At 41.0% G+C, this 72,089-nt stretch overlaps 1 protein-coding gene across 1 annotated transcript; it reads left to right on the forward strand.

Moving 5' to 3' along the window:
* Nucleotides 1–2,543: 2,543 nt before the first annotated feature.
* pcp4b (Purkinje cell protein 4b) lies at nt 2,544–43,844 on the forward strand. The gene is made up of 3 exons (XM_083773093.1): nt 2,544–2,687; nt 31,808–31,859; nt 43,593–43,844. Exons 1-3 carry the CDS (start codon nt 2,679–2,681, stop codon nt 43,727–43,729), a joined length of 198 nt encoding a protein of 65 aa, XP_083629219.1. The 5' UTR covers nt 2,544–2,678; the 3' UTR covers nt 43,730–43,844.
* The last annotated feature ends 28,245 nt before the right edge of the window (nt 43,845–72,089 follow it).

Here is a 72,089-nt window from a genome sequence, read left to right on the forward strand (position 1 = left end):
TAGCCTTTCGCCTGTGTTATTTTGATGCCTACTTTTTGGGCAGTCCATCACTGTGGATATTCTTGCACTGCCTGGTTGGTGTTTGGAGACTTTGGGTAAATAAAATACCAACTAAATGCATTCTTGGACATGCATTCTTGGAGCCTTTATAGATTGTATTATGTCTGTCATGATTTTATGGATATGTGATACATATGTATCATGTATCTATGTGGTATGTGGCATACAATTGAAGTTATGTTGTTCATGTAATGTCTTTATCTTGTGCTCTGCTCTGGGGGGTTTGTAGCCTTGGAAACCCAGGCGTTTTTTATTGGGGTTTGTGACCTCAGATTGTGTATGTTGCACAGGTAATCTGTAATATCACATGAGCAGAGCCTCACCGCCAAACTAAATGTAATATCATTGCAATAAATGGTAAATGGTTAATCCTTAGCTGAAGTGTCTCAATGAACAATGGATCATTATCGGGGACGCTCTGGAACCTGTTTTAGGACAATAGGGGGTCCTTGGACACTGCATGGCTTACTGAGAGCCATGCCCCTCTTGTGTTAAACCCAAATTACACTTCAAATCCGTTATTTTAGGTGAGTGACAGAGTTGTAAGACTATATTTATTTTATATAGTGCCTTTATTTTTCGCTTTAGCTACAATGTATTTGTTCATGCATCCACACACTGGAGAAAACCATGCAAGGCTCCATGTGGGGATACTGATTGGGCCTTCCTTGTGTCTTTAAAATACATTTTAAACATTTGTCTCTGTGGTTTTCACTATTATGATTCAGACCCGGGTGAGGGTATATTTAAGGTTATTGAACTACAGTAGTAGTAGTACTGGTAGGACTGCTTGATGTTTGTTTGATTTAATTCACAACAAATAACCTCCACACTTGAACAGGGAATGCTCTCTAATGTAATTAATACACTAGGTTGTTTTAAACAAGTTTGGATACAGAATGGCAATGGGATTTACTACATGCAACTCAATACAGTCTGTATTCACATGTACCACTCATCGTAATATTATAGTATATACAGATTGAATGGTGATAATCATTTTAATTGTGAATAATGCTATGCTTAATGATTACAATGATGCTAACTGCTATTAACTTTGACTCACATGATCTAGGTTGATGGATATAGTGTCTTAGACAGTTACACGCTACCTTAGACCCAAGGGAGACATGCTTCTCTTTGCTCCTATCCAGTATATTATGTACCAGAAACTGAACTGCTTCCTGTGGCTCCTGTATTAAAGATGAGATTGATTCTGACAAAGTGTGGGTGTGTGTGTGTGTGCACGCAATAGACAGAGAGTTGTAGTAGAGAAAGAATACATTGATTGATTGATCGATGTTTTTATTGACAAAAATGCTTTTACATGAACATGTGTCAAAAGGATGAAACAAAAAAGCTTGAGAGCTTATTTCCATTGTGGTGGAAATCTGCAGATGGGTGTGTAAACTGAGTGTCATGTATTTACACCATAATGGGCTGTCCTCGAATCTTTTAATGTAATATGCCGCCTGTGCCTTATTATGTTTCTTTATTGGAAATTAATTGAGGGCGAGTGCATGCATCCACCTGGGTGACGGCAGAGCGCTGGCGCTTTGGCATGGGGGTTCGGATCAACATATAGGCCTATGGAATGAATTCTGTACTGGCCATATATGGAGTGTGTCGTCTGTCTACAGGGTTTGATGAGGTCAGATCAACATATGGAATGTCAGAACAGGTCAGCTCCACATATGGAGATCTTAAGGGTTTGTGGTCAAATAGTTGCTGGCCGGCTCCATATGCAGATCTAGGTGATGATCCAGTCTTCTCCATGTATGGCTATCCAGGGTTAGTTGAGGTCAGTGTTGTGATCTTCATATATGGAGATGGCCATATATGGTGGCGTGACGTGTCACGAGGCGTGATGTCATGAGGCGTGACCCAGTAGCCCGACCAACCAACTGACAGGAGATGCAGGTTTTCATAGTAATTGCGACCTACACTCGCAATAATACAAATTATAAACCTTAGCTGTTGTCTGGGAATGTAACCCAAATATATTAATCTAAAGTAGAAATATAGGCCTATACGAAAACAAGTAATTTGACTGCAGGCGTACTTGTTTGGGAGTTATAACTTATACCGTATGCTAATATAGGTAATGCAATAGGGTAGGCTGTTAATATTGCTTAATTGCCATGGCAACCTATACATATATGATGAAAACATACTGTAACGACCCTGCAAAAGACCCGGCCGTAATTGCTCCTCCAAGGGAGCTAGAAGTTACGTTACAATAATATACAACCATAATCTCTGTTCGGAATAACGACATGTTTTGTAGCTACATTTAAATTATGACAGTTCTGAACACTTCAGTCTAGATATTCTAATTACTTGCGGGCGTTCGCCAAAGGTAATGCGTAGCATTGTCCATAACGATGATGATGAAAAAGGCTTACACAGCCTATGAATATTTGAAGGGATGGGTTGGTGACTTGTGCATTCCTATTGGTTTAGTGGGAACGTGATGACACGGAGGAGTTGGACTCACACTTTATAAAGCGTCTCTGTCCGCGGCGATGAGCTACTGTTAAAACAAGTCTGTTGCTGTCACTTCAAACTCTGCAGCTCAAGCGTTGGAAACCGCGAACCACCTCGAGATTACGGTCAATATGAGTGAGGTAGGACATTTTGATTTTACACCAGAGAAATCATTGGAATTGGCGTAATTACGCACGAGTAGGATACGAGTGCAAATACCCACAGGCAGCTACTGTAAGTAGAAGTAAAAGTGGAACAGTTCCCGCCTCGTTCCATTACCCACGGTTTTCTGACAAATATCGTGATTTGTCCCTGTGCTTATTGACACCGAAGAGGCAGTGAGAATACTGTATTTAGGTTTGTGAGTTGGATGTTGCACAGCTGCAGTGTCTTGTAAGTAATAAGCTACCGAGTAGTACCGAATCCGAGCGGACATGTGGGAACTGCGCGTTGAACTCCTTCGATCCATATGGCAATAATTTCTTCCTGTCTTTCTTTTTTAATCTAATTAAACGTATTTATTTCTTTGAGAAATGCCTTAATTATCCTTAAGTTGACCTGTCTTTTGTTTTAATTGTTGTAGTTTAATGCGTGATTCCTAAAGTCTGGTGAGGTTTGCGTGAAAAGATGACGTGATTCCACACTTACAAAAAATGCATGGAACTATAGCCTAGTGTACAAATCAACATGGAAATGGTATGCCTTTAGCCTGCTATTTTTCAAGGCAGTCAGTGTGTCCTTTTATCACACGAAGGAGAGGTGCTTGAAGGTCAGTAGACCGAAAGCTTGCAAATAAATCTATTGATTGTGGCTAGATTTGAGTGTGCAGTGCTTCCCTTAATTTTTTCGTCATTATCTACTTTTGTGACTCCACCACCTCACTTACGTTTTTTCAGCGATGAGATTTATCACGTGCAGGTTGCAGGATATAAGAAACTTTCCCCCATCCTATTAAACATATGCAGCTTTCATTTTCAAAGTAGCTTCATCAGATGTTGGGAGAATAGTAGACACATGCTAATGCTATACTGTATTTATTAGATAGACACATTATGATTGAATTGTATAGGTAGTATTTATAGGCTACTACACATTGTAGACTAATGCTGACGATACCACCATGTGTGAGCTTCTTATAATTCAATATATATAGAGAAAGCTGTGACTCCAAGGCATCAGCCTACTAACATCACTGGGGGTTAGAGCATGGAATGGAAAACTGCTGTTAGGTTTTCCCACAGCTCACTGGCCCCTGATCCCCCAACCCCCCCCCCCCCCCCCCCCCCCACACACACACACACGCGCACACGCGCACACGCGCACACACACACACACACACACACACACACACACACACACACACACACACACACACACACACACACACACACACACACACACACACACACACACACACACACACACACACACACACACACACACACACACACCACACAGATGTTTGGGCTCCATTCATCTGAACGTGTTTGGAGGGGGATATTAATAGCCAGAGAATTAGAATATGATTATTACTTCCAGCACTGTCGGCACAGTCTCTAAAGTTAATGACTTGAGTGTCCACATTGCTCTATTGAGGTCGCTGGTGTGGCAATGTCATTCACAAGTTAAATAAATAGACAGGCTAAACAACTTGTGATATTCCCTTACAACATGCTTGATGGTGACAAAGTTATGAAACTGGCCATTTATATTAAACATATCGGTTCCAACTAAATTATAAATATCAACTATCAAGCCAGCCACATATTAAAAGTTAAAACATTATTCATTATCATAGGTAATGGCAAAGATTTTATGTTTCATTAAATCAAATTCCCACGTGACTAAGCCACTTATATACTGTATGCATTCAGTTCTTGCACATCCATTACATGTGGACATTCAAAGGTCTCTAACGGATTATTACAAGTATACCTGGGGTCAATTCACTAGACATTCAATAAATTCCAATTATATACTACTATTTAGTATTTTTTTTATATGTTTTATTTAGCGGCTTTCACCTTTATTTTATATTTTTTATAGAGGGACAGACAGTAGGCTGACAGGAAGTGGGGAGAGAGATGGGGGAAGACATGCAGTAAGGGCCGTCGGGATTGGGAGTCACACTGCAAAGGTGCCTGGACCGCTGAGCCATGGCCCAGGCCTACTATTTAGTATTTGATCTAAGAAAATAATTGAAGAATGAATACCCCCGCATGCATGTGTACACACACACACACACACACACACACAGGTTGTTTAGTGCACCCATCACTAATGCAGAGATGAAAACAGGATTTCGTTCATGTGTGCTTTTAGTGAGACACATTGTCCGTTAGATACTTTGCAAGCAAGCCACTTGGAATGTACTTCACTACATATTTTACACTATAAAATGCTACTGGTGTCAGTACACAGTTGCTCATAGCAGCATCTGTGAGATTTCATTCAGTTGGACAATTGTGTGTGCGTGCGTGCGTGCGTGCCTGCGTACGTGTGTTTGTGTGTGTGTCTGTGTGCTTGCAGTTGTTGCACTTACTGTGTCTAACTGCATGCATTAGCTGCATTTTCTGTGCCAATGTTTGCTTTGCATTGATGTGTCCACGTGTGCGCGTGTGTAGCCTTTACTCTGCCAGCGTCAATGACCATCACACAGTTACAGTACAAACATAACGTCGCTGTTGAGTGGAAATCTGTCCAAAACGGCATGTTACTTTTCCAAAAATGGAAAAAGGAAGCTGTGTTCCAATGGATCCAATGTAGTTATAATTTAGTCACACGCTCTTGGTATAGGACTTTTCATTGGTTTAATAGCGAATAGCAAAAATAACAAATCTGCAAGCTCGTCACAACACGTCACGGTGCGACACATTGTGAGCTTGTAGATCAGCTATTTTTGCTACCTTTGAGTGACACTGTAGTAGGTGAATGATGAGGCAGTGCATTAACTGCATTTATTAGCGAAAAACCCAATAAAGTTGAAATATGGACTAAGTTATAGCACACGCTTTTTGCCCGACTGTCCAACCAAAGGAGTTGTGTGTGTGTGTGTGTGTGTGTGTGTGTGTGTGTGTGTGTGTGTGTGTGTGTCTGTGTGTGCGTGCGTGCGTGTAGGGCATGGGCGGATTAAAGTGAAATATAGGCCATGTGCACAAAATCTCAACACCAGCATCCCCCCCCCTCCCCCCCAAACACCACTACAAATCCAAAAAACGCAGCAGGGTGCAGTCTCTGGTTGCTGCTGGCTTGCTGTGACTAGCGAGTGGAGTGGACAAAACGCTTTACATTGAATAAATAATCGCAGATGAACATCACACGGATTACGCTGACTGACACAAACACATTGGAACAATTCAGGAGCACTTTATTGGTGTGTTAATCTGACGTTAGTAGATTATGTTTTCTTCTTGGACATGCGTTTGTGGCACAGTGGCAGGTTATTTAATATGGGATTTTGACAGCTTTATGAAGGGTAATGTATGGCCCCACCCCCAAAAATGGCTGTGTGCATGCACGGCATGGTCGGGAGTTACAGCTACAAGTTACAGCTGTTGAATAATTAAACACCTGTCCTCTGTCTGGTGGAAAGACACCTGAGCCTTTTGTTGAATGACAAGCAAAGTAAAGATACCCCCCCCCCCCCCCCCCCCCCCCCCCCCCTGCTGATGATGTTCAATCAGAGGGACGGTTGTGACACCACTCCCCGATAATGGTCAGAAGAGGAGGTGGTGGATGATGGAATTCAGAATGCTTTTCTTCTGCGTAGCTGATTTGCTTTGTCAGGCCCAGTGCACAGCGGAGTTGCTCTCAATCAAAGTCATGCTTCCTCCCCTGCGACTCTCCCCACATCCATCCCTCCCCCCATAACCATTCCAAGCTTGACATGAAGCTAGTAATTGAAGCAGAGAAACCTAGCATGTTCTGGATGAATGCGTCTCCCGCAGTGGTCAGCACTGCGGCCTTCCATCCCTCCTTAATCTCTCTCTCTATCTCTCTCGCTCTTGCTCTTGCTTTCTACAGTCAATGGTCTGCACTTGCTTCCCAGAACACGTACATTGCTCCGAGCTATAACTTTGACACAGTTTCAGCCTGCCCATACTATGTCTTAGAACCTTATACATTATTTTCTCTTCTATGGCAAATTAATTGAGCCAGCGATATCAGAGATTAGACATTAAACCGAACAACCTGAGTTGCTAAAGCTTTTGGCTTCTTCAAAGTCCAAAGGAGGACTTTGTGAGTTGACAAGTGCAATTAAAAACACAAGTAGAATTATCTCCTATTATTTTTTTGTTAAAGTTCAAGAATTCTCAGACATGTTTTGGAAAATCTACAAGCTATAAATATTTATTTTGTAAGAATTTTTTGGGGGGCCTTTTAAGGCTTTATTGATAGGACAGTAAGCCAACAGGAAATGGGGAGAGCGGTGAGGACACGCAGCAAAGGCCACTGGGATCGGGATTCGAACTCGCGACTCACTGCCAGGCCACACCATAGCCCAGGCGCCATAGCCCATTTTGCGTTTATATTTGACCAATATTAAAGTAGTTTGCATAGAAAACTACAAAGGTGCAGTTTCAGGAAATTTGCGTTGGTCTGTTATAGTGCCACCATGAGGCTGATCAGTGTTATTATTTTCATCGGACTGTGAACCTCTTTACCAAATAGGCCTATAGCAACTGTACCCTTACACTACACAGACAACTGTTCAAGGTTCGATTATTTATTTGACAGCCCTAGTGTCCCAGGATTCAAACCTGCATCCACCACTTTAATTCTCACTGTATAAAACGTTGTATAGTTTATCACTATTTGACAGTGCCTTGGCATTCTACTGTAGGACTTTAAGACTAAATCTCAGCTTTCTGATGATGGATATTTTCCAGTGATGGCACTGGCAGCCTTTACCCAAACAATTGGCACAATCAATCATACTATGGTCATTGGTCATGGTGCCCTGTGCAACCTATCACTCGCACGGTACCTGTGGGATCTGCTGCTACACTACTGTCTTGGGACTTCTGGATATCATCCACTTTTTTCTTTGCCTGCAAGCAAGCACCCTGTTGTGAATGTGTGTAGTGTGTATGAATGGGAGACAGGGCATTATGGGAAAATCATACTCTATACTCCTGCTTAGGACGGTGGTTCTCAAGGTGGCGTGCAGGGACCCCCATGGGTCCTTGAGGGGGTTCCAGTGGGTCCCCATCAAAATTTGTTTAACCACGTTAACCCGGCATAGGCTATTTGAAAATATCAGATCTACAAGCTCACTACGTGTCGTCGATGCGACACATGTAGAAATGCTATTTTCAAAAGGGCAACAATGGCCAAAGGAATCTTGTATAAATGTGGAATATGTTTTGGTCCTTGACATAATTGTATTATTTTTAAGACTCACAATACCATAGACTTATGTGGATCATGTCACCATCGTTTGATGGAGCACAAATTAAGCATTATACGTTAGCTTGAAAGTCAGCCGTTATCGTCTGTGTGTTACTCCATCTTGCTACAGAGAATGACTCATGACTTATTCAAGATTGAAGACTCCAGATGTGATATGACTGAGATTCATTAGATCAAATGGAGTATGTACTGTAGATATTTTTAGATCATATTGATCTTCCCCCAGCATCCCCCATTTACATCCCCATGCTCTGGACTAATTAACATCAAAGAGGTGATTGTACTCATTGCATCTGGAGGCACTCTCCTCATCCTGTCGTCCCTTCACAATAAAGTGTGTTCCCTTTACCTACCAATGCCGCACATTTTACCCAGGTTATTAACAGGAAATAGGTGTAACCTAACATTGTGGGAGAGAGCAAGGCAGCGAGTGAGCGAGAGAGAGGGCCAAGGGTGGCGGGGGGGTTGACTGACGCCTGGCGGACAGTCAGAGCTCGGAGACCCCCCTGAGGGTGGAGGGCCATTTCAATTGAAACTAGTGAAACATAGCAAAGGCCTCGCGTGTGTGTGTGTCGTGTCAGCCCATTATGGAACCTAATTAATGAGACCGTAAGAATGCAGTCCAGATTGACTGCTATGTACCATGCATTGTTTCATGGCACTCAGAAGGTCTCAGGGTGGCTTTGTGAGCTTCAGGGTGAGAGACGTATTGTATTGGTACCTAGAAAAAGCGGTTGGCTTTAGCCATTGTCTTAACATCTGCAGACTTCTCAATTGGATACATCCTTCACAGCGGTTTTGATGTATACTTTTCACTGGAAGTGGTATAATTAATTATGTTACTGCAGAGACGGGGCCCTAGTTTTTTTTATCTGAACTATAGGTGTGGAGAGGACATTCAACAGTTTTGATCCAGTTTTGTTCCATTGAACAACATTAATTTGAATTCGTTCTCATTATTAGCCCAAGATGGGGAAATGGTTCACAGGATGCTTTTTACCAGCTGCTATATCCAGTCTCTATCCTTCTTTATACTCTATGGAAAACCATAGAGTATAAAGAAGGATAGAGACTGAACCGGAGCAATAGCCCGCCCCCCCCCCCCCCCGCTATTCATGTCAGTGGGAGTTGCTCAGTGGCGTTTTGAAGCACCCGGAAGAATCGTCTACTTCCGCATTTGACCACCAAAGTTTGGTGGTCAAATGCAGAAGTGCAACAGAGCGCTCAATGTTAAAGCCCAGCTGCACGGGGTTTCCCTGTCATGAATCCACGGGTCCGCCTGCAGTCCCTCCTCTTACCACTAGGGCCGAGCGCCTCAACGTTGGAGAGCCTCACTGGGGCCTTGTGATGTTATCATTGGCTGATGTATGTGCACACCACAAATATGTCCGGAAGGAAACGAACGACTCAGAACACAATAGTTCCGTCTTAGAGAATTTTGGTTCCTACCTAAACTACTGCGCTTGTTTTTTTTCTTCCTTTTTCCTTCTCAATTCTCTTTTTTCATTGCACGTTTAAACTTTGAATGTTTTAAATGTAATCAAGTCAAGTTCATGACTGCAGCAGCAACGGGTTTAATACCACGGATTCAAAAGGCAGTCATTTAATCTTCAAGGCTGTATCTAAGGTTACAAATCTACATTTTGTGCTCGGCCAAATGCCATAGATAAGCTCATCCTGGGTTTTACAGATTTGTAAGCCCACAAACAGAGACTGGTGGTCTGTATTTAAGCAGCTTTCAGACAATAGTCTTCTATGACTGGATTAGGGGACGGCTCTGGATTAGGATTTAATGTGTTGTAGCCTCAACCATTGTGAGACGGACACTTGTTTGCTGTATTTAACTGGCAGATAAGCTACATGCGCCAGGGGTTAAAAAAGGTTAATGGTGCCCAGGGGTTACAAAGGCTTAACCTTTTTTTTATACATCCCAATGCCATTGGGTCACAATGCAACCTCAGCCAAATGAATCCTCACTCCCTGGCACTAAGCAGTACAATCCCCCTCTGTTGTGTTATATGTGGATTGTCTTCAATAATGGAGGTATTCTTACTCTGACAGATGTGTATCTAACAGAACATTAGTAGTTTAGTCATGGTGTGTAAAAGCGATAGGCTGTCACCAACTCACCATACTGTAGATCATAATACGTACAGCTGTTGGGTATAGTAAATGATGTATCATAATAGAAACATCCCAAATGCCACAATCTGTCCTTTTAAAGTGGTGTTCATCCACTTTTGATATAACATCCGCATGTAATAATTTAAAAATGTAGAGGATTTTGTACTAAATTAGTCTTGTAGGCAAATCTCCTAAAATGCAAAGTGAAACATGGGCCAGAGGTTGAGTGGCCATCTTGAAATCGGAAGGTTTCCGGTTCGATCCCTGGGTTCTCCTGGCTGTGTGTCGAAACTTGTCCTGACCTTGACCACAACACTGAAACCTATAACTGCTCCCAATGAGCAAGTTGGTGCAAAGTACAGCTAGTCCGCCATCACATCAGTGTGTCACTGTGAATGTGAAATAGGGCAGCAACTGTTGATTATTTTGACTTTTTCAAGTGTTTTTGAAAATGTATTATTATTATTATTAGTACTAGTCCTTACCCGTTCTGAATATATCAACACCAAATTATGTTCGCCAGAGAAATCTTTCCATACCCGTTCTATATGAAAAGCAAATCATCTGGCGGAGTCAGGTTAATATAAGGAAGTGTAGGCTACAGACAGACAGAATGACTGACGGACATTTTTCATTGAATTAATAGATGGATTATAATAATAATTATTATTTATTTATTGCGAATCGATTAATTGTCTGTGTTGTATTTTACAATGGTGTCATGCAAAAATGTGACACTTTCCTAAAATAGGAATTGATTATTTATCTATTATTTTATGAAATTATTGATTTGTTTTTATTTTATTAGAAAGGCATTGCAAAGTGCTTTGAAGTGGCAGATAGACTTGAAAGGTGCTTTAGAAATGCAGTCTGTTAACCATCACATTTCAAATGAGTTTTCATTTATCTTCAGCTGCATTTTAAAAGAAAGCAGAATCCATTCAAATGTATAATCTCATTTTGAAATAAACACTTTAATTTATTTTTACCGAATCCTATTTGCAATCTTGTGCTATTAACTGAACTCATTTGTTCTCGTGTTTGATTCATATCAAGTCGACTCTTATCTCACAGTAAACAAACACTTCATCACCCACTGTGATCTCTATCAACTTGCAATGAAGACATGAACCTCAATTTGCTGCAATCATTGGACGGTAAATCACTCTACTTAGCGCAGAGTGCATACTGAACTTAATGCACCCTGGGTGACTAAATCGCTGGTGTGAAAACAAATTGTTTACTATCGTGCTTCTAATAAATTCACCGGCTTTGTACATGGCTCTGTGATGGGCTTCTGTTGTTTGCATCTGCAATATTCAGGGCATGCAACCAAAGATAAAATGCATCAATAAAAATAGATTGACTTAGTTAAGTAAGTTGCTTTGGATGACTCAATGAGTGATGAGTGCAATGCAAGGCACTGCATGGCAGCAACAGCAGTCGTTTAATCCAATGTCCCATGGATGAATTTCTATCGGCTTCCAGTCATTATGTTTTCTTCTATTCTATTTATTTTTCTATTGTCAGGATGTTGTGGAATTTAAAATAAAAAGAGAGCAAATTTAAAATCATGACATTTTAGAAAGGATTTTCTCTTGTGAAGTTATGTTTAAGATCCCAACCGTGAAATGTAGTAATATATGGTCGTTTGATCATCTCTGTCGTTAAAAAAAAGCTGTTCCATGTCTTGATTGTCTTCTCTCTGTGATCACCACAGGCATGTAGATCAATGCACATTTCAGCAATGTCAGCAATATTGCAGTTCTCTGCTATGCATAAGGTGTGGCCAGTGTGTACATTGTCTAATTACGTAAGCACATAAAACGTTTACTGGGGTCCTCCAAGGGCACACACCCTTTTTGTCCCTCTACACCATATATGTCAAACTCAAGGCCCGGGGGCCAAATCAGGCCCGTGAATGAATTATATTTGGTCCGCGGGATGATATTTAATTAGTATTAGAACTGGCCCTCAGGTATATTGCACGGACCACCATAATACTCCAGAGTTGGTTACGGCCAGTGGACTAGGTCAACAAGGTGACAAGTGACACAGACAGTTGTGTACAGTTGGCTAGCTGTCTCCATGCCCTACACTGTGCTGATAGATCTGATCTGACAGATCAGAGTCACAAAGCTATTAGCCTATATTATTGACATATTCTCTACTCCCATTAGCTGCACTTACTGTATGTGCTAATTTCTACACCAGCTCAAATGATATTGGAGCTCTATTGCACGGAAAAAGAAGAAGGTTCTGCTGACGTAATTATAAACTAGTTTGAGTGATACATTTAAGCAAACACACTCACACAGTAATGGCCAGAGAATAGAGGCAGCCAGTTCTGTGCCAGACCATGGGGCTGTGCTGTGCCACAGATTAACATCAATCATCATCTCATAGTAAGAATCTGTCATCCAGAATTAATTTGGGACTCAACCTGTTTCCCCAAGGGACATTAGATCCCACTCATCCCTCTCCTTAAATCTTTGCGAGTACAAACATCTTCTAAATCCCACTACACCTTCAGAATAAAATAAAAATATTTTCATAAATGTCCGGGAGGAGAGATTCTCGTCTCTATCTCTCTGTTACCCCAAGCAGCTTGCTGTAGCGTACATTTAGCAAGTTTGTCCTATGGTCAATGGCTTTCTCAGTTATCCTGTGATCCTTCCGCTTTTGACTGCCAGGATTAATTAATCTATTCATCGCGTTGGTAACTTGGTGGATTTATGAGTAGAATGTTTATAGTTTTACATTTTATGAGTGAATAATGAAAAGTCTGAACCAGGACCTTAAATTATAATGTCCAGACCACCAGAAAATGTAAACCATTAATAGTTATAAGAATATAGGACTTTAAGATTGAGACCGAAGAACCATTATAAAAACCCATGCAGTACTGTCACTTTAAGACACTGCTTTAGGAGGAAATCAGATGAATGAAAATGGAGTAATATCTTTTACCTTTTGAGTGAAATGCTCTTTCGAAAGATCCTTTTGTATCCATGGAAGTAAAAACCCTTAAAATAGTAATCTTGAAGACAGACACAAGGAAGAGGAAACTTAATATAAGTTTTTAGAATTTTAGTTAAGATTTACAAGAAATGTGTTGCAATTCGGAAGTACAGTTACTTATTAATTTACATAAATAATCCAATTGTCTGAGGGATTACGAATTATTCTTCATCGTTTTATGGATGGAGAGTTTGTTTGATATTAGTTCATTGGTTGGAAATAGTTCATGTCCGCGCTGTCACATGACAAAGTCTGAGGTGGCAATGGCTGGCGAGCTCTCTTTAGTCCGGAGAAGTGATGATGATGGTGTAGCGACGTCGTCGTCACAAGATGGGAAGTTGTTGTCCCGTTAGATGCGTTGCCCTGGCAACGTGTGGATCTGACTTTTTTAGGCTTTTACCTATTCCCTAACATTCAGCTCTGAAAAACATTGCCTACAGTATTACAAGTTGCTGGCTGGGGACAGAGACGGGGTGAATCTGGCGACATAAATGATAATATAGGGCTGTGAAATATGAACTGGATGGAACAATGTGACATGAGTCACATGACATTAAGTAGGGATGGGATGAAAACATATTGTAGTCACAAACATGGGGCAAAACAACAAAACAGGGGCTAGGTCAAAGTTAAAGATGATTGGGGCCTCTCTGACCTGACAAACAGGATATGGAGAACTGTCCAACTTGACATGATGTGTAAACAACATCAATTTGATCCATCACGCGTATTGCCAAGTTTTTTCCCTTTCTCAACAATTATTTTGAAGAGCCAAATATCCGTAGCCGGATGTTACGATGATGTAATGTTGTGTGTGGTGTCTTGACCGGTTGTTGTTCTCTAGCTCGGTGCAGAAAAAACCTGATTGCGAGTATCACAGAGCCTGCTGTCGGCCGTTGAATAACCTTGTTTTCACCAGAAACTACATTAATTGCGTCGATTTGGAGATACAGGCCATTGAAAGCAGCACATAGAGTGCATTGGTCCAAGTCTAATCCGTGTTTGGTATTTCAATAATTGGGTCTTATCAATATAGTCTGTGTGTTAATTGCACATTACATGAACGAACATTATAATGAAATAAAATTATATGGCAAATTCTTGTCATGGACACATTTTGTCCACGCACACATTGATGTGCGTACATGGCTACATGCATCCTTTATTGTACACACAACCAAGAGAAACCACGTGAAAACAGTAGATGAAGTTTAATACTACACAGTAAATTGTCCATTTGTACACTCTCTCAGAGTTAAAAAAACACTAAGGATCTTAGAGCACAACACGTGTGACGTGTCCAAAAAGCTGGGAACATACAGTATCCGGAACGCAACTCAGCAGTGCAAGCGTTTTACAGCCTCCACTTTACCACTATCAGCCCTCTTCACACATGAGGGCCACTGCAATACCTCTCCTCGATTGGACCCAACCACACGTTGGCCACCTCTCTTGTTCCAGAACAAGGGACTGCCATGCAGCCCTGTGTTCATTCACCGTCCATTAATTATCTGTGGCCTACTTCTGCTTCTTTAAATTCTTAATGGCCACTGGAGGCAGCATGAATTTCTCTTGGACCACTCACGCAGCTTAATGGCCTTAAAATAGACCCACGGTGCTGTTGGTTAATTTACTTCAGCAACCATTTAACGTCAGATCTTCACCTCCATGATTTGACTTTGACTGTTAGTAATAGTATGGTTAATAAATAAAGAAAAAATAATGGTCTAAAAGGTTATTTCTGGAACCAAAAATGGTTCTTCTAAATGGTGCATTTATATAGCACCTTTATCCAAGGTGCTTTACAGAGATTGTGCATACATTCACCCATTCACACACATGCCGGAGGAAACCATGCAAGGCACCAACTTGCACATCGGGAGCAATTAGGGGTTCAGAGTCTTGCTCAAGGACACTTCGACACTAACTTCGAACTGGGAACCCTGTGGTTCCCATCCGGTCACTCTTCCCCTGAGCCACTGCCGCCTCTATAAAGGCAAAACTCAGTTTGGGTTGGTGTCGGTACCTTTGTTCTGTCACATTGTATAACTGTCTTCTGGGCTGTCTTGGCTATATTACAATGTGTGATGGTTCCTTGCTGCAATGCCTCTTGGGACAGCACGTGCTGATGATGGATTCATCATTTCTTGTAATTAGGGGCTTAATTTGAACACCTTGCTCTTTCCAGCTCATTTTCAAAAGCTACTCTCCTGTCACTTGGCCCATAAAAGCCGTCTAGAATATGATCTGGGTCGCCTGGTTAAACAGTGTGGTGCTGAGTCACGTGGACCCTCTTAGGCGCTTAGCGCTGAATGGGGGGCTAACATTACGCGCTTAGCGCTGAATGGGGGGGCTAAAGACACATTTTCAATATCTTCATCAGTGATTTCTAATCTTCATCAATTCCTGATTGTATATAAGATAAGACCTTTATTGATCCTGTGAGGGAAATGCAGTCGCAAAGGCAGCACACCGGTTAAATTACAGCTTCAGGGCAAGACAAGACAAGTAGTGTAGATACATCGTGTAAAGACATCACACTGATCACACAAAAGAAAAAACACCAATAATTAACTAAATATTCAATAGTATACACCCTGAACAGTGCTTGCATTATGCAGGACAAAATAAAGAATAAGAATACAGATAACCATGTCAGATATCCTGTCCTTACTGTTATAAACTGTTGTTCAGAACTACTATTTGTTGTCCACATTTGGAGTTACACCATGGCAAGGTCAACCCAAACCTCTACAAAAGTGGTCTTACCCTTTAAGTGAGCTCTGGTGAGACCAAGAGCTGATGTGGAAACTGCAGAGTACTGAGCATGATAGCTTGGGACGAGGAGATAAAGAATGATAAAACTAGCAAACTAGCCAACAGCAAAAGGATGATAGTCAAACCCTAGCCCTATATCTGATGAACTTCCTGAATATTGTACTTTGAAACTAGCTGTCAATATGGAATGAATCCAGAATGAGCAACTGGCATGACCTATTTCTTGACTAAAATTATGTCAGACACGGTTATTGCTGGACTGTATAAATATAGCATATAGATTAAATGGATATAGTTTCCGCATTCCAGTAACCTTTGTTCTTTTAGCAGTCTGGCAACACGTTGTGAGCTTGTAGATTGGCCATTTTGACTTTCTTAAAAGTATTTTATTTTATTTATGGAAATATGTATATCTTTTCCTTTTTTAAATTAATAGATTATGGTAAGCGGGGGAAAAAAAGAATAAAAGGGAATACAAAATGGGTCTGACCACGATCCCGACTCCCTATTTGTTTGGGAGGCACTGCAGTAGAGGGGAGTAGAGTGCATTGGATGTAGTGGAAAAGTGCAACTGTGCTTTTATGAATCAGACGATTGGCAGCCAATATTATATGGTATTGATTGAAAAATCAACCTTAGAAAAATCTGGACATATTGCATTATTTATGTCCCTTGTTCTCAGCAATGTCTTAATTTATTTTAAAATAAACAACAGTTGAACAATCTGCACTAGTGCAGATAATTGAACAGCGAGCATTTACATGGCTTGGTTGAGTCATATTCTATACAATCAATGCATGGCACAGTTACAGTAGGTTACGTAATCAGTCGTGAAAAGTTTGATAAGAAATTCTGTCATTCAGCATAATAAAACTAAGTAGAATGAATTTAACTGGCGTGTAATGATACGTAGCTTGTGGAGTTAGTTCAGTCAGATATACTCGAGGGGTTTCATGCCGTGCTCAAGGGCGCATACATGTACTCAAGGGGTTAATATGCTGCATTACTATGTGGGTGTATTCAGTGTGTGCAAGACCCACATGTCATTCGCTGATGTGGCAGTTAGCTGACCAATTGGGCGGGCTACTTAAGCTCACTAGTCTGCATGCTCTTCCTCCCTTCCTTCTGCTATGGTTCCTGGTTGTTATGTGATGTTTGCTCCCACCACCACCCCAGCACCACCGGTGGGCTCTGTTATTTATGTTCCCCATGGGTTTTTTTATTGTATATCTATCTCCCTGCTCGTAATGTTTAATGATAGCGTTTGATTGTGCCGAGCAGGGAGAAAATGCAGCAGAGCCGATCGCCAAGATAATATATTATATGCACACTTGTATTCTCATTCTATAATAAATATTGGTTATATCTATTCGTGAGTTGTCTGACTGAACTATTATTGTGTAATGTGTATATCCAGTGGAAATGGCAATATTTTTCCCCTTAAAACCCATTCAGGACGGAAACCCCTTTATGTGTTTTAAGGATTATGTTATACTTTGGCTATTGAAAAATACCAGATCTACAAGCTCATAACATGGCACAGAGAGCTGTGCTACAAGCTTGTAGATCTGCTATTTTTTAAAAATCGTGAAAATGTGGCTCAAACCTTTGAAGAGTGTTTTAACTCTAAATGGGTTAATATTGAAGGCCAAGTGATACACACAAGCATCTCTCTAATTCTGTTAACATTTAACACAATTATGATCTGATTATCATGAAATTGCAGACTATACTGTACACACACGTATATTTGTCAAAACATAATAAAGGCCCGGGTGACAGTTCACTCAGGATTTTACAGTGTTTTATATACGTTTCAGATGTTCCTCTACAAGTTGAGTGTTTACACTGGTATGGCATTTTAATTTCATCCTATTAGATTTTTAGTCCTGTCGCACATACAGCACTTGGTGGTAGCAGGGGGGCAGTCAGCCAGATATTTCGTGAAGCCTCATTTGAAATCGGTAGTTCATATAATGGCCTGTTGTGGCGCTGGACCGGACCCAAAAAGCCCCATAGCTCCATAGAGGCCCATGTATTTTGGCCCAACTTCACCTAGACTGTATTACCTTAATAAACATGGTCATGAATACTTTCTTCTTCCAGTCACTAGTTTAAAGTCTCATTTCTAATGTCATAATATTCTTTTTGGAAAATTATGGTCCCATTAATTAAAAAATTACCATAAAGAAAAAAAACCATCGCGTATGTTCTGAGGGGCGTGGCTACCATTACAGTCTATGATCGGGATTCCCCTCCCACTCGAGTCAAAATAAAAACCAACGGAGAAGAAGGGGGGAAGTCCCGCCTCGTTGTCTGGGCAGCCAATGACCAGCTGGTATACAAAACGGAGCCAGCCAATGGCCAGCTGGTACCAAAGATGGCGACTTACATCAGGAATTAGCATATTATTACAGGCTTCATTTTACGTTCATGTTAGACCCGGGGAACGCTTTGTCCATATTTTTTACAGTCTATGGGTGGTAGCCTAGGGAAATGGTCTTTAATCAGCTCCACCAATCAAGCGGCTGATCGCACCGGCAAACAGCCTGATCGCAGGGAACTCCCGCACCTATTTACTAGCCTGGTTAGTTTGTTGCTCTCCACACACCCGGGCTGACACCAGAGTGACGACACCCCTCGGTGCATGCCACGAGTACGGTCCCATTCCAGGGTGCTGACCCAGGAGCCATCCTCCTCACTAATGATAAAATTGGAGAAAATGCCATTTCAGGGCTCATTAAACGTGTAATAGACGGGAGTTTAAAGAACTAGGGGCTCCAATTTCGTCGCCGCCCTTACCCGCGAGTCGCGACGCGGCCCGAAAGTCAGCCACTGCCCGAAAATTACGAGTATAGGAGCTTGCTCTGTCCCTAAATGGTATTTTGATCCAGCGTCACTTATGCCAACACCGGTATTTGCGCCTAGAGGTGTGGTAACTTAAGTATACAAGCATAATTGTCAACTTGAACTTCATACAGTATAACTACTGTAAGGTAGATACATTGTGTGGGCTCCAAGGTAGATAGTGCTGAGTGGCAGAAATGTGTGTGTGTGTGTGTGTGTGTGTGTGTGTGTGTGTGTGCACACACGCATGAGCCTAGTTTGATCAAGGGCCTGCGTCTGCCAAGCCAAGGACAGCTCTGTGGGTGTGTGACACGCACTGGTCCGCCTGCTTTTTGCTTAGGTACATAATTTCAGTGAAAGGACTCCTCCGCTAGTGTTTGAGTAGAACAATGTAAATGAACGCAGAGAGAACAGCCTGCATGCCTCGGTTGCTGACAGTAGTGGAGGAGGGGGCCTCCAGCGCACCGTTTTCACAAGGATGGCTTTTCTTTCCAACTCTGTTGTATGAGTCAGAGATACAAAAGCACAAAATTGTATGTTACTGTAGCTGCAGAGTACACCATACAACAATAATGTTGGGTTAACTCTGATAGTATACAAATTTAACCAAATGGTTTTGGTATACTCTCAGAGTTTACATGGATAAATTAACACGACGTAATTTAGTTGCTGCTGCAATGCAAAAATAATATATACAAGTGTGTCTGACATACAGAACTTACTCAACAGTATAGGAGCTGACACTACAGTTTTGTGAGACTCAGGAACAGTGACTGCCACCATGGAAATGGGACTGGAACGCACAGCTGAGTGTCAGTACGTGCCTCCTGGAACAGCAATCAGGCGATTCCCTCTGTACTAGCCCCTGCCAAGCACCATCACATGGCTGATGTTTATGACATCGCAAATCAGCCAGCCTCTACCCCTCTGAGAACAGGTGCAGTCCTGCTACACCGGTCCCCAAAGTTCCACTCCAAAGGACCACCACGTCCAGACGTGTCCTTCATAACAGGGGTCTGCAACCTTTTTAAAATGAAGTGCCATGTTTTTTTTTCTAGATAGTCAGTGTGCTATGTCAACATTAATGTTAATTGTCACTTACCTCATCAAAACTTCCAACATATTTTGATATTCCACAAATCTTTTCTTTCACATTGTTATAATGATCATTAGATCATTATAACCCATCAATTTGCAATAAACACCAGACTCCCTCCCCAGTCAGAGTTCAGAGTTTTAATGAATGTAGAATTATGTGCAGGATGTAATTACACATTTGAGGGACTTGACTGGCACCGTTGCCAAAGGTTGCCTGCTAGAATAATGACTGGAGTGGGGAAAGTTCACGTGATTTTACGAAAATATAGGAAACCAAAATAAACAGATTTGTTGGGCAGCAGTTAATCAAAGCCTTTTTCATTGTTGTAGGCAGCAGTGCAGATTTGACCCTCCACTCTCCCAGGCTGTGTCCTGAGCAAAATACATAAGCCCAGTAACATCTGAGCAGCCAAAGCAGTAAAAGCAATTATCCCTCCCACGGGGACCAGAAAATCCCCTCCTACATTCTCTACACTAGATATAATCATTATCAAATAGAGAACTATGTTTGAAACTGGTGAAAAGGGCAAAACAAGCGAGGACAGGATTGTAAATGGTAGCATAATATTATTGATATAGATTCCTGCAAGAGAAAAATGGAAACCATCTTAAACACAGAGTTGATTTGGATGTGAAATACATGACACATAATTTTACATTAAGTGGTTTGAGATGTAATTTGTTCCAAAATTGCAAGATTCAAATTAAAGTCGTCTCTCTGAATATCTGGAATACGGAAATTGCCTGAGTGAATGACTTAAAAGGGCGCAGCATGTTGCATAATCATACATAATATTGGCTTCTGAACAATTGTGCACAACGCAACAATTTGCAACAATTTGCTTAATGGGTTGCCATTTATGATATTACACATTATTGTTTTGCAAGGAATAGCACACAGTAAAATCCTCAGTGTTAATATATCCATGTGTAATGTTGAGAAAGTAGAAATGAAACCAAATGGACCCTTACAGGTTAATCAACCACTCAAGATTTGACAGTGTATAGTCCGACAGTATCACAGAGTGCAATGTTTCAAGGTTTTCTTTATTGTTACATCGTGTGTAGGGATAGCCTACTGTATGTACAGTACATGTATAATGAATTTGTTCTGTACTACCTAGACATTAGCAATAATAATAGTAAAATCACACCAGTGTGAACTGAGTGGTGCCACTCCGTGTGGGGGTCCCGGGGGGGGGGCACCCCGCGTCCGTGTGTGTGTGTTAGGCTGCACAACAGTGCCACTTGGTGGTGAAAACCAACCAAGCTCTATTTTCATGCTCGGACGGACCCAGCCACGCACGGACTCAGCCAGCCAGGGACACACATTGCTATGGAGTGGTTGAACCACTAAAAAAATACTACTACACTGTAATTCGAGCATTATAATTCTTTATCAGGCCAAGTAAAGGTTGCAGAGAGTCTTCAACAGGCAGGGGACCGCCACAAAACCACAAGGCAGCATTTATCACGGTAATGGAGTTGTCCTCGGCTCTAATTCCCTCCCCAGTGGATGTGGGGGGATTGTTTTTATGACTGGTGCCAGCTATAACACTGTTGATATAACTATGTTTAGCATGAGTCACAGCTATAATTCTGCGCTATTAATGACCAAGTTCCTCATGTTCATGTCGAAGCCCTCTGACAGACTGATATTTAAATCTGATTTAACCCATTCAATCTGTGAAAGCATCTGTCATGTTAGGTTTTATCTATAGCATATTGTTTATCAAAGTAGGGTCCGGGACGTGTGTGTGTGTGTGTGTGTGACCTTAGCTGTTCAAAAACAGCTAAGGTCATAGGCTAGAGTTTTGAAAAACCAGATGAGTTTAGAAAAATCGCTCTTTGAGATAGGGGTCCGCGGCCAAATCTTTTTTTTTAGCACATCGGCCTCAGCCCTCAGGTCTTTATCTCAGAGGAGTGCACTTGCCTTTTCCTTCCCCCCCCCCCTTTTTAAGATTTGTTTTTGGCTTTTGTGTCTTTGACAGGAAAGAGGGAGAGCGAGAAGGGGTGAGACAGGCAGCAAAGGTCGTCATGAACGGGACTCGAACATGCGACACTCAGTCAGGCTAGAGCCTATAATGTGGCATGCACCTGGACCACTCGGCCAGCGGGCGCTCCCCGAGTGCACTTTGTCATCTACAGGCTGTTGGCTCCAGTGTCATAATTGATAATAATTTAATCCCCACACCTTTGGGGTATTTTTGTCACTCTACATTTGGACATACAGCATGTGGAATTTGTCCTTTAGTCATTAGGATAGGTAATCCTAATAGTTAGCGGACAAATGGGTGCTATGAATACAGCCATGCAAGTGGAGGTTTAAGTATTTGGCTTAGGGACACTTTGACACTAAGACCAGGGTCCCTCTGATTCCCAGACGGCCCTTCTACCCATTCAGCTATGGCCATTGGCCATCCTAGCTTTAGTTGTATTTATTCGCAGACAGTACAAAAATAGGTAACATTAAAAGACAGCAATAAGTGCAGGTGAGACTATATATGCACTTTTAGACTATATATGCATGCATAATATGCTCATTGTGTATCTTGTTACTACACCAACACCTATAGACGTCGACTGTGAACATAGATAGAGACGTTACTTTTATCGCTTACTGCGTGTCCCAGTCTGTCACACTAAAGTAGTTTACCCACAGTGCACAGTGGTCTATGAAGCCTCAAACAAAACACCACTGAGTAGATTCCCTGGTGCTGTTAATCGTTGGCTCTGCACCATTTCTTCTCAGTTTAAAATGTTCTACTACAGTACTATTACTGGGGGGACTGCAACGAGGCAGCACAGTTTATGTAACTAGGAAGACATATAGTGGTGAGTCCTGTGTGTGTGTGTGTGTGTGTGTGTGTGTGTGTGTGTGTGTGTGTGTGTGTGTTGTGTCTCTTACACCCCTCCCACGGGCTGCATTCAACGGGATTTCTGAAGAGCCAGCAAGGGGGAGAAAGGATCAAAGTGGAAAACACTGTTTTACGAGCCTCTCGGCAGTGCAGTACCCGCACAGCATGCTTTGAACGTCCCCACCACAGACACTGCACTGTAGAGACTGGCTCACACACCATCTAGTAGTGTAAGTGTAGTGGTGTGAACATGCTGGCAATGTAGCGACCATCTTGTCTGTCTGTCTGTCTGTCTGTCTGTCTGTCTGAAGGTCCAATGGTTGGGTGACCTTCATGTAATCTCCACGAGAAGGTGTGGACAAAATGTGCATACCGGTAATTTGAACTACGAACTAGCCATACATGGGATTTGCCTCAAGCCAAAATCAGGCTGATCTGGTGGTTTGGAATGAAGTACTGTAAGAGGCAGTGGAATTAAGCCAGAGTTGTACTTTGTTGTGTACGCTGATGTCACATGCCAAAAATAACTGAGCTACAAGCTCTTCGCTATTTTTGGCACGTGGCAGTGTCACATGACAGCATATCAATTGAGCATTATCCAAAGGATTCCCTCTGAACATATCTCACTGTCACCTGCTCTGTATTTTTACTGTATTTCTCCCTCCTACCCCCCGAAGGCATAATACTGCAGCAGCCACTGTGGAATTGGCAAGGAGTGTTGTGTGTTTGTGTGTCTAATCAATGTGTATTTGAGAGTGTACACACACGGTACAATGCGGTTTTCATATATATATATATATATATGCGTGTGTGTGTGTGCATGCATCAGCAGAGTGAGGATAGTCCCTTTCCACTTCAGTAATCCCACTCATCAAGCTGCTGTTATTACAATTTACACTTGTCTCAAGTTCTCAACCCCTCAGACCTGCTCAGCCATAATGGTATGACTCTCCGCTGCCTTCTGGCTATAAGTAAGACAATGGTCAGTCTCCTATCAAATCTGCAAAGATCTCAGAACATTTGCCATAAATATAATTACTATTACTACACTAATTACTATTATTATTAACTGTCATGTATAATAGCGATTAAGTGCAATATTTATGCCTAAGTTTTAACCCTGTTAAATCCTTAGGATCCTTTCCTGGGTCTTGTGTTTTCAATGCTGCAGTCACAGTGAGGCTACACTTACATTTACAGCTAAGATTTAGCTGTAAATGTGGTCTTTTGTATTTATTTGTGTGATGAAAGGACACTAACGTGTGAGGATGTTTTCTCACTTTCTGCCGGCTATAAGACCAAGGCGAGCGTTCTAGTATCCTCAGTCAGGTACTACTTGCAAGGTGCCATATCAGCTGATATGGAAATGCGAGCGACCCTCTAGCTGCTCAAAATCCATTAAGAAATGAGGCTGAACGTACAAATGCCTTAAAAATCAATAGTTCTCATTGTTAGATTTGATTTGATTTGATAATAAAAGATGCTTTGCTCTTAATGCTCTATTGCATTTGTGAATGCATTGTTACGGTTTTGTGTGTGTGTGTGTGCAGAAATCGTCTGCCGAGTGGGAACCTTGTATGTCCAACACTGTAGTATGATCAAGTAGGGCGTTCATTTATGAAAAAAGTTAAAAGCAAAAACATTACAGTCATGGAGATAGGAGGTTTCTGCCCGACAGCAACAAATTGCAGTTTGGTGTGTTCAGCGAGTGGTTCTCCCTGACTGACCAGAGGCTGATATCAGCAATTCACAGTTTGTCTTGGGTTGGTATTGGTAGTCAGAATGTGACTCTTGTTCATGCTGCTGATGTTCATTTGAAGTGATGGCCTGTTGGCGACTCAGCTCTTCCCTTTGAACTGAGATTAGTGACAAGGCGAGGAACCAGACATTTGCCTTATCTGGACCTGGTAATTGTTATTGGACCTCCAGGGAGGCAAGGAGATGAACTCAGCACCTTGGCTATAATTGTACAACAATGTATAGAACTGTTTGTCTGTGAGGTGTGGGAGTTTCAATTTATTGCTTGACAAGTTAGTACTGTCCTCAGAGGGGAGGCAGCCTGATAAAACATACAGTATAAAGAAATACAGCAATGTCATAAACAGGCAATATCCAATATTCTACACATGTTGAATGAGTAATAAGCTGTCCTACATTTTGTACCAATTTTTCAGTCTCCAGTGATGTTGTGTTCTCGCGTCCACGCATCAAAGTGTGACATGCACTCTTTGATATTCATGCAATGAGAGAAGCCGAGCATGTAGCATCATGGTGCCTTCTCCCCATCTCAACAATTATCCATTATAGCATGGAAGGCTTTCTGATATGACCAAAATGGGGAAAACCTGTGGGCAAGATGGGGAATGGCTTCGGAGAAGGTCACGGTGAAAAGCATATAGGAAAGAATAGCTCAGAGACGAGGTGCATGAAATATGGAATGAAATATTTTACCATGTGTTATTACCTGCATAAACTCACCAGCATTTCCCCTTAGAATGTATTCCGGGCTGCGATGACAAATCCTCATGAAATGCTTCGCTGAGATTCAATATGAGTTAACAAGACTAGTATAGGCAAGCCTAATTAAGCCAGATTTGGATTTTGGATACATGCCAGTGTGGATAGTTGTTAGGAAACGCTGGAGGCTTTTCATTTGAAATAAAGCATGCAGGTAGCTGATACTTGACTTGTGTAGCGTGGGCAGTGACCGATCAGATTATTGAATGTGACGGGGTAGAAACCAGGAAACGCATAACTCGGTCATGCATGTGTTTTTCATTTGGGAGTCAGACAGACAGACAGACAAACATAATTTTGGTCCCCCAGCAAAAAACAAAACTAAGACCCAAACAGACCTATGTGTCTTTATATTGTCACAGCGCTTTATGTGAAGTGACAACAAAAGAGAGAAAAGTGAGATACTTGCTTGACCAAATGTGGTTTTGGTTAGGCATGTTGCACAACCTATGTTGAAAAGATTGCAGACAGAGGTTAATTTGACGGCCAGAGGTTAAACTTCTCTCAGGATTTCATTAGATGCTGCAGTATCTGCATTTCTCTCTTGATCTCAACTCTTTTTACCCTTCATTTATTTTTTCTCTTCAACCATCCGTCTCCTTTTCCATCAGTCCCTCTTCCTCTCTTCTGTTCATTCATTATTTTTCTTTTATCTCCCTGTCTTTCTCTGTGATTCTTTCCCTGCCTTTCCTCACTCTCTCACTGCCCCGTCTCCTCTCTCACTGCCCCATCTCCTCTCTCACTGCCCCATCTCCTCTCTCACTGCCCCGTCTCCTCTCTCACTGCCCCGTCTCCTCTCTCACTGCCCCGTCTCCTCTCTCACTGCCCCGTCTCCTCTCTCACTGCCCCATCTCCTCTCTCACTGCCCCATCTCCTCTCACTGCCCCATCTCCTCTCACTGCCCCATCTCCTCTCACTGCCCCATCTCCTCTCTCACTGCCCCATCTCCTCTCTCACTGCCCCATCTCCTCTCACTGCCCCATCTCCTCTCTCACTGCCCCATCTCCTCTCTCACTGCCCCATCTCCTCTCTCACTGCCCCATCTCCTCTCTCACTGCCCCATCTCCTCTCTCACTGCCCCATCTCCTCTCTCACTGCCCCATCTCCTCTCTCACTGCCCCATCTCCTCTCTCACTGCCCCATCTCCTCTCACTGCCCCATCTCCTCTCTCACTGCCCCATCTCCTCTCTCACTGCCCCATCTCCTCTCTCACTGCCCCATCTCCTCTCTCACTGCCCCATCTCCTCTCTCACTGCCCCATCTCCTCTCACTGCCCCATCTCCTCTCTCACTGCCCCATCTCCTCTCACTGCCCCATCTCCTCTCTCACTGCCCCATCTCCTCTCTCACTGCCCCATCTCCTCTCTCACTGCCCCATCTCCTCTCTCACTGCCCCATCTCCTCTCTCACTGCCCCATCTCCTCTCTCACTGCCCCATCTCCTCTCTCACTGCCCCATCTCCTCTCACTGCCCCATCTCCTCTCACTGCCCCATCTCCTCTCTCACTGCCCCATCTCCGCTCTCACTGCCCCATCTCCTCTCTCACTGCCCCATCTCCTCTCTCACTGCCCCATCTCCGCTCTCACTGCCCCATCTCCTCTCTCACTGCCCCATCTCCGCTCTCACTGCCCCATCTCCGCTCTCACTGCCCCATCTCCGCTCTCACTGCCCCATCTCCGCTCTCACTGCCCCATCTCCTCTCTCACTGCCCCATCTCCTCTCTCACTGCCCCATCTCCTCTCACTGCCCCATCTCCTCTCTCTCACTGCCCCATCTCCTCTCTCTCACTGCCCCATCTCCTCTCTCACTGCCCCATCTCCGCTCTCTTTTATTTCTTGCTCTCTAGTCAAGAGTAGACGATCAGTGAGTTGACTCAGGTCATCCATCTTTTCAGTGCCAATGTTGGTCTGAGTAAGTCTTAAGTGCAGAAGGATGTATTGATCCCAATCCCTCCCCTTCCCCTTTATATTCTAAACATCCTCTCCTCTCCTCTCCTCTCCTCTCCTCTCCTCTCCTCTCCTCTCCTCCTGTCTTCTTTTGATGGCCACCATCCCCATGGTCATTAGAGCTGCTTTCACAAATGCACTGCAATGTAGACATTACTCTGAAGTGAAAACGCAAACACACAAAGTCTGTGTAATATCTGATTGACTCCATGTGTGAATAGACCAGGTCATTGTTCAGAGAATTTGCAGGTGTGTTTATGCCGTTTTTGTTGGACTGGTGCGAAACCAGAAAAAAAGAGAGAGAGACTATACTCTCCAAGGAGCTTGGAGTGAGGACAGTGGAGTGGACAAGCAAGTCAATCCTTTGCTGACGTTTTTATTTTATTTGTCAGAACAAAGTGATGTATGAATTTAAATCTGTTTAGTCATTACTCATTAGATAGGACACTGCAGCCAAAATGCGACCATGTCCTTGGGCTAAGGGATCTAAACCATCCGTTGTTCCAGGAGATTGGATACAAAAGACAATCACAACACGGTATCCCCCCTTCTTACATTGCACGCACGCCTCACAATATCCAGCTGGGAAAGTGTAAACGTTTAAGGAGTGTCTGACACAGACATTAGTAATACTACAGGTTTCTTAAAACATTCAAACACAAAACGTCACTTACAGCTTCCAAATGGACCCATGGGACCCTTTTCTCCTAATAACAACTTTGTAAAGAGCATCTTCTCTAAGATCAAGAGCCAATGTTGTTGTTAGTAATGCCGTAAATGTTTTTGGACAGTTCAGTTGGTTTCTTTTAAAATTCCAATTGGAGCATTTTCTCCTTGATGGAAACCCAGTGGAGGTGAATGCAGACAACTCTTGTTGTGATCGGGAAGATATATGGGCCACCAAGGCAGTCCAATACCCTCCCTAACCCCAGGCCCTGCAGGGACATCAATTATAGTAAGGATAGAATTAGCATTGGGCAGATATATTGGGAACCGGAGACGTGAGGATCAGTTGATGCTATCTATCATGTACTAATTAGTGTGTAAGTCTGTGTGTGTTGAGTGAAAGCATCCCGTTAATTTGACTATTTATTTGTCTTTGCAGGGCTATGTTGTGCAGAACAATCTAAATCGCTCACTAAGATAGCCGATAAGAATGAATGTTATGGCCTATTTTGTGTCATAAATGTATGATCTGTGCGCTGTGACTTTTAAATTGTTTTGTCGTGTACAGTATGTTGTTTGGGCCATCATTCACACTTTGTCAGAAAGAAAGCAATAATACACATTAATAATAAATGTAGCTATAATTTTTCACCTTTACAGAACTACAGTACCACAGCCTCCCCTCTCAACCTTTCCTGCATCCATTCCTTCCTTCCTATATCTCCTATTATGCCTTCCCCCGGCTTCCCTTTATCATCCCCAGTGATATTCTCTGTTCTCACTCGCTTCACTTCCTATTGCATATTAGAAGGATGAGTATAATATGATTCTAAGAATAGCCTTGCCTAATCTGCTGCTCATTGTGATATAGTGTCATTGCTGTACTGTACTGTAGTTTTCTCTCTAATGCAATATCTGCTTTTACCTGCGCCGCCTGCCACGTTCCACTCTATAAATGTTGTCAGCTACGTTGAGACTAATGCAAGCAGGCACAGTATGATAACCACAGGTCTGGGTATCCGTTGGGAGGGTGTCTTACCCACACACTTTAAAATGCATTAGCTGAGTAATTGACCATATTCACATGCCAGCCATTTTTCTCTCTTGTTATACGCACGCGCGCGCACAATCTTGAGTGGGGGTGTCTTCTATCACCAGTACAGTACAGTACAGTACAGTACAGTACAGTACAGTACAGTACAGTACAGTACAGTACAGTACAGTACAGTACAGTACAGTACAGTACAGTACAGATCATCTCCGCCTCCCAGCCTTTCGACCGGGCAGAGCAGAGATAATAATCTTTTCTTGGAAACTTCCCAATAAAAGGCTGCTGCGTGAATGATGATCAATTGGCTCTTGCAGTGATCATAACTTAAGAGGGAGGACATATTTGAATATTATAATATATGTTATAATACAAAACAGAAAAAGTACAAAAATCACGGCACTTCATCTTCAAAATATATTTTTTTTAAAGACGGCAGTCATTTAGGTGGGATTTATTTTATTATGCTTTTTCTTTATATAACTCCTACAGTCTCTATGATCGCTTGTACTTTCTATACGGTTCACTACGCGCGTAGCATGGACTCTTATGTTAGATCCATAGACTGTAAAAAATATGGACAAAGCGTTCCCTGGGTCTAACATGGACGTAAAATGAAGCCTGTTATTCCTGCACTGTAAGTCGCCATCTTTCTAGATCCGTTTGGGCCCAGCTGGCCATTGGCTGGCTCCGTTTGGGCCCAGCTGGCCATTGGCTGCCCAGACAACGAGGCGGGACTTCCCCCCTTCTTCTCCGTTGGTTTTTATTTTGACTCGAGTGGGTGGGGACTCCCGATCATAGACTGTAACGGTAGCCACACCCCTCAGAACATACGCGACTTTATGGTAATTTATTTTATAAATGGGACCATAATTTTCCAAAAAGAATATTATGACATTAGAAATGAGACTTTAAACTAGTGACTGGAAGCAGAAAGTATTCATGACCATGTTTATTAAGGTAATACAGTCTAGGTGAAGTTGGGCCCAAATACATGGACTTCTATGGGGCTATGGTTTTTTTTTGGGTCCAGTGACAGCGCCACAACAGGCCATTATATGAACTTTCAGGAGTTTCAGGCTTCACAAAATATCTGTCTGACTGCCCCCCTGGTTAGATCAGAGGAAATGGGGGGAAATACATTTAACACCAGGGTGTTTTGATATTATTTCCCAAGAGAAGTGTGCCTGTTTGCAATTTAATGAGAAAATGCTGGTTGAGTGCTCGAAAGAGTGGTAAAATGTCAGGGTGAATAACCAGCTGCTCGAAGATTTAATAATAATACTATAATATAATAGTTGCTACCCTCAGTATTTGGATAATGTGGATATGATACATCAGATAAGTGTGGCTGTGTAAGGCAGTTTTAAATCCATAACAGAGTTAATGTATGTTCATATTCCCTTTCGTCTGACTGCTTTGATACTGTTAGATTTTTCTTTCTTTTTTTCTAACTTTTTATTGCTTCTTATGGGTGACAGCATAAAAATCTGACTGACAGGGGGCACAGTGGCACAATCGGTAGTGCTGTCGCCTCACAGCTAGATGGTCCTGGGTTCGATTCCCACTGGGGAAGCTATGGGCGCTGGGGGCGTGTTATCTCCTTACATGCAGTAATCCTGGTCTCTAAACTACCTCCCCCTGGCCAGGGAACTGGTCGGAATAACGTGTTCCTTCCACACGCTACGTCCGGCCGGGGAAACTCTCCCCTGTCAGGTGAAAATAAGCAGCTTGGACTACTCATGCATATAAGGAAGCATGAGGTCAGTTTGCTTCCCAGGTTGTCAGAGGAAGTGTAGCGCCCAGGATTACATTAGATAATTGAAAAAAATGGGTTGCAAAATCGTGGGATAAAAACAAATCTGACTACTAGTAGAGAGGTTTTTACATTTATTCTCTGAGATGTGTCTGCGTGTTTGGCCCACACTAGTAAACACTTTCAGAGGAATCTCGTCTTTTAACATTATGATCTCTTACAACATGTAAGCTAGGGATGCACCGATCCGGATTTTTGGCATTCGATACCGATTTCGATACATGGGGGTCCAGTATCTGCCGATACAGAGTACCGATCCGATACCCCCCACAAAGAAACGTAATAACCTATTAAGCTGTATGCCTCACTGTGTGGAGTCTGGAATCATTATTCGTGTAAGGCAACATCAAGGCTTGACTTAAACATTACTTTCCCAACTTTGTAAAACAATGTAACAAACACAGATATAAATGCACTGAATTATTTATTAAATAACTGTGCAACAATTAGACCAGGTTAATGTGTGCGCAGGCTAGCCTGGCTGCATTCCACATGTTATACTGTCAATACTACACTGCTGTGTCACAGAGGAGGTAGAGTTGTTTTCATACTGTAATTACACATAATTATCGGATCGGATCGGATCGGATAATGGATCGGCCACCGATCCGATACCCGATCTAGAATTTTAGCCTGGATCGGCGCCGATCTCCGATACGAGTATCGGATCGGTGCATCCCTAATGTAAGCATGCAGCAAACATTACTGCCAAACAGTTAATGGCACCACCTGTGGTAGTATGTCACTCATGATCACACTGGTCTCAGTGGAGGTCACTGTACTCTTGAAGACACAACTTAACCCTAGAACGCTAGACCCGTGGTGATTTTCACCTGGACAATTTCATTTTTGTATACACCCACAATGGTCTTTTCTTTATTTTGATGAGAAATATGTTATGAAATATATTACATTGGGTAAAATATACCCAGGTTTAGTGATGTTTTGACAAAAGTTGTTTAGTGGAGTCACTTTTAAGCATGAGGGTTGTAAAGACCCCTCCTTACTACTCACTATGGGTCAATAGGTCATGCTCAGACAGACATACTCACACAAAGTTACTGTTCAAAAAAGGTTTTCCAGTTCCCCATGGGTCTAATCCTTCCTTTCTATGGTTTTGTGTTCTGCAGAGACAAGGTCCAAGAGCAGCAGCTGGCAACAACCAAACTTCTGGAGCACAAGGTAAAAAACTATACAAAATAATATATATCTCTAGATTCGTGTGGCTTCATTTATACTTTGTTGCAGGCTTGACAAATATTTTGTACCTGACAAAAGGGTCAACACAGCTGATACATCATTTTTGTAGAGCGATATAGCCATGTGAGAAATCATAAATTGTCCATAAACATGTAAAGATTATTATGTTCTGTGTGTCATCTTAGAATCTGCTTTCGAACTGCTTAGATTTATTACACTTAACCAGTGTTGTGTGACTAACGTGTTACTAACGTTACTGCGTAATGCAACTACTTTTTGCGGTAACTAACTATTCCCATTCAGTAAAACCGATAGTTACTATGGTGCGTTACCCGCGTTATGTTATGTGATCCATCCAAGTGAAACGTTTCTCCCTGCAGCGTGTAGAGTCTATCTGTAATCTACTCATCTTTCAGTCGACTGCTCTCTGCCTCTGTGCTATGCTCTTCGCTCTCACACTAAGGGCGCTTTCACACCGGACATGTTTGGTTCGTTTAAAACTTGAGCAATGCACATCGCAGAAGAGGTGATGAATGGTTAACGTAGATCAAGATTTAAGGGTAAGCCAATCAGAAACAGAGTTGGGCGGGTCTATAACTAGTTACTTTTTAAATGTAACTTGAACAATACTGCATTTAATGGCAACATCTTTAGACAGAAAAGTCCAGAAAGAAATTAATACTTAAGCCTCTGCATCTATAGTAAAGTATCTCGGATAATTCCAATAGATAGCATGCAAGCCAAGCTATAAGTGGCTTTTTCAATCACCACAAAATGTGCTAACCTGACGCTGCCAGATCCAAGAAGCTTGCTACACAAATTTGTTTCACAGCTTATTGGGATCTGGGATCACGGAAGCAAATTTGATGACGGGGCTGTTCCTTTTTTTCAAGATACTTGGTAGATGATTGGATGGGACCGTCTGTCTATCACCGTGTGGGCGTGCAAACACAACCAATCATATTGACGTGTCTATATAGCTTCACGTCCGGTTTCGCACATATCCCGCCCTTAGCTCACGCTGATTGGTCCGGTACGGAACGGATTTTTGTCAGCTCAACTGCCTGAGAGATCCCAGATGAATGCTGTGTTGGGGAACATGGTTACCCAATACCGCCCTCATCTGGCAGCGTCAGGTTAAAAATGTGCACCCATATGCGATCAAGTACCCAATGACACGGCACCGTTCTGCATTGTAGGCCCTGAAATTAAGCTATAGCTAGCTAAGCATTTTAAAACTGCCAGGTTTTGTACCATTCTCCAGAAAACAACAGCTGTCCAAGGCGATGCAGTAATGTAGCTTAATAGAAATAGAGAGTAATAATGAGTGAATGATTGAAGGGCACGGAAGATGAAGGGGTTTAAGTAAATGTACCAGAACTTATACCCATGTTAAACAAGCTTTCCAATGCTTCCTGCCCTTGTGCTTACTGCCTTTGTCTTGACAGCAAATCCATCAATTTATATTAGGAGCTGAGCAAAGTTCAAGGTTCCATATCAGAATCATCGTATCACCATGTTGGTCAGTTTTTTCAGTGTTTTGTCTCAGGGCATAAAGTGTATGAGGCTGAGCTCAAACCACATGAATCGGAGGTACATTTTTCTATTGACATAGCATTAGGGGCCGTGTCCACAGAGACATTTCTGAGCTGCTTTTCAACCATGCATTTAGCTCCTCTTCCTATAAGCCTTGCGTTTCAGCTCTCTCCACGTTCAGCGTCTTCTGGCAGTAGAGCACCCTGGGCACCTCAAGTAGAAAATGGTTCAACATTTGGAGAGGGGCGGCGCTCATCAATTATGATTGTAAATTAATAAATAAATAAGTTAATCCATTCATTCATTCACTGTAATTCACACGAGGATTTCATTAGCACATACATTAGCACAACCCAGTGCTAATGTAAGTAGCATCACGAGTCGATCGATCATAAACACTATAAAAGACCAATTGCGGCAATGGCAATGGTGGGGGGTGTAATAATAATTTTAATTGCCGTAGATATATGGCAATGGTGTAAAAAGGGTTAATAAGCATAAACATAAACTTTATCAAAGGAGGTAAGCTGGACCATGGAAAAACACATTTCTTGAAGTGATGAGCAGGGACGGGGCAAGGGGGGCTTTAGCCCCCTCTGGTGGAGGCTTAAGGCCTATTCATAGTCTGGATTTTCGGTGGTGAGGTGACCACCGCTCCGGTGGTGAGCTGACCACCGGAGCTGAAATAACGTTGAGCGGTGGTGAGTAAAAACAGAGCGAAGGGCTGGAGCGGTGGTGGTGGTTTGCTCTTCACCGCGGCTCGTGACGTCATGTTGTAGTTCGGTGGTCACCTAACCACCGAAAATCCAGACTATGTATGAGCCTTTAGCCCCCCTCAAAACAAGCCCAATTGACTGACTTCTATGTAAACCAAGATTCATTAGCCCCCCCTCTAAATAGCCAGCCCTCCCATAGCACCCCCAGTCACAATGTCTTGGAGAAGTGGCTGGTGATGAGCACAGCATGTTGTTATCCAAAGTGATGAGCAGGCGGGACAAACAAATGTAAATAATCAATATGCAGGAACAAAAAACAAGACGGCTATAACTAATAATGGCGTGGCCTCCCTGTACAATCTTTAGCTGTCAATGCTACTGTAAATTACTGTATACAGTTTGTGAATCAAGGCAGCAGCATAAATCACAATGCAGTGTGCTGAGATGAAGCCACAATAAACTATGGACAGCATCATCCTCCAGTCCCTGTTATTCAGCGTGTGGCCACACCACAATTTATTACAGTAAGAAAATGAAAGTGTTTTTGTATTAACTGGGGGTGGGGTGGAGGTTGCTTTAAATTCAGTTGCAGCTCAGTGATTCTATTTAAACTTCTTCAAAAGCGGGTACCTATCAAATGCAGGCATTAGGATTCAGCAGCATTTCCCAGCAGCAGTAATTACTGGATCCCAAGTCACGCCTGGCTGTTCGGAAAGAAGGAAGACGTGTGTTGTAGGGCAACCAGTTTTTCACTGACTCTAGGATACAGGTCTGCCCATCTGTTTATTCACTGTTTATTCAAATGGAATGAAAACACACCATCCACGCGTGTGCATTACACACACGCACGCACACGTCACACGCGCACACTCGCACGCACACACAGTGCTGTTATAAAGCAAAGGAAATGCTTTGTTGTTTGACCTTGACAATTAATTTGATGCCTGGAAAAACTGCTTTCTTTGCATGGCATGGGATTTTTACTCAGAGAGGAGAGAGAGAGGGGGAGAGGGAGAGGGGGAGAGGGAGAGAGAGGGAGAGCGCATATACAGGTGGAGGGAGGTTGATGGAGAGCTACTGTAAGCTATTTTTTGTATACTATTTAAATAGACTTGAGAAAAAAAGCTGCTATTTGTCCCGAAGTGAATGCTGTGTATGTACATGCATGTAAAACATGTATGTAACGATGCATTGTGACATAGCTCTGTTTACAAAATGCTGTACCCTCTCAAACTATATATACTTACCCCATTTTCAACAGTTTTTATTATATTTTTTTGACACTTTTAAACGTATGTTTTCTCATGCCAATAAAGCCCATTTAAATTGAATACTGTATATATAGAGAGAGAGAGAGAGAGAGAGAGAGAGGGGGGGGGGGGGGTGAGGGTATAGTACCATTAGAGTCTTCCCCACTCTGCAAAACAGTGCTGTCTATTAGAGATGACCTTTCACAGACAGGTGATTTCACACTATGGCCTCAGACCTACGGATCTGAGTCTAAAGTCCATAAGGTTTGTTTGATACACACAGATCCTCTTAAAACGGTGGTTGGGAGTGCATGAAAGTGAGTCATGTGGTACTCGGATAGATAGTAAATACACTATCTGGTATCAAGTTCAACAACTGTACCAAAACACACTGACGTCATAACTATTCGACGATAACCATTTTTACATGAAATGGTCTCTCTCGTCTACTTCGAAATTTTGGCAGACAATTACACACAATCATAACTGGATATAGATACACACGTGCACTCGGGTTAGAACTTTTTACTACGTAGCCATCGTGCCTAATGTAAAGGACGTGCACGTATACTGTACGGTGACACATTTTCATGCGTAACTCATGTGTACCTGTTATCTTGATGACTATGACAACAAGCTATGGCCAATGTAATCTGGCACAAACAGTAAGATAAGGCACAAACAGGCGGGCCTATAAATGGCATCATGATCTAAGGGATCCGGGGGCGAAAAAAGCGTTGACCTCTGATCAACATTAAGAGCCCTTGCATGGAACTAGTTGTGATACGGCATTCCTTTAATTCCTGTCATGCCTTTTATCTTTATCTAATCACTCATCGTGTACGTACAGGACAGGTACAGGTTTTTGACTTTCTTTTTCCATTGTTTGATTACATCACAACGGCACATGGTCTAAGACTGTCTCATCATGATAGAAGATTTCTCATCAAGATGTAATGGAAACTACAACAATCGAAGTTGGTAGAACTTGATCTCTTCCTGACCTCAAGTAACAGCAGACATAGACACTATGCATTTCTGGTAAAACTATCACTTATTGTCTTATATGTCGACTCTGTGGCAAAAATATAATATTGATGAAAATATCCATCACAAGCTGATGTGATGAGCCCATTTTGGGGGCCCACTTAACTTGTTCTTAGACCTGGATGTTAGCTTGGAGTTTTCTCATTTTAAGTACGTATGTAGGCAGTGATTTATAATATGACTGCAGGGTACAGTCCAGATCTCAGCTACAGTATGACTTCACTACAGTATGTTCAATCTTCACTGCCCTTTCATGTCTCAGAGCCAGTGGAGCCAAATAAGCGTAGAAGCTCCCATAGCATTACTGTAATATGAAGACATAAAGTAAGATGACACCAATGTACCATGAGGGAAAGAAAGAAAATTAATGTAATATACTGTACATGTACCAGGACAATAATAAATCCCCCAGAGACTTGGTGAATTTATAGTTAGATGTAGCTATTGTTTTTTTCTTTATTTCTGGGGAGGGGGGGGGGGATGCTATTGTATGCTATTGTTTTATTATGAAAATATGGAGATAGGACTCAGAGGTTTCTGCCTGACAGCAACGATGTACAGGTTTATTAAATATAGATTGTATCCCTTCTAAGCCTCATGGACGACAGTCCTTGGCCCTTAAAAACAGCCATACGCCTTTTTTGTGACTTTCATTGTCAGCAGGTTTGCAAGGCAGCTGCTGTGGCATTCGGGCCATATGTTGCCATATGCTGTTGTATAGTCATAGGGACTATACAACAGCTGGGGACAGTGCACGCTTAGCATGGTCATCTTACATCTGATCATCCAACCAAGCCAACAAAAAAGAAAACATCTTGGTAATCCTTTTGCTTATTTGTGTGTGTGTGTGTGTGTGTGTGTGTGTGTGTGTGTGTGTGTGTGTGTGTGTGTGTGTGTGTGTGTGTGTGTGTGTGTGTGTGTGTGTGTGTGTGTGTTGGGGTGGTCGAGAACAGCCTTATGTGTTTGAGGTTTCAACTGGAGCAGTAGCTGTGCTGTGCTGTGAAATCATTCCGTGGCTGTAGCTACAGTATAGGGCTGCATGATTATTCTATTGAATACTTTTTCGACTAATTGAATTGAATACATTTTTTAATAATTGTTTGTTTTATTTTGTATTGAGCAAACAATTCAGATTTCTTTTCTTTTTAAGAATAAATCAATTAGTCACCCATTACCCATTTAGCGAAAACATGAATGCGAAAAATCGATGAATGCAAATAAATTGCACCCATAGTTGTACGGTAGCTGTATCTATCTATGAAATTGCAAGGCAAAGTTTACAGAGAACAAGGTGAAAATTGCCACATGGTGCGTTCCTTTGACTTCAAAGAGGCAGAGGCAGAGGCAGTAATTTGAAACTAGCTCACCTTAGAGATCAAAGTCATAGCGTTATAATTAGCCTGTGACAAGCTCTCAGAGAGGCAGCATGACCCATTTTCTACATACTTTGTAATTAGCTTTACTGTACTCAATTATAGCTATAATGAATCCATCCTGTTCTGTCATATTGGTAATCGTTTGGATGATAAATGTGCTTTGTATCACTGCACATACCAGAAGCATTTGAATGGAATAGTAAAGGTGCTGAGACCATGTTATTTCCAACTCCCTAGGTCGATGAAAATACTGTAACTTTATGTTAACTTATGGTATATATTTTTCAAACACTGCATTCACGTCGTAGACCCAATAATTATCTCCCTGGAGCAAATAAATGAAGTCACATTTGGAAAACAAGCACCAATCAATGCAGAATCAACCCTTGATGTCTATTTCTGGCTATTGATTCCAGGGGTCTCTCTCACGCTTTAGTGCCCTTCAGGTGGCTTGGGAGAGATGGGTTCATTGATATTTACTTGACCTTCACACAGTCACACACACACACACACACACACACACACACACACACACACACACACACACACACACGCACACACTCAGAGGCAAACACAATCATACATGCCTATGCACACTCTGCACAGTGCATATGTCATGTACTGTACTGAATTCATATTGATGGAAGATGTATTGAAGATGTATTGTAAGACTTCTGATCCTGAATGTTCTGAAGATACACCCTTGTTTAAATAATTTGCCTACATGGTCTTATTGAATATGATGTGCTTTTAAACTCAAACCTTTTCTTAGTTGTGTATAGTTGGGGAGGGGGTCTTGTTGATCTGACTTTTATTGTTTTTGTTTTACCTTTTTCTTGACTTTTATGCAATGTAGCACTTTGATATTTGTGTTAAATACAAAGTGTGTTAAAATGTATTATTATTATTATTACTACCCATATTATTATTATTATTATTATTATAAAACTGTACAGTTTATCTAAGCCATCTTAGGTGCATCATCATCTAAACTTGGTGTACAGTACAAACGTTTATCAATACTTAACCACATACAGAATGTTTGCCGATTGGCTGTCATAGCTGAATCTGGGAATCAGAAGGGTTAAATGTCCCTGAATAAGGTAGTTCACTTGTCATTTTCTCACCCGGTGATGGCTTGAATACTAAGGCAAATTTAGTTTGGATTGTTAATTCACCGTAAAGGAATGCTATACAAACACTAACAAAATACTCAATTAATTGAAGTAAATTGCGATCTCAAGTGATTTGTAACCAATTACATTGCTTAAGACATTTTAGTTTTTAATTCCCTTCCGGTGCAAACCGTGACATGTACAAGCAATGAATGCGCCCGGGCGTGTCCGTGGGGGTCAACATGATCTCAGTTCACAAGCACGTGCCCATGTGTGCAAATGTACTGTGACAAAAATACCCGAAAGCAGTGGGGACCATATTTTTATGAATATTTCTCGCTGAATTCTCGCCTAATTTCACCACATGCCCAGAATTTGAATGCTATTTGCATACAGTACATGTGGTTAACAATTTTATGAATTGTAAAAATAATTCTTAAGCTTGCTTGACTGTAACCAACAAAGGTTTTAACCTGGATTTACCTGGCGATTGCATTTCACGGAAAAATCAATCTCCCCAATACTGTACCTTTTCATTCACTCGGTGAATGTTCTATAGTGGAAATGAGATTGTGCACGAGTCCATGACGCTATGGGTGAATGGATCAGACCTCAGACAGGATGGCCGGTAGACTTCCATCCAATGGCAAGCGCCTGCTCCCCCTATAAATATACTATCATCACTGATGGGTACAATCCTTGTATCTCCATTTTACAACTTTTCTTTTCTTTTCATAAATGTATCCCCTGATTTCTTTGCTGGATTCCAGTGTCATACAAAAGTAGTGGAAATAGCCGATTTACAGTACAAGCTCAATTTCTTTTGAAAATCTTTGCATAAAGTATAATGGCATACCCAAAATATTGTTGTTACTCTGAGGTTTTATACATATTTATATACCGGTACTTTTCATTCACATACCCCATTGCTATGGTATTTTGCTGTTAAAGGTATTAGCAAAAATAAACATAACAAAATAATACAGTACCGGTAACTACGTGCGCAAGTTCTTTTTAAGCAATATTACACGAGAGGGTGTTGTTTAACGTGATTATTGCCACGACAGGGATGCGGTCAGGAACGAGACGAAGTCGAGTTCCGCAAGCATCACTGAAGTGGCAATAATCACGTTAAACAACACCCTCGAGTGTAATATTGCAATTCTACAACAGTTACCCTTAAAACAAAGAAAATCGCTGAAAAAATATATTTTTTTAATGACAGATGTAGTCACTACGACCACAAATGTCCAAAGAAACTAGCTAGCCTAGCCACCGAGTTTGCTAGCGCTCTGGGAAAACAGAGCTGCTGAATTCTTTGTTTTGATTAGGTGGTGAACAGTAGTGGTTTGATCAACGGCTAGAAACCGTTTCAACCAATCAGATTGCTTCCTCTTAACGACCTGTTGTAGAATTTCCATTTCCTTGGATATACAAGGTTTATTTTTGTCTGACAGCGACAAAATGCACTTGCTTCATCCTGCTGAGAGCACTGTAGAGATGACAGAAAACTGCACTCTGACATCACATTCCAATTAGTTGAGGGTATAGGGGTGTTGAAAGCACTGCCTAAAGTAATAAGACTGCTAATCCGTCCTTTTGATGGAGAGAAGTATCCTCCAGGTATTGTTGCAGTGTCATCCATCTATGTCAGGCCTAGCCATCGTCTTCTGTCGCGTTTTACTTTAGATTAAACATGTACGACATACAACCTTCACAATACTAAAAGGCCTCAGATTCTTACTATTTTGAGATTTCCCCTAGTGCTCACTTAAAACTGAAACTGCATCGATGATGTTATGATTAAAGAAATGCTGTTTTCTGGGGGGGATTTGTAAGGTGCATTATTTGGAGGCAGTCGCACAATTACGTGTCCATTAATTAAGATTATCGTGTAGGACTATGCTAATGCTTTAGTAAATGGTGCATTTATATACTTTTTTCAAAAGTGGTATATACATATCTTTTCTGAACACTCTTAATGAAGTGTTTATTTGTCAATTGTCACTGACTCATATGGGGGTACAAGTAGCGAAAGGTTGGTATGTGGCATGTACAGTACCACAACACTGTTCTAGCAACAGCTAGTGCTAATTAAATGTAAGTTAAATACTGGCAAGATACACAAGAAATACTGTAGCAATGGGGGATGTACAATGGGGAATGTTAAAGGAGAATTCCAACCATTATTACCGTAATATGAAGTTATATCCAAGAACGAGTGGTACAGACAAAAAATGACATACTGTAACTCCCTCCCGAGCCCACCACAGTTAAATTTATTTTGATGAACCCATTTCATTTTTGTATCTGTCTTTCATCATAATGAGGACCCCCTCGACAACGAGATGATGCATCTCAAGTGGCTTATAAAATAAATTATCACTAGATATGCTCCACAGTGTTTTGTCCTAAATTGGCTTCCATAAAAAGGCAAACTACCGTAAAACCCACTCGTTCTTGGATATAATAACATCAGATTAAGGTAAGAAAATGGTCAGTCCAGAATTCTCCCTTAAGAACTGTGTGGGGGGTAATTTATATAATTTATATCACATTTATAGTATTAATGTGCTGCAAGGTTTACATTTTGGGTGTTTGGTTTGTAGTCTGTTGATGTCTTTGTGTAGTGACGGCTGTACATAATTCCCTTGGGAGGTATAAAGGAGTAAAATATTGATTAGCCAGATACAAACACGTGAGAACTTGGTGGATTGCTCCAGTTATTGTTCATCATAATAAGCAAACACCACCTCTCCTGGAACACAGAGAAGTAGTGTTCTGCTAGGGTGGTCTGCATATTATCCAGTGGGTTTGACCTAAGCTGTTATCATATTCCTTATCTCTTTCCCCAGTGACTCTTCCTTGGAGAAAAATAACTGCCATTTTGTCGATGTTGTTGTTATTTGCTCCATTATGGAGTATTCTCATCCAATAGTGAATCTCTCTTAAATATGCTCTGGTGAAAATGGCAGGCATTAGAATATGGACAATTCAATATGAGTTAATGAAAGTCTCAGAGCTTAATTTGTACTCTAGGCTTAAAGGCGTACTTTTAGACCACATCCGTGGTCATCATATGAGCATACCTAACAATGGATGCCAAAGAAAAATGGGTAAATTTACATTATTGTGTATTTTTATATCAAAAGTCCATAAAAATCGTAGCTACCGTCCCTAGCTACCGCCCCATCGCCTGAAGGGATGCAACGCTCTGATTGGTTCAGAAACTTCAGAGCGGTGTTTCAAGTTGAAACTGTCAAACTACACCTTAAAAACAGCAGTTTAGTGTTTCCTCCTTGAATTTTGCAGGAAGTCACCCAGATGCAGTCGAGGGGCGGCCGATTCAGGCCCCTTGAATTTGGCTTTTCTGTCCTTTCCCCTCCTAATAATCTAAAGTCTTAATTTTTTGGTTAAAACTCAATAACTTATAACTTAATTTAAGGAGTTCAGTATCCACGTTCTGCACTATAGAGTACAGTACTGTTAGTACTGTTTGAATTCAAGACCATTCAAGACCCTTTCTACTTGACCTCACTGTTTTGGGCTTGTCATTTATAGACAAAAATGTTCAAAACATTTCCAATCATTTTCAAAATGTGCTGTGCGCTTGGACGCTTGTACATAGCATGTTTTTCGCTATTCTTCATACAGTACGACAGAATATGGCCTACAGGGCAGAAGATAGTAATCAACACCTTTCTGCAGTTAGGGACTGGGTGGGTCTCACTGGGTTCATTTTGTTAATCCAAGAACAAACACCATTACATGTTCAAATAAACGGTTCATATAGTTCTTGTCCTGATAATCTAATGTTCCTTTTATGTGTGTTTCTTGTTTGACCCCATAAACACCTCCCCATCCAAAGCATGGAACACTCTTTTTCTTCTATCTTTGCAGTATAGGCAATGCCTATACTGGTGAAGCCAGCTGTTATCTTGTGGTTCTGTGGTTGTGGGATTACAGTCATGTCTCATTGGATAGTTTGGATCGCTACAGAGAGGATTAACTACAGGAGATCAATGCCTACCCTCTGCCCTAGCTGGAAAACAACTGCCTGTGTTTGCCTCTAAGGGCTTTGCCTGTTGTGCTATTGTAATGAAAGATGGGGCCGATGAGGAACACGTGAGGACATTTTAATCTCCCAGGAGATGTTGTTTGTGTGAAACATTGGTAGATTGGTATACTATATTGGTGGCAGCAGTAGCTGAGAAGGTAGAGAGATGGTCTGGTAATCAAAAGATCACTGGTTCGACCTTTCTACGTGTCGAAGTGTCACTAAGCGTAATCCCTCAGTCCCCCCAGTGCCATCTGAGCAGCCATCTGCTGAGTGAAGCAGCAAAGAAGCTTGCCCTCTGAGTCAAACATTTTCATCCGAAATTGTCGCCCATTAAAAAAGGAATATGACCTGACGTTGTGTCAATCACTGTTACTGTACACACTACCCCCAAAATGTTAGGTTCATCATATTCTTTTTCGGACCCGGTAAATCTTTCTCTGTGGATTCAGAAAAGTGTGTGTGTGTGTGTGTGTGTGTGTGTGTGTGTGTGTGTGTGTGTGTGTGTGTGTGAGACACGGTGCGTTGGCATTCATTCATCCACCCCACACACACATACCATCTTTTTGCATTTGTGAGTCACAACCCGCACTAACCCTATAATGTCCTGTTCTACAGATGCATCCAAGAATAAGGACGTTCCAGCAGAGGACTTTGACATTGACATGGGCGCTCCAGAGACCGAGAAGGCTGCCGTCGCCATCCAGTCACAGTTCAGGAAGTTCCAGAAGAAGAAGCATGACGACAAGTCCTAGTGCCCCCCATAGGGACTCGTCGTTGCCCCCAGAGGCCGGGGTGACGCCGACAGTGCAGTGGTGATGGCGTGGCATTTGCATGTAGACAAATTCATACCTGTATGAACTCCAGGGGCTGAGGTGGTGGGCGGGGTGGGGTTGGTGGGGGTGGGGTGGGGGAATGCAAGGCCAGTAGCCTGTCAATCATGACATGTCTGTGAATTTCATGATGTAACCTATCATTATTATTCCTGATCATCTTTTTTCTTCTTCTTCTTCTTGTTAATTATTATTACTATTATTTGATTGCTGTACTAATAAATGAGAAAGGAAAAGAGAGCTACAGTATGAAGGGATGAAGTGTTTCCTCTTATGCCCTGCCATATTTGCCCCAAATATCATAAAGTCTAGTTGGTGTTTGTGTTAGCAAATGTTAATTTTGTATTTATTATTTATAAATATGCCTCTATAGCTATAAGCCCCCGCTTCCAAACATGTACACTAAGGACTAGGTTTCCCAAAAGCATCCACACACTTTGAACTTTAACAGTAGATAGAACAAAGGCAATTTCAGAATGAAAGTGCTTCTATCAGTCCTGGAGCCGTCCATTCACAATAGAACCTACTCACCTAGAGGCATTTTTCTTATCCACATGGCACTGTCTCAAGCTATGATCTATGACTGTGTAACAATGTACATTCGATAAATAAAGAGTCTGTGTGGAACTTGTATGTCAAACTGTGTATGTCAATATGCAATATTAGAAAGAGATTAATTCTCGCTACAGACTTCCACGCCTTTTTCAAACTATTCGATTCAAATCATCTGTTTTTTGTTTTTCATCCGAAACATTTTCTAAATATGAAATTAGACATACTTATACGTAGCATCTCTGTGTACGTCAAAAAGCTGGGTTGTGATTTATATATGTGCTTTGTGGCTGCTACTGTACACATTGCATTAACATACACTGCAGGAGCACCGTGAGACCTATTCCCATGATAGGGTAAAAATAGAATCCTGTCCAGAGCAAGAGTCGTTATATAATATAATGGTTTCCCTCTCCATCCACAACTGCACTAATTGATGGATCGATTCTCGTTAAGCAATTCCCAATTCCTGGCTTTTAACTGCTGCACCCAAGCACAAGCAATTCCACCCACAGCATAATATTTCTCTTTTAGGTGGAGGCGGAGATGAGGATGTCATCATAGCGTGCAGAATTATTTAGAGCTGCTCATTTCCAGCTCCCCAAAAAGCTGATATTTTAGAGTTACACCATTTACTTGAACAAACAGAATGTTGATTGATTCACTGACTGACTGACTGGTGTATCTTCCTCTACACACTTGAACCACATTTCAGGACATCACTACTGATATTGTGTTAATATACTTAAAACTACATACATGTCTATCAGTGACTATAATTATGAAGTATTATGATACTTGACCTTATAACCATTATAAAAGGTTTTATTGCGACCGAAGGTCTCAGTTAACTATGAAACCTTGCGTTGTTGTCACGTCATGTCACACTCAATTTGTCACGCAACGTCATATTGTGCCCAGGTCTCGTGACATCACTATGACATAATCAGAGATGAAGGTAAATCAGGGATCATATTATAGTAAATGCGACCTGCTGTCGCAATTAAGCCCATATATGATGTCATCAATACTAGTATATGGATATATGTTAGAACCTGGTCTGACATTCCATATGTTGATCCTTCCCCATCCATCCTTCCTCTTCGATGTCTCCCTTTTGACTGATACCTGTCCATTTAAACTCTAGACGGGCCTGCCCCAAAGTTTGTGCAGCCGCGCCCGGCAGCCGGCGAAAACGAAGGCCTGAAAATGAAGGCCCGGCCCTACCTGTGCCCTCATCAAACCCTGTACACTCAAGACACCACCGTCTCCAATCTCTCTATATGGAGCTGACCTGTTCTGACATTCCATATGTTGATCTGACCTCATCATTCCCTGTACACTCAAGATGCTCCATATATGGCCAGTGCACGTGACCTCGCCGCTTCTCGCCCCCCAGGCGTCTTACTGGTAATATTACTATTACATTATGAGTATGTATGAGTGCTTAAAATCCTTTTTAGTGAGTTATCATTGTTGTTATGAAGCATTACATGTAGGTTTTTGTGTTTTTATAATCATACAGTGTGTACATTTTGTTTGACCACCTGAGTGGCCCCTCATGAGTCTCCATCTAAACCAAAGGCGTGGTGTGTGAGGATCAGGTGAGTCACATGATGCGCAGAGAACATCATTTCAACACCACCAGGCTGCATTGCACAATGCACATACATTCTAGTTAAATAAATATATACAGTATTGAACAGCGGACACATGAAGTGCCTAGCAGATATGAAAATGAGGATAAGAACAGACTGAACAGGAACCGAACATGCATCTCGTATCATTGTGCACAGACGTCAGGGGGGGATGGTCATGGTATCATGGATATCAAAGTGCTTACGTAGATGAGTGTTTCGCCACTGAGTCAAGCAGATATAATAAATAAATCAAGACACAGTGTTATAAGCATATTATAATGCAGTATGTTTATAACGCATTATAGACCTGCAGGCTTCATAAGAAATGTCTTCTATAACTCAGAAAAAGGCAAAGATAGAGACATGTTTACAATTATCAACAAACAAGAAGTCGAATCACATGGTCTTTCCACTGGCAACATGACCTTTGAGCGACCTTGAAAGGCCAGTAGGGTGATATTTGTTGTGCTCGGCACCACTTATGAACTGATTTAAGAATCTTAACAAGACTTGTCTTTGGCCCCCAGTTATCTGTCATGTCACTTTCTGCTGGATGTCTGACTTGATCACAGAGCAGCACAAATCCTTTCTCATGCTACAGTGCACCGCAGTACATAATGTATTCCTCTTCATTAGCCTCCATAAGGAACATAAGCAACCTTCTGCACACCCTCTTAATATGCCATATAGCCTGAATATGATATTGTTGTGTCAATGTAAAATCACACAACTCCAAATTATTACTGTGTGTTATGGAACATTTCTGTAAACTAAATCTCTGTTTTACACACAAAAACTGGCAAATGACCTCCAAATGGACTGGCTGAGATGCAGCAGAAAACATACTTGCCTCAGGATTGAAACATGTAGGCCTATACTCAAAATAGACACGCTCCAGTTAAAAATGTGGAGAATTTATTTAGTATATTGCGTGACTCAGATCTCGGACACGAACATCCACAGTGTTACTGAAGGTGACATTTAACTGTTTCAACTCTGGCTGAACCCTGAACTCCAGGGTTAATATGAGGTCGCACTGATCCTCTCAGCTCCTCAGTGTCTCAGAAGTGTGAACATTGGACGCGGAGGTGAGGTGCAGTGGAGTGGCGGGTGAGGGGCTGCGGTGATGTCACCCGACTGTATTGTTTGAAGTTCAGCATTGACCTTTAAACCCCTTGGTGACTGATCTTCCCTGCAGATTGACTTGACAGTGTCCTACAGCTCCTTAAGCCTGAGATGGTTGCTGTGAAACTCCACTATGTGGCTATCAACGCCAAGGAGACCTTGACGTTGGTAGCCACATAGTGGAGTGGTCAGCTGTTAACAGGTTAGGCTGTTTTAAGCTCTTATTGAGTTTGGTTGATTCAGGGGTTTTCAAAGCATGGCCCATGGGCCAAGCTTTAAATCTGAAGTACATTGTTAAAAAGGAGTGGGAATTTTAGCCTAAGGCCCGAGCTAGGGGAAAAGGTCATGGGGAAAACAAAATCAATATGGATCATCCTGAAATCTAGCAAGGTACATTTATTGCGTTGTGCAGCACGGACAAACAAGCAAAGACGCGTTTCTCCATCAAGCCTTCCGTATCTAAAGATATACACGCTGCACACAGTAATCTGCATTGTTGTACTGAGAGTGCTCGTTTTACTCTCTTCTATGTTCATCCTGAAATCTACCTACCATATGAGAGATTGTGAGAGCTCTGGCATGCATGGCTGACATTTTGGCCTCCAAGTTGATGCTGGAGGAAATGTCATGGGGTCAAATGATTAGGATTCACTGAACTCACACAGGATGTTTCATGGCAATCTGCCCAGTAGATTGTGTGTGGTATCTCGTGTGCAATTGGACGATTCAAGCATGTTACAATAGTTGACCATATATTCAACAGTAAAGAAGAAAACAACTTACTTTTACTGTCATGAACACTCGGTCAAGAAAGGAATAAAACTGGCACAAAGCATGTAAACTGAACCTAATCAGACCAATTAGGCCTGTATCAGTCAAGGGACATCCAATCAGAATTTCTGTTAAGGACTTTCCTCCACTACATGTCTCACTACATAGTGAGACATATAGTGAGATTGATGTAGTGAGGAGTGGTGAATCCATCCATCCATCCATCGATATGATGTTCTGCTGTCCTATGTATTAATAATATAATATAGTCTACTTGCCAGCCCATAGAGCCTGGTGGGATATTACACACTCGTTAAGTAAGCACCCTTACTTTTAAGAGTGTGCGGCCGAGCTGTGCCCAAGCAAGGTCACTCAGTGACAAGACAAATTCCTATATAGTGTCAGGACAGAGAGTGACGTGCCAGAATTCTCCAGGATAGACCAGCTCTCTGTCCTGTGCTTCGCGGGGCCCCCAAATCTGTGGACTGATAATGATCGAATCCGAATTCGTGACGTAACAGGTCGTATTTGCTTTCATATGTGTCTTTGCTGTTCACATGTATATATCACATGACCATTCAATTTGGGATAATTGTGGGCAATCAATAAATGCCAGAGCTTGTGAATCCATAATTTTAAGTGTACAGCCTGTTTATTGGACTATTAGATAACCCTCTCAACAGGATGGCGCATCAAGCCCAATAGACCCAATGTGAACGCATTTTGAGTACTCTAACGTTTTAAGGCAATTAACTTCTAAGGCAAAAAAAAATTAATAGCTGAGCTCATAACGCCACATTGTGAGCTTGTTGTGGGGGTTGGTGCTTGGACAAATATTTTAATTTGGGCGTCCTTGACATGAAAATGTTTGAGAATCACTGTTTTAAATGACATTAGGAAACAAGCCCAAATAAGCAACAGCACTTTAGAAACAAGCCCAGAAAATAATCTGCAACAAATATTTACAAGCAGATGTGGCAACACTGCTCTCTCTCTTCTCTTCTCTCGATCATCTCTTCTCCTTTATCTGTCCTTTGGCTGCTACTGTGAGCTTCCTATAGTTCCCAAGTGGCGTGGGAACAGCAGAGAGTCAAGCTGAGGGTATTATGTCATTGCCCCTGGGCCTCCACTGCATGGGTGGACCTGGCACACTGTGCTCTCTGCTCACTTGAAGTTATACTATACAATGGACTTGAGCCAGGAGCAGTTACATTATACTAAGCCTAACTAAGCCTAACCCACTTGGCCAGCATGAATAAAACATTTCATAATGCTACAAAGCCCCATTCGATTGGAATAACCTCCCTCTATTGATTGAAAACTTTATTTCAGACACAATGTGTCCATATACATGTAAAAACATAACAGTAAATACAAAAACAACAACACAGAGATAGCCTATGTATCAGGCTATTTTCACTCCAGGCAGTCCTTGTCAATTAAAAACAACAAATATAAACATTGCCTCCAGTGTTTCCAGAAACATGAGGAGAAGACTGTATCACTCTGTGTGATCCCTGTTAAGGCCATAATTAATACATTCTTTGATTCCCTCAGTCTACACATGAATCTAAACATAAAATTCCTCAGTACAGCATGAAAGGTAGGTACATTACTGGTCACAAACATTTCACTTGCACTGGTCCATCTTGGGAGTCTCAGGAATATACGAAAAGCATCATTATATGCCACCTGAAGTTTTTTCATTTTCACTTTGCTGTATCGGCACCACAAGTGAGCTGTATAGAGTGGAGTGCAGTAGGTTTTAAAAAGTGCTATTTTGACATTGTCTGTACACATATGAAACTTTCGTGCCAGCATGTTGGCTTGACCATAAAGTTTACAGCACTGGCGCTGCACATCATCATCATCACATAGATCTTCTCTGATTATGTGCCCCAAGTATTTAAACTTTGTTACCACCTCTAAGACTTCACCTGCCAGATAGAAGGAGGGAAAGGTGAGCTTTTGGTCGCCCTTTGATCTACTGATCATAACAACACTCTTTTTAGAGTTGAACTTGATATCATACAAAAAGCCATATTTTGAACAGACCCTAAGTAGCTGCTGCTATATCTTAGATCCGTCTCATCATATAGTAGCTTCAGGACCTCCTTACATTCACATCTAGACTCAACTTGTCTATGCTTCTAACCTGACTGTAACCATTTATGACCCTGAAATATTTGCACTGTGACCTTATCTACACTGTGTATTATATGGTGGTTGGTGGTGTAGGTGGAAGAGGGTGAGCAAGCTATTTGTGTATGTATGTATTTGTATATCTGTTTGTATCTGTGTACTGCATGTTTTGTGTATTTGTGTACAGTATGCTTTTCTGTATTTTGTTTTTTTATGGGTCCCTCTTGTAAATGAGATGCTGCATCTCAAGGGGCTGTCCCTTCAATAAAAATCTGAAATCTGAATACAGAATATAGGCTACTACTCCACAGAACCATTATGGACAGTGTGGGAGAATGCAGCCTAAAGTATAGTATATGCACCCTATTTGATCCTGAAATCAATGGTATCAGACAAGACAAACCGTGAACATACTTGTATGTAGCAAAAACAGTGGTCTGTTTCTATCTTTTCTTTTCTAAGTTTTTATCCCACGATTTTGTAACCCAGTTTTCTTTTTCACCCAGTGCCAATGTAATCCTGGGCGCTACACTTCCTCTGCCAACCTGGGGGGGCAGCGGACTGACCTCATGCCTCCTTCTATGCATGAGGAGTCCAAGCTGCTTCTTTTCACCTGACAGAGGGGAATTTCCCCGGCCGGACGTAGCGTGTGGAAGGGACACGTTATTTCCGACAAGTTCCTTTCCCCTCCATCAGGCGCCCCGGCTGGCCAGGGGGAGGTAGTTTTAGAGACCAGGATTACGGCATGTTTTTGTGAGGGTATCTACCCTACGGGACACGGGGAGAACATGCAAACTCCACACAGAAAGGCCCTATGTTTCTATCTTTTCTGATACACACACACACACACACACACACACACACACACACACACACACACACACACACACACACACACACACACACACACACACCAAACCCTAACCTCAACCTAACTCCAACCCTGAAGGAAGATAGGGCTGAGAGAACATAAGGCTAATGAACATAACCTCGTGGAACAGCTCTCAGTAGCCTAGTTCATTGTAATTGTGTGGTGGTAAGCTGTCTTTTTTGATAAATGGGTGATGCAATGAACAGAATTAGTTTGGGGAAATAACACTATACTCAGTGACTTTGACATTACAGTTTGCTTTCCAATGTATTGTCAAAGGCCAAATGATACCCGGTGTAGCCATCTCATATATCCATGGGGACAATTCACATGCACCCCCACGTGTACTTGGTGCATGTGGCCATCCCGTCCACTACCCTAGGGGAGATAATTTGCTTGCAAACCTCACACCCAAAAAATTTTTTATTATTTTTTTAAATGTGAAGTGACTTACTTACTTAATCCTCTTCGTCCAAGGTGGGACATAAGGCCTTAATAAGGCCTTAACGTATTTGTGCCCCATGTCAGGTACATCTCCTTCAGCTCAGCTACCACAGTTCGTCGCCAGGATGTTTTAGGCCGACCTTTCTTCCTTTTCCCTACAGGAGTCCATTCTAGAGCGACCTTTGGTATACGATCCTGGGCCATCCTGAACCCTTCCCCAGCCATGGGAATCTGTGGCGTTTGATCTCTAACACGTACGCTGTTGCACTTGGTCACCCAGTGTATTTTTATTTATGTATTCAACACAGTATAAAAGACAACACAGTGAACATATAAACATAAGAAGGGTAAAGTGCTAGGCTGAGGCAAAGCTCTTCGTTAGATATCCTCTCAGGCCAAAAGATTTGTCAGATTTTCCTGAGGCATCGATTGTGGAGAGCATCGATCTTCTTCATATCATGTGTTGTAATGTGTTCATGGGAGAGAACTCATTCCTCTCCACTACTATAAACTCTATTGCTACTACTGATATACAGCGTTGCTGTTTCCGTTGGCTCTACAGACAGCTGCGGAAATCAATTTCACAGTATATGACTACCGGTACTGATAATAATTAATCATCTGTAAAGATATACAAAGTGACATTTCTGTGATTGGTTCATATACAGCACTGCTCACACGAGCTCCCGAGCATAATCTTTTGGAGAAAAATAAAAGCAAATATGCCCCGATTGGGTCCTGTCATGCGTTTCCATATCAGCACTCTCTGTGTCTACAGTGTAATCAGTCCACCATCTCATGAGGGATACGTTCTCTCCTCATGCTCTCTCTCTAATTGGTTGGTTTGTGTCAAAAAGTATTTCCTGTAGTCCCGCAGAGTGGCAGTCTCTCTGGGCAGCAGAGAGAAGAGGGGTGGTATTGCCTGTTTGCAGCTGTTTATATACAGGCAATGGTCTAGTGAGTCATTAAATTTATATTTGTCTATAGCGTGTGCGTGCTGTGCATGCCGTTGGGTTTTCCACTCCATGGTGTTGTGTTTACTTGGGAGATGGGTGTGAGAGGGAATTCTGCACTGGTAAAAGTAATGAGCTAAAGCTATATAAATGAGATACACTACCGCTGGGAAACTGACTTGGCTGATGCTTCAGTAATCTAGCCACAACACACATCACATCATCAAAATATGCCCCATCAGCTATAATACCTTTTCATCCATTGCAATCTACTGTACACACAGCTCACAGAGGGATCTCATCAATTAATTTTAGGTATATTTGGTTTATTGACAAAGCACATTTATTAATTAAACGTGCAGCTGTTCTGATCACTTTCCTTGTTGCTTCATTCTTTTTTGATTGCTTTATTTCTTTTTTAATTGGGACTGTATGATTTTTTTAAACATAACTGGGGGTACTATACCCTGCACATGTACCACTTCTATGCCATGTAACTTTACTTGATTGTTAATTAAATGTTGAGATGACTGATTATACAATATTACAGTTCAGTTTTATATTGACTGTATATTGAAAATGTATTATTTATGAAGTCATTTGACTCACACAGATTTCCAGTGTGTGGACCGCCACTTAATGTAATGGAAACAAGATTCAGCTTTTTTGTGTCTAATACATGTTGGCGGTTTTGAATGGTGACATGGTTGTGATTTTAAGCCAATATAAAAGTATTCTATTATTTTCTATCATGGTATTGGAGGACTATCAAACTAAGACACATGCGTGACCGGTTAAGACTCAGCCGTGGCGGCTCCGACATGTGTGGCCTGTTAAGACTCACCTTTGGCTTAGGTTAGGGTTTGGGGTACGATGTCGGACCAAAGTATTGTCGGACTGTTAGTACGTCGGAACAAAAACCCAAACTGCGTTTTGGTTTATAAACAGCGGGGCACTGTACAGGAGTTGTGAACGTAACTGTCGTCCGTGATTGTGAACAGAGCAGCAGCCGCAGCACAGCGCAGTCGGGGGATCCCACTGCACCCTTGCCTAACTTCCTCCACGCCAGATGGCGGCAGCAGTGAATTCCTCCTAGGGAACTTGTGAACTCAATACTGCCGCATTCTGGCGGAGTCAGGTTACGGGTGAGGGGCCATGGGCCCCAAATGCCACTGGGCCCCAACGCAATTGCGTTGTCTGTGTCACGCTATAGTTACGCCCCTGTTACTGCTTTGGTCTTTTCTTACTGCCATAGCCTTTTCTTACTGCTATAGTCTTTTCTCATCAAGTGTGCCAAGCAGTGCCAAACCAACCCCTCCGAAGTACCCTGGCGCTACACCAAATCAAAAGGCATGTGATTCACGTGCTGCACGGAACCCAATCAAGGACGACACATTTTGTGTTTGCGTCCCCAGTGAATGAACACACGTGAGTTCAGCACACCGCAAGCACTATCGGTGCTGCTCCCGAAGGCCAAATTCCAATAGGCCTACCCAAAATCACGGCCACTCGGTCACTCTAGCATGGCGGTGTTACGGTGAAATTGGTGACCTGTCAACATATGTGACCATTTTGTGGATTTCACATAACTTACATGGAGGTCTTTAAATATGTGGCTTGAATACCCCTAGGTTGAATTAAACAAACCACAATTATTCATTATGTGATGTCTGCACAATTGTCACATATTTCAGCAAGATACCAATTTCACTGTAACACCACCATGCTAGAGTGAGTGAGCGAGTGGCCGAGATTTTGGCTATTGACACACCAGTGCAATATTGCCAGCAAAAAGTTATATACTTCCTCATTAATTCATTTGTCAACTTCCAGTATGTTATTATCTTTTAACCATCATACAATGTTCACCATACTATACCACTTCTCGGTCATTATACCGACACAAATAATATTAACGAGAATTATACAGTAGGGGAGGATGGGGGAAGATGAACCACTTTTTACTTAAGTTGTCCTGGAAGCAAGGCAAAATGAGATGGCAGTCAAATCTAATGATCTACACATATTTCAGGATGTCCTCTATCAATTGAAATGATGAGTAAGCAGCTATGACAGTTGATCCAAAATTGAACCACATGATATTTTAATGTAAAGAGCTTAAACTTGAACAGATAATGTATTCACTTATTGAAAATAATTTAATAACAATTTTCCCTTTTGCAAATAGTCTTATTTATCTGTTTATTTATTATTTAAACAATATAAAGACAATTAAATAAAGTTTGTTATTCAGAACCTTATAATATTTGCAATATTGTTAATACAATATAGCAAATTTGCAAACATTTGCAAACATCCAAATTAAAGGTCATTCAGTATAATTTGAGTAGCAAATACTTAATACAAAAATATGAATGGTGATTCACATTAAGAAAATTGGCTCAATTTACCCCAAGGAATTGGTTCAACTTGCCCCATGGCCACTTTTTGACAAAACATGGCTAGCTTAATGCTCCAGGCTAATGTTTAGCTAAATGATTCACATGGGTTTTATACATTGGTATATCACCAACATGCATGATATATAAGTTTAGACCTGGGTGCTTTTGCTTTAACATAAAAAGGATTATTCCAGAAAAGTTTTTTTTTTACTTCGACCAGCAAAAAACACTTTTTTGTGTATAAATGTACTTTCCACTTTGTCCATGTGTCTCTCATCTTCACAGTCAGGTTGAAATGGTGGGTGTGTCCTGATTTTGAGGTCACATGACAACTCATGTGTGTAGTTTTAAAGATACAGGGGGTGGTTCAACTTACCCGACGGTTCATCTTCCCCCATCCTCCCTACATAGCCGATTAGCAGATTTGCTCAGACACATATGACGTAAATTCTCCTTTCATTGTCCATGGCATTTAATGTTTGTGTTAGCACAAAAAGCTGATTTGTTCAGATACATATGACGTAAATTCTCCTTTCATTGTCAATGGCAAATGTGACACGAGTTAGGACAGATGTAACACACATGATTTAGTCAGTGGATTACAGTATAACCCTAACATATAGAGCGTCGCAGTCCCTCCCCCTTTCAGAACAACGAGTGGCCCAGGAAATAAATCCCAATGCATTTTTCCCATAGGCATTTCTTAAAGTATTTATTTAAAGACGGTTACGCCGCGGACAAAGCCAACTCGGATCGGGACAAATCATGACAATGAACACAATGTTTTGGGCCGATCAAATAATGTATAAGAAGAAAAACAAAACAAATAGTGTTGTCTCCTGCCTTTATTTTCTTCTTTCTAATGATTTGATCGGCCCAAAATATTGTGTTCATTGTCATGATTTGTCACGATCCGAGTTGGCTTTGTCCGCGGCGTAACCGTCTTTAAATAAATACTTTAAGAAATGCCTATGAGGAAAATGAACGGTGATTTATTTTCCGGGTCTCTCGAGGGGGCGGGACTGCGACGCTCTATAGAGACAAGCTACAGTTGCCTTTATATGTGTGCTTTTGCCTAAGAACTAAATCTAAAGTTACTAATGTTTAGTGACCCTGTCTAAAACCTAACCACTGAGTGGCGCAGAGATTTGTTAAACTATCTTAAATCACTAAATATCAGAGACAGAGTGACATGTGGTTCCACCAATCAGCAGTCAGTTTAGGCCTAGCCTCGGAAACCCAGACGTTAGTTTAGGCCTGGCTGATATGCTGTTCCAGCCACACAGCAACCTGTTGAAGCAATGATTACCTTCTACCTGCAGTGCTGCACTAATCAAGCCCAATTGAACTGAGTCAGTTCAGCTGTTGAGGTTAGAGACAGAAAAAAAGCCAAACAGCAGTGCACAGCACATGAGAAGAGCACAGAACAGAGAGAGGAAAAGTGTGATTCTAGAAGAGTACAAACCACAGCGAAGCAAGGTAACTCACCACATCTTATGAGTTAATTTAAGAGTAACAAATAACTGAAAGTTACTTTGGTTTTTGATGAGTGGTATTGTTTATTTCTAGAAACCACTGTGGATTCACTGGGGCAGCCATTGCATTGTTTGTGCCCAGCCTGTTTCACACAGAATCGGTGAGACAGTTCATTTATTTTCAATGAAGGGATATTGTTGTTATTTTTGCACTTTGAAAGTGAACACTTTGAGAGTGTAATACTACTAAGAAGAAGTTTGTTTGTTTACTAAATGGATATAATCCATTTCATGATGCACTTCATACAAGTGTACTGATCATGTGAATATGTTTGTTGTTTAACATACATAATGTTGAAAGTATGTACAAGGTTAAAAATGTGTTGCATACATTATTACTTGCGCAAGCAGAGCGTGCAAGTAATAATTTCGCCCGGTCTGTGTGCACCGTGCCAGCCAACCCGTCACTTGATGCGTATGCAAATAACAGCAAATTTGTGCCTGGTTTGCTGGGACCAGATTACATAAATGACCATATGTCTACGTCATCATTTAGAGCTAGTCATACGTATACTATATACCGTACATAATCAGTCAAATAAAATAGCAAATTGTGCCCGATTTGCTGGGACCAGAGTACATGGTGTGTATATGTATGACTAGCTCTCAATGATGATGTAAGAAATATGGTCATTTATGTAATCTGGTCCCAGCAAACCAGGCACAAATCTGCTGTTTTATTTGCATACGCATCAAGTGGCGGGTTGGCTGGCACGGTTTTTGGTACAAAGTAACCACAGTATACCGCTAATCAACTTACAACTACATACTCTATATAGTATATGTATAACTAGCTTTCAATGATGACGTAAGACATATGGTCATGTATGTAATATATCTGTGCCTGATTTGCTGGGACCAGATTACATACATGACCATATGTCTTACGTCATCGTTGAGAGCTAGTCATACATATACACACCATGTACACAATTTGCTATTTTATTTGCATACGCATCAAACGTGGCGGGTTGGCTGGGACGGTTTTTAGATCATGTATATTTTAACAAATGTGAAAGTATTATTACAGAAATTGAAGTTAGAGACACCTATTACTCTGATCATGATTTAGTATTAATATCACTATATTAGATCAGATATACTGTAGTATTAATATCACTATATTAGATCAGATATACTGTATAACATATTTTAATTCAGTTTATATACCTTTTTTTTCATCACAAATGAAAAAACTAAAAAGGGATCCAGAATATATCTATCTAAATCGATAAAACTGTATTTCTTATATAGATAGAAACTTGAACCATACTTAATAATACTAGGTGTTTATATGCATAAAGTAGGTAGGTAGCAAATAGTTACACCTAATAATTAGACATTTCAAACGTTTCTTCACAGAGATACTGAGATTTGACAGTTTACAGCGGTCGAAAGTACTTGCGCGCTCTGCTTGCGCACTAGTTGGCCATTTATGGATTTATGGATCGATATTTCAGCAGACTGATTAATTGGCTTTCCGACATGGAGCCCTCCTCTCCTCCTTATCTATATGATTCAAGTGGCTCGGGCCTTTTCAGCAAGGCTGGATACACGTAATTAATTGGGTTGCATATGGGAGGTCTGGCCCCGTGGGCTTGACAAGGGCTTATTTGTTTAGCTTCTTGGTGGACAAAAGAAGTGCTGGAAAAAGTACTCAGATCTTTTACTTAAGTATCAATACTGCAAAGTAGAAACACTGTTGCACGTAAACGTCCGGTAATAAAGATATACTTGAGTACAAAAGTATTGGCATCAAAATGTCTAAAATGTATACAAATATATATTTAAAATGGCCTAAATGAACTGGTTAATGTATGTTTTGTAACAATAATCCACTAAAGTTATCAAAGTACAATATTTGCCTCTGAGATGTAGCAGTGTAGAAGTACAAATCCTCAAAATTGTACAGTACAGTACTTGAGTAAATGTACTTAGTTACTGTCCACCATTGGACGTCAGTCAGTGGAACACATGACCAGGGAGGGACTATGAATGCTCATGCTCTTCATCTTCCAGCAGTTGAAGTTCACATGGTTTTAGTACTTTTTAGTCTGATGTATGAACTTCCTGAGAGCTGCTAGTCTTTTTACTTCATTTTTACAATACTTTGATGTAAAATAAATCATATCTGCAGCTGTAGGACAATTCAATTATAACTGAACTGACCCCTCCACTCATTTATATTCCTGTTCTATCTATCTCTATGTGGGACTCAGTCACTCTTGGCCCCTCGATCTCACTCTCTCACTTTATGGCTGTATCTGTCTCTCCAAGTCTCTGCCTCCCACAGCTCTCTGGTATATTATTATTTTTAACAATGACCTAGAAACTATTCCCACCAGCAGCATCATTGCTCCAGTGAACTTGGTGTGATTCTGGACCAATGTCCCAAATAAGCTGGTTGAGTTACAGTGGCATGGATGCTCAAAACACATTTCACAAAACAAATTTCACAAAACATCTGACAAAAATAATAAGCAAATCAAAGAACACAACAATAAAACCAATAACAAATAAGAAAATAAATGAGCATGGGAATATCTCAGACACGTAAGTTATTGTTTGTTACCCATGTCACACCCATGTCATCCAACAGATTAGTCTGCAAGTGAATGTTTTACATACACTGTCACTGCTTACTAAGAATGCACCTCAAAAGAAAGTACATATATACAGTTACTATATAAAGGCTACTGTGAGCTGCAGGCCTGGAATTTCATCCTTTTAGGGGCCACTTGGCCTTTAGTGTGGTCAACTTTTTGAGGGCACAAGGCCAAGTGCCAGGGCATGAAGGCCATCAATTAAAACAATGATTTTAGGTATAATTTTTGCTTAAAGGTTAAGGATGATTACATTTTCTTTTCAAGGCAAACATTGGTTCAGAACAGTGCTTCTTAAATAAATAATCACAGCTTTAAATAACAAAATATAAGTAGCTACTGTTGTAAAATATTGTAAACATGTCTGTCCCATGCAGTCCAGAGGTGAAAATCATGAAATGGCCTAGGACCCTGTCACCCTAGGGTAATTCATATACATTTAATTTGGGGGTCCTTGAAATTAAAATGGCTGAGGATCACTGGGTTAAACTGTGAGTTAATTCACAGAAAATACAATTACAGCCTACATAACTTTTCAATGAGCTCAGGGCTTGGTTTAGAAAAGCCTATATTTTGTGCTAAAAGTAATATATTGAATAACATATAAATGTACGTTTTAAGGCTAGACTGGCATATTGTAGAGAGGTTATAGTGACAGATGAGATCTCTCCATTTTGGGGCTGCAGGACTATACCTTCATGTTCCTTCATGTTCTTCTTTCACAGAGAAGCTGCGATTTGACAGTTTGTTGCGGTTCGACAGTACTTGCACGCTCTGCTTGCGCACTAGTACTGTAGGCCATACCTACTAGTGTGCAACAAGCAAGTAGGCACTCGACAGAGTGCAGTTCTAGTTATTATTACTTGCGCAAGCAGAGTGCACAAGTACTGTGAACGGCTGGGTATGTCAGTGTCGTCCACCGGCCAATAAGGTACCCCATTCTTGATGATGTAACTAAGGTATGTTTGGTGATTGGCTGGGTATGTGTATGTATTGTAATATGTATATTTGTGGTCCTTTTTGGCTGTTGATGGTGACGTAACTAAGGTACGTTTGGTTGGAGGTCAATAACGGGTCTAAAGGATTTAGAACAGCAGTTGTATTAGACAATAGTTGGTAGCAGTAGGCTCGCGTTCTGCTTGCGAACTGTGCAAGGCGCAAGTTGGCATAGTAGCTAAACAGAGTGCATTTCTAGTTATTATTGCACCGCGTTCATACGGAGAGTAATCTTTTTATTAAACCCATAATGCATGGAGTACGACTACTGCAGTCATGTCCTGTAAGAAAATGAGGGGGAAAACACAATACTTCAAAGGTATTGTGGTGATTTTGTTTTCATGTGATTTTAGTTTTTAATTTTGTATCCCACGATTCTGTAACCCATTTTTCACCCCTGTGTCAATTCTCTAATGTGATCCTGTGCTCTACTAGTACAGACCCTCCGCCAACCTGGGGAGAGCAACGGACTTGAACTCATGCTTCCTTCATGCAGGAGTGTCCAAGTTGCTCCTTTACACCTGACAGGGGGGAGTTTCCCTGGTTGGACGTAGCGTGTGGAAGGAACACGTTATTCCAACCATGTTCCTTTCCCCTCCATCAGGCACCCTGGCTGGCAGTTTAGAGACCAGGATTACTACATGTTTTTTTGTGAGGGTACCTACCCTATAGGGACACGGGGAGAGCATGCAAACTCCACAGGTATGGGTCTCGGGTATGGGCACTGATGGAGAGGAGAGAGGAGAGAACACGCCGCCAGCATCCACAGCTTCCCCAGCGGGAATCGAACCCAGGACCTTCTAGCTGTGAGGCAGCACTACCTTATGTGACATTTTCAAAGTGAATGTTTTAATACTTCAGACCATTCCTTCAGTTCCTCAGTATGACTTTTGGGGCTATCTTATTGATGTGATTGAATAAGCCCTTTGATAATGCAACTAAAACGAAACAAACATAAATGGAAAAAAAGATTAATGACAGTGATCTCACTGGGCCATTGTTAGTGTTCCACACATTAATAATTGAACAACAATGCCAACAATTAAGCAGAATTATTAAACATGTCGCAATCTAACCCCCAAACCTGCAATTGTTCAGATCACACAGTATGACTGTACTGTACTAAAGATTTGTGTGGCCATCAACTTCCAGGATGCTGTCTAGAGGAGCTTGTGAGGGAAGTATTGGTAATTATGAAACATGTTTTCCTTACTAAAACATGTCTGTGAATCAAAAATATCTAGAATATGCTCTCTTACAGTGTGGATTATTCGCTGCTTGCTCTCGCCTATGCTTACATTCCTCTGCCAATATTCATGTTTTATTTGTCTTTGAGAAACTATGAGTGATCCTGGACATAAACCCCTGGGACTGTAATTTTATTTTGCCATACAATGCAATATACAATTTTTCGTCCTCCAGTAACTGGATACGTGGCACCTTGCTAGGTTAACTCGCACCAGGATGTTCCTTACCATTTCAGCAGAGGATTATAAATATCTGCTTCAAAAGGGATACCACAGACTCAAAGCAATGGACAAGACCGTGCCAACAAACAGCCAGTAGAAATCATGAAAAACGACATACTATTATGTTGAAATGCATGATTTTCATATTTTCTTTGTCAAAAACCATGAAAAACGACATACTATATTATGTTGTCCTTTGTTGCCGGGGAAAGCTCAGGGGATACAGATACAGTTTCTTGTCAGAAATATCCTGCACTTTTACAAGTCTGTTTCTGAACATTAAAACAAAAACACAACGGATCAATATAGTGAATAGAGAGATGGAGTGCATGAGATATAGAGAGAGAGATGGAGTGCATGAGATAAAGACAGAGAGCGAGAGAGAGAGCAACAAAATCAAGGTAACAGGGAAAGGTTGCTCTTGAGGCTGTGACTGATTGTTGAAGCGTTCGATGTTCTCTGGGGGAAAGTCCTTCCGTTTCATGTGCTCCAAATTGCCCCACCCGTCCTCCTGCCAAGTCTTCTGGCACCTCATTATGAAACCCAGTAGGGAGGTCTCTCTAACCTACTCCACACTCACTGGCAATGCATGTCATTATGAAACCCAGTAGGGAGGTCTCTCTAACTTACTCCTCATTATGAAACCCAGTAGGGAGGTCTCTCTAACCTACTCATTATGAAACACAGTAGGGAGGTCTCTCTAACTTACTCCTCATTATGAAACCCAGTAGGGAGGTCTCTCTAACCTACTCCACACTCACCTCATTATGAAACCCAGTAGGGAGGTCTCTCTAACCTACTCCTCATTATGAAACCCAGTAGGGAGGTCTCTCTAACCTACTCCTCATTATGAAACACAGTAGAGAGGTCTCTCTAACCTACTCATTATGAAACCCAGTAGGGAGGTCTCTCTAACCTACTCATTATGAAACCCAGTAGGGAGGTCTCTCTAACCTACTCCACACTCACCTCATTATGAAACCCAGTAGGGAGGTCTCTCTAACCTACTCCTCATTATGAAACCCAGTAGGGAGGTCTCTCTAACCTACTCCTCATTATGAAACCCAGTAGGGAGGTCTCTCTAACCTACTCCTCATTATGAAACCCAGTAGGGAGGTCTCTCTAACCTACTCCACACTCACCTCATTATGAAACCCAGTAGGGAGGTCTCTAACCTACTCCACACTCACCTCATTATGAAACCCAGTAGAGAGGTCTCTCTAACCTACTCCTCATTATGAAACCCAGTAGGGAGGTCTCTCTAACCTACTCCTCATTATGAAACCCAGTAGGGAGGTCTCTCTAACCTACTCATTATGAAACCCAGTAAGGAGGTCTCTCTAACCTACTCATTATGAAATCCAGTAGGGAGGTCTCTCTAACCTACTCCTCATTATGAAACCCAGTAGGGAGGTCTCTCTAACCTACTCCTCATTATGAAACACAGTAGGGAGGTCTCTCTAACCTACTCCTCATTATGAAACCCAGTAGGGAGGTCTCTCTAACCTACTCCACACTCACCTAATTATGAAACACAGTAGAGAGGTCTCTCTAACCTACTCCTCATTATGAAACCCAGTAGGGAGGTCTCTCTAACCTACTCATTATGAAACCCAGTAAGGAGGTCTCTCTAACCTACTCATTATGAAACCCAGTAGGGAGGTCTCTCTAACCTACTCCTCATTATGAAACCCAGTAGGGAGGTCTCTCTAACCTACTCCTCATTATGAAACACAGTAGGGAGGTCTCTCTAACCTACTCCTCATTATGAAACCCAGTAGGGAGGTCTCTCTAACCTACTCCTCATTATGAAACCCAGTAGGGAGGTCTCTCTAACCTACTCCTCATTATGAAACACAGGGAGGTCTCTCTAACCTACTCCACACTGGCAATGCATGTCATGCAATGATACACACACACACACACACACACACACACACGCACGCACGTGTGCACACGCACACAATGCACACGCACGCACACACACAAACAGCATACCCACACACACACACACACACACACAGCGCACGCATGCACACACACACACACACACACACACACACACACACACACACACACACACACACACACACACACAACATATGTCGTGAAGATCTGGCAGAATAATTACTTTAACCCTGGTGTCCCTATTTGGGGCAGGTTAAAATATTTTCATATATTATTTTCGCAACAATTCAAGAATAGCAGATCTACAACCTCACAACACATCACATCATGATGAGCTGTGGCTTTGTAGACTTTCACATTTAAAAGTATAAAACAGGGCTTAAGCTATAGGATAACAGGGATTTGAACATGTAGAGGTGTATTAACTGAAGGCTATTGTATAGCAGTGGCTCACAGCCTCAGCCTGATGACCTCAAAAGTCTCATATCTCCCCTGAGCCATAGGCAGTTGCTCTGGCTTAGTGGTTAAGATGTTGGCCTTCAGTGCAGGCGACCTGTGTTCGATTCCTGGGTGTTACACTAACATACAAAACAACTCTTCAACAGCACTCAAAGCATCTGATCAACGAGATTCTATGTTCAACTCTCAATTCTTTCAACTTTACTAACTGAAGGCTAACATACAAATGCTCTCTTCCCCTGTTTCCTGAAAAGTAACCTTTGGGGTTATGTTTGAAAGAACCCTGCAGTCCACTTAACATTTTCCAGATAAGAATTATAGGTAAAACGTTTAAAAATAAAATATAGCCTTCAGTTAGTAAAGTTAAAATAACAGAATCATATTAATCTGATGTTTCTTAGCGCTGTTGAGGTCTTCTTTTGTATGTTAGTGTAACAGCCGGGAATCGAACCATGGTCTCCCACGTGGAAAGCCAACATCTTAACCACTACGACAATTAGATTTTTGTGGTCGTCAGGCTGAGGCTGTGAGCCACTGCTAGAATAGCAGTAAATGAAGCTCAATAACTAGCATTAAACTTCAGGAAGAGTGGGATTTGAACATGAACTCTCTGTGCTGATCAACCCCTACTACACCATCACTCAGTAACAACTGCCTCTTCGTACTGTTGAAGCAATCTTTTGTATGTTAGCAAAGTTGAAAGAATCGAGAGTTGAACATAGAATCACTTTGATCAGATGCTTTGAGTGCTGTTCAGTTGTTTTGTATGTTAGTGTAACACCCAGGAATCACCCTCAAACACAGGTCCCCTGCACTGAAGGCCAACATCGTAACCACTAAGCCAAAGCAACTGCCTATGGCTCAGAGGAGATATGAGACTTTTGAGGTCATCAGGTTGAGGCTGTGATCTAGTGCTATACAATATAGCCTTCAGTTAATACACCTCTACATATTCAAATCCCTGTTCTCCTATAGCTTAATGCTGGAGTGTTTCAACTTTACTAACTGAGGGCTAACACACAAAATTACCAGGAGATGTTCACTGTGTGTCTGACTGATGGTGCAATGGTCTAATGCTCAGTCTCTCTGTACGGACATTCCATGTTCAAGTCCCATTGCTCCTATATAGCACAATGCTTGAGTACTTTGAACTTTTCAAAAAAATAAAAACTCAAAACGTCAAAAGCACTAGGAGACATCTGCTGAATGCCCTAAGGTGCCTTGGCTCAATGGTGTGGTGCGCTTGATCGGTTGCCTCTGCTACAGATAGTTGGCAGGTTCAAGTCCTATGTCATCAAGGTGCTGGAACGGACCATCGGGAGACGGTGCTCTCTCCCCCTGTTTCCTGAAAAGTAACAGTTGGGGGTTATGTTTAAAAGAACCCTGTCCACCTAACATTTTACAGATAAGAATTAGGTCAAACGTTTAAAAATAAAATAGCAATGCATTTTGGCCCATCATCGACAGAATACTGTGTAAAGAAATTAAAAGAATACTGTGTATTTGCATACTGGGCCCCGATTATAATCGTCGACAATGGCAATGTAATTTTTCTTGAATTTTGACAATGAAAAAACTACACACTATAATATTATTTGTTTAATCATTTTCATCTTTTTTTTAATCGTCGCAAAAAACATGAACTATAGTTCATGGTTTTCGCAACGATTTCAAAAACAAATATGAAAATGATGAAAAAACGACATACCATAGAGAATGCATTGGGCGTTTAAGTTAAATAACTCAGAAACTACAAAACATTTCAAAGTAAAAAGTTCCAGCATGTGTCTCCACAGTAAGCTGAATAATAAAAAAGTTTCTAGGTGAAAGTGATTTTTTGAGTGCCAAAATCTGCCATTGAGCCCCATGTTAAAAGTCTCAAATTTGAAAGCACTATATTTCTAAAACTATGACACCTTTCAAAGATTCCTTTTCAGGCAAACATGTCCACTGTAAGATGAACCTAAGTAGGCTAGAATGGGGTTGGTAGTTTTAAGTATGTAGGACTAGTAGCATGCCAAAGTTTGTGCTATTGCCATAGAGAATGCATTGGGAGTTTAAGTTAAATAACTCAGAAACTACAAAACATTTCAAAGTAAAACGTTCCAGCATGTGTCTCCACAGTAAGCTGAATAATAAAAAGTGTGAATGGAATTTCTAGGTGTAAGTGATTTTTGACGTGCCAAAATCTGCCATTGAGCCCCATGTTAAAAGTCTCAAATTTGAAAGCACTATATTTCTAAAACTATGACACCTTTCAAAGATTCCTTTTCAGGCAAACATGTCCACCGTAAGATGAACCTAAGTAGACTAGAATGGGGTTGGTAGGTTTAAGTATGTAGGACTAGTAGCATGCCAAAGTTTGTGCTATTGCCATAGAGAATGCATTGGGCGTTTAAGTTAAATAACTCAGAAACTACAAAACATTTCCAAGTAAAAAGTTCCAGCATGTGTCTCCACAGTAAGCTGAATAATAAAAAGTGTGAATGGAGTTTCTAGGTGAAAGTGACTTTTGACGTGCCTATAGAGCTGCCATTGAGCCCCATGTTAAATGTCTCAAATTTGAAAGCACTATATTTCTAAAACTATGAAACATTTCAAAGATTCCTTTACAGGTAAACATGTCCACCGTAAGATGAACCTAAGTAGGCTAGAATGGGGTTGCTACGTAGGTGTAAGTATGTAGGACTAGTAGCATGCCAAAGTTTGTGCTATTGCCATAGAGAATGCATTGGGCGTTTAAGTTGAATAACTCATAAACTACAAAACATAAAAATAAAAAAAAGTTCCAGCATGTGTCTCCACAGTAAGCTGAATAATAAAAAGTGTGAATGGAGTTTCTAGGTGAAAGTGACTTTTGACGTGCCTATAGAGCTGCCATTGAGCCCCATGTTAAATGTCTCAAATTTGAAAGCACTATATTTCTAAAACTATGAAACATTTCAAAGATTCCTTTTCAGGCAAACATGTCCACCGTAAGATGAACCTAAGTAGGCTAGAATGGGGTTGCTAGGTGTAAGTATGTAGGACTAGTAGCATGCCAAAGTTTGTGCTATTGCCATAGAGAATGCATTGTGTTGCGGAGGATGAGAGGAATGGTCTCATCCTCCGCAACACCCATTCTCATACACCGCTATACACCGCGAGGATATGGGCTATAGCCCATATCGTACGGCATACTATACTGTAGCACGCCGTTTTTCATCATTTTTGAGGATTAAAAAAAAATGAAAAAATGAAAAAAAACGATGGGTTATAGCCCATTGTTTAAAAAAAAATTATCCTCATTTTTCATCATTTTTGACCATGGGCTATAGCCCATATCGTACGGCATACTATAGCACGCCGTTTTTCATATTTTTTGAGGATTTGAAAAAAAGTGAAAAAATGAAAAAAAAAAACGATGGGTTATAGCCCATCGTTTTTTGAATTTTTGAATTTTTTTTAATCCTCGTTTTTCATCATTTTGGACCATGGGCTATAGCCCATATCGTACGGCATACTATAGCACGCCGTTTTTCATCATTTTTGAGGATTTGAAAAAAATGAAAAAAACGATGGGTTATAGCCCATCGTTTAAAAAAAAAAAATTAATCCTCGTTTTTCATCATTTTGGACCATGGGCTATAGCCCATATCGTACGGCATACTATACTGTAGCACGCCGTTTTTCATAATTTTTGAGGATTAAAAAAAAATGAAAAAAAACGATGGGTTATAGCCCATTGTTTAAAAAAAAATTATCCTCATTTTTCATCATTTTTGACCATGGGCTATAGCCCATATCGTACGGCATACTATAGCACGCCGTTTTTCATATTTTTTGAGGATTTGAAAAAAAGTGAAAAAATGAAAAAAAAAAACGATGGGTTATAGCCCATCGTTTTTTGAATTTTTGAATTTTTTTTAATCCTCGTTTTTCATCATTTTGGACCATGGGCTATAGCCCATATCGTACGGCATACTATAGCACGCCGTTTTTCATCATTTTTGAGGATTTGAAAAAAATGAAAAAAACGATGGGTTATAGCCCATCGTTAAAAAAAAAAAAAAAAAATCCTCGTTTTTCATCATTTTGGACCATGGGCTATAGCCCATATCGTACGGCATACTATAGCACGCCGTTTTTCATCATTTTTGAGGATTTAAAAAAAATGAAAAAATGAAAAAACGATGGGTTATAGCCCATTGTTTTTTTTAATTAAAAAAAAAAAATTATCCTCGTTTTTCATCATTTTGGACCATGGGCTATAGCCAATATCGTACGGCATACTATAGCACGCGCCGTTTTTCATCATTTTTGAGGATTTGAAAAAAATGAAAAAAACGATTGGTTATAGCCAATTGGTTTTTTTTATTTTTGAAAAAAAAGAATATCCTCATTTTTCATCATTTTGGACCATGGGCTATAGCCCATATCGTACGGCATACTATAGCACGCCGTTTTTCATCATTTTTGAGGATTTGAAAAAAATGAAAAAATGAAAAAAACGATGGGTTATAGCCCATCGTTTTTTGAATTTTTGAATTTTTTTTTAATCCTCGTTTTTCATCATTTTGGACCATGGGCTATAGCCCATATCGTACGGCATACTATAGCACGCCGTTTTTCATCATTTTTGAGGATTTGAAAAAAATGAAAAAATGAAAAAACGATGGGTTATAGCCCATTGTTTTTTTTTATTAAAAAAGAAATTATCCTCGTTTTTCATCATTTTGGACCATGGGCTATAGCCCATATCGTACGGCATACTATAGCACGCCGTTTTTCATCATTTGTGAGGATTTGAAAAAATTTTAAAAATGAAAAAAACGATGGGTTATAGCCCATCGTTTTTTTAATTTAACCTTGTTTTTCATCATTTTGGACCATATCGTACGGCATACTATAGCACGCCATTTTTCATCATTTTTGCCATTGAGCCCCATTGTAAATTTGAAAGCACTATATTTCTAAAACTATGAAACATTTCAAAGATTCCTTTTCAGGCAAACATGTCCACTGTAAGATGAACCTAAGTAGGCTAGAATGGGGTTGCTAGGTGTAAGTATGTAGGACTAGTAGCATGCCAAAGTTTGTGCTATTGCCATAGAGAATGCATTGGGCGTTTAAGTTGAATAACTCATAAACTACAAAACATAAAAATAAAAAGAAGTTCCAGCATGTGTCTCCACAGTAAGCTGAATAATAAAAAGTGTGAATGGAGTCTCTAGGTGAAAGTGACTTTTGACGTGCCTATAGAGCTGCCATTGAGCCCCATGTTAAATGTCTCAAATTTGAAAGCACTATATTTCTAAAACTATGAAACATTTCAAAGATTCCTTTACAGGTAAACATGTCCACCGTAAGATGAACCTAAGTAGGCTAGAATGGGGGTGCTAGGTGTAAGTATGTAGGACTAGTAGCATGCCAAAGTTTGTGCTATTGCCATAGAGAATGCATTGAGCGTTTAAGTTGAATAACTCATAAACTACAAAACATAAAAATAAAAAAAAGTTCCAGCATGTGTCTCCACAGTAAGCTGAATAATAAAAAGTGTGAATGGAGTTTCTAGGTGAAAGTGACTTTTGACGTGCCTATAGAGCTGCCATTGAGCCCCATGTTAAATGTCTCAAATTTGAAAGCACTATATTTCTAAAACTATGAAACATTTCAAAGATTCCTTTACAGGTAAACATGTCCACCGTAAGATGAACCTAAGTAGGCTAGAATGGGGTTGCTAGGTGTAAGTATGTAGGACTAGTAGCATGCCAAAGTTTGTGCTATTGCCATAGAGAATGCATTGGGCGTTTAAGTTGAATAACTCATAAACTACAAAACATAAAAATAAAAAAAAGTTCCAGCATGTGTCTCCACAGTAAGCTGAATAATAAAAAGTGTGAATGGAGTTTCTAGGTGAAAGTGACTTTTGACGTGCCTATAGAGCTGCCATTGAGCCCCATGTTAAATGTCTCAAATTTGAAAGCACTATATTTCTAAAACTATGAAACATTTCAATGATTCCTTTACAGGTAAACATGTCCACCGTAAGATGAACCTAAGTAGGCTAGAATGGGGTTGCTAGGTGTAAGTATGTAGGACTAGTAGCATGCCAAAGTTTGTGCTATTGCCATAGAGAATGCATTGGGCGTTTAAGTTGAATAACTCATAAACTACAAAACATAAAAATAAAAAAAAGTTCCAGCATGTGTCTCCACAGTAAGCTGAATAATAAAAAGTGTGAATGGAGTTTCTAGGTGAAAGTGACTTTTGACGTGCCTATAGAGCTGCCATTGAGCCCCATGTTAAATGTCTCAAATTTGAAAGCACTATATTTCTAAAACTATGAAACATTTCAAAGATTCCTTTTCAGGCAAACATGTCCACCGTAAGATGAACCTAAGTAGGCTAGAATGGGGTTGCTAGGTGTAAGTATGTAGGACTAGTAGCATGCCAAAGTTTGTGCTATTGCCATAGAGAATGCATTGGGCGTTTAAGTTGAATAACTCATAAACTACAAAACATAAAAATAAAAAAAAGTTCCAGCATGTGTCTCCACAGTAAGCTGAATAATAAAAAGTGTGAATGGAGTTTCTAGGTGAAAGTGACTTTTGACGTGCCTATAGAGCTGCCATTGAGCCCCATGTTAAATGTCTCAAATTTGAAAGCACTATATTTCTAAAACTATGAAACATTTCAATGATTCCTTTACAGGTAAACATGTCCACCGTAAGATGAACCTAAGTAGGCTAGAATGGGGTTGCTAGGTGTAAGTATGTAGGACTAGTAGCATGCCAAAGTTTGTGCTATTGCCATAGAGAATGCATTGGGCGTTTAAGTTGAATAACTCATAAACTACAAAACATAAAAATAAAAAAAAGTTCCAGCATGTGTCTCCACAGTAAGCTGAATAATAAAAAGTGTGAATGGAGTTTCTAGGTGAAAGTGACTTTTGACGTGCCTATAGAGCTGCCATTGAGCCCCATGTTAAATGTCTCAAATTTGAAAGCACTATATTTCTAAAACTATGAAACATTTCAAAGATTCCTTTTCAGGCAAACATGTCCACCGTAAGATGAACCTAAGTAGGCTAGAATGGGGTTGCTAGGTGTAAGTATGTAGGACTAGTAGCATGCCAAAGTTTGTGCTATTGCCATAGAGAATGCATTGGGCGTTTAAGTTGAATAACTCATAAACTACAAAACATAAAAATAAAAAAAAGTTCCAGCATGTGTCTCCACAGTAAGCTGAATAATAAAAAGTGTGAATGGAGTTTCTAGGTGAAAGTGACTTTTGACGTGCCTATAGAGCTGCCATTGAGCCCCATGTTAAATGTCTCAAATTTGAAAGCACTATATTTCTAAAACTATGAAACATTTCAAAGATTCCTTTACAGGTAAACATGTCCACCGTAAGTTGAACCTAAGTAGGCTAGAATGGGGTTGCTAGGTGTAAGTATGTAGGACTAGTAGCATGCCAAAGTTTGTGCTATTGCCATAGAGAATGCATTGGGCGTTTAAGTTGAATAACTCATAAACTACAAAACATAAAAATAAAAAAAAGTTCCAGCATTTGTCTCCACAGTAAGCTGAATAATAAAAAGTGTGAATGGAGTTTCTAGGTGAAAGTGACTTTTGACGTGCCTATAGAGCTGCCATTGAGCCCCATGTTAAATGTCTCAAATTTGAAAGCACTATATTTCTAAAACTATGAAACATTTCAATGATTCCTTTACAGGTAAACATGTCCACCGTAAGATGAACCTAAGTAGGCTAGAATGGGGTTGCTAGGTGTAAGTATGTAGGACTAGTAGCATGCCAAAGTTTGTGCTATTGCCATAGAGAATGCATTGGGCGTTTAAGTTGAATAACTCATAAACTACAAAACATAAAAATAAAAAAAAGTTCCAGCATGTGTCTCCACAGTAAGCTGAATAATAAAAAGTGTGAATGGAGTTTCTAGGTGAAAGTGACTTTTGACGTGCCTATAGAGCTGCCATTGAGCCCCATGTTAAATGTCTCAAATTTGAAAGCACTATATTTCTAAAACTATGAAACATTTCAAAGATTCCTTTTCAGGCAAACATGTCCACCGTAAGATGAACCTAAGTAGGCTAGAATGGGGTTGCTAGGTGTAAGTATGTAGGACTAGTAGCATGCCAAAGTTTGTGCTATTGCCATAGAGAATGCATTGGGCGTTTAAGTTGAATAACTCATAAACTACAAAACATAAAAATAAAAAAAAGTTCCAGCATGTGTCTCCACAGTAAGCTGAATAATAAAAAGTGTGAATGGAGTTTCTAGGTGAAAGTGACTTTTGACGTGCCTATAGAGCTGCCATTGAGCCCCATGTTAAATGTCTCAAATTTGAAAGCACTATATTTCTAAAACTATGAAACATTTCAAAGATTCCTTTACAGGTAAACATGTCCAC

This window comes from Protomyctophum parallelum (genome assembly GCF_964188405.1).
Source record: "Protomyctophum parallelum genome assembly, chromosome: 9".
NCBI classification, from domain to species: Eukaryota; Metazoa; Chordata; class Actinopteri; order Myctophiformes; family Myctophidae; genus Protomyctophum; species Protomyctophum parallelum.

Bases quoted from the DNA above. Each gene is read 5' to 3' on its own strand.
- pcp4b (XM_083773093.1), top strand. The intron at 31,860-43,592 runs GTAAAAAACTAT...CCTGTTCTACAG, and splicing joins CCAAACTTCTGGAGCACAAG to ATGCATCCAAGAATAAGGAC.